This window comes from Fringilla coelebs (assembly GCF_963513975.1).
Source record: "Fringilla coelebs genome assembly, chromosome: 12".
NCBI lineage: Eukaryota > Metazoa > Chordata > Aves > Passeriformes > Fringillidae > Fringilla > Fringilla coelebs.
In genome coordinates this window covers 11,705,779-11,766,726 of record NC_140038.1, presented here as the reverse complement: position 1 = coordinate 11,766,726, position 60,948 = coordinate 11,705,779, and the positions used below count along the sequence as shown (strand labels likewise).

The 60,948-nt window shown below is 39.7% G+C and overlaps 3 protein-coding genes and 1 long non-coding RNA gene across 6 annotated transcripts; 2 read left to right on the top strand and 2 right to left on the bottom strand.

The window, feature by feature from the left end:
* Positions 1 to 289: 289 nt before the first annotated feature.
* On the bottom strand, positions 290 to 43,228 carry SLC12A1 (solute carrier family 12 member 1; the record flags this gene model as incomplete). 2 transcript variants are annotated; one of them, XM_084213491.1, is made up of 26 exons in its annotated part: positions 290 to 425; positions 1,159 to 1,226; positions 3,195 to 3,330; positions 5,476 to 5,562; positions 7,973 to 8,084; positions 8,318 to 8,449; positions 10,343 to 10,486; positions 12,679 to 12,761; positions 13,593 to 13,699; positions 15,512 to 15,652; positions 18,085 to 18,196; positions 18,283 to 18,382; positions 20,040 to 20,195; positions 21,897 to 21,998; positions 22,897 to 23,020; positions 23,751 to 23,858; positions 25,438 to 25,589; positions 27,054 to 27,138; positions 29,761 to 29,888; positions 30,375 to 30,486; positions 31,409 to 31,519; positions 31,974 to 32,113; positions 33,453 to 33,548; positions 38,016 to 38,091; positions 38,291 to 38,425; positions 42,818 to 43,228. In XM_084213491.1, 26 exons carry the CDS (start codon positions 43,226 to 43,228, stop codon positions 290 to 292), a joined length of 3,294 nt encoding a protein of 1,097 aa, XP_084069617.1. The 2 variants fall into 2 exon arrangements, with proteins under 2 accessions (XP_084069617.1, XP_084069618.1); XM_084213492.1 differs by lacking the exon at positions 33,453 to 33,548 and adding an exon at positions 32,720 to 32,815.
* Positions 28,972 to 31,541, top strand: LOC311158226. Its single transcript, XR_014616452.1, has 3 exons — positions 28,972 to 29,361; positions 29,767 to 29,953; positions 31,432 to 31,541. It is a non-coding gene; the product is annotated as an uncharacterized lncRNA (long non-coding RNA).
* Positions 43,229 to 47,153: 3,925 nt separating the features above from the next.
* CTXN2 (cortexin 2) lies at positions 47,154 to 52,459 on the bottom strand. 2 transcript variants are annotated; one of them, XM_084213510.1, is made up of 2 exons: positions 52,326 to 52,459; positions 47,154 to 47,754 (listed from the first exon to the last, which is right to left on the bottom strand). In XM_084213510.1, the coding sequence occupies exon 2, from the start codon at positions 47,698 to 47,700 to the stop codon at positions 47,452 to 47,454; it is 249 nt and encodes an 82-aa protein (XP_084069636.1). In that variant the 5' UTR covers positions 47,701 to 47,754; positions 52,326 to 52,459; the 3' UTR covers positions 47,154 to 47,451. The 2 variants fall into 2 exon arrangements, with proteins under 2 accessions (XP_084069636.1, XP_084069637.1); XM_084213511.1 differs by lacking the exon at positions 52,326 to 52,459 and adding an exon at positions 48,988 to 49,043.
* Positions 52,352 to 54,770, top strand: LOC311158241 (uncharacterized protein; the record flags this gene model as incomplete). Its single annotated transcript, XM_084213509.1, has 2 exons — positions 52,352 to 52,691; positions 54,348 to 54,770. The coding sequence occupies 2 exons, from the start codon at positions 52,352 to 52,354 to the stop codon at positions 54,353 to 54,355; spliced, it is 348 nt and encodes a 115-aa protein (XP_084069635.1). The 3' UTR covers positions 54,356 to 54,770.
* Between the last annotated feature and the right edge of the window lie 6,178 nt (positions 54,771 to 60,948).

Sequence of the window (60,948 nt, the reverse complement as noted above, 5' to 3'; positions counted from 1 at the left end):
CAATACTTTTTATAAAATCAGAAGAATTTCTTCTTTGTGTGCTCAAAATATTTGCTGTCTCATATGACATATAGGTAGATTTTCCTTCTTTTGCCTGTACTGGAGTGTAACTCCAGCAGGGACCATTTTTTTTTTTCTTCTAATTCTTTGCTTTGGATTTTTGAAAAAAAACCTGTCAATTATGAAAGTTTTAGATTTGCATTAAACGAGTATGTCTTTGATGAACCATTGCCATTAAAAATGTAGCTGTTGGAATCAAGCAAGGCATATTCCAGGCACTGATGTTTTTCTAAGAATAGAAAGTCAGTACATTCTTGTGGTTGCCTCTGACCATTAAGACTGGAGGAAGGTTTTTGGAGAGAATTTCTAGCCAAGCCATGTACAGGTAATCAGACACTGCTCCTTTTCTTGCCACAGGGAGGCTCCTGTTTGGGCAGAGGGAGAAATAAAATTATCATTATGAAGGCAGGGGTAGCCCAGGCTTTTCATTAAATACTAAGCAGAAAACATCACTGTTCATATACAACTCTGATATAAGTACTCTAAAAGATTGTTTTCATATCATAAGGCCTTAATTTTCAAGCCCCTGCTCACCTGATTGTACTGGATATTAACTGCTTTTGATTGTAGCCTTAAGCTGGTAAAGACTATTTTTGGGGCTATAAAACTCACACATAGTATGTTCTTTTAAAAAGGCAACAGATGCACAGTTTTGCAGTCCATCAGTCTGTTTGCTGACTTGCAGTTACTATGAGATGGGAGTTTTAAAATATGGGTCAATTTGTGGTAAGCACTATATGACCACTCCTTTTTTTGAGACTGAATTAATAGAATTCTAGAGGTTTTTCTGTGCATCACAAGCACAAGCTAATTTATTGAAGCTGTGTACAAAAAAAATGTGTCTGTAAATGAAGATTCTGGAAAGGGTCTTTTTGGGTAATTTTATTGGTGACCTCCTTTCCTTTATACAATTGCTTCATCATCAGGAAAGATTCATACTCAGTGCAGTCCCAGAAAAGCATCAGTCCAGATGCAAGTCCTCCAGAAGGTACTTAAAAGATTACTTTTGTGCTCAGTGAATTAACACAAGGGTTTGTGTAGCTCCAGTCCAGAATCCCATTACACATTATTTTTAGAATCTAAAATGTTGCAACTCACAGGACAATGAGGTTGGCTGCTCTCGAGTGCTCCTGTAAGAGTTCATTCAGACGGACTTGGCGGTAACTCTGATTAAACACAACAGGAAAAGAAAAATATCAGTTAGGTCAGTGATCCTCAGCTCTGGTGTCTTAGGGACTTCTACACTCCCCTTGCCTGTAAGATTTTCTGCTGCTGCTTTGGCAGCACTGGAAACCAGGTCTGCTCTGAGGTCCAGAGTCTCAGCCATGGCAAAATTTGAGGCTAAGCCACACTTTTTGATTGGTGTAGTTATATTAGGGCTACTTTAATGGTTCACCTCTGTGTAAGGTTTCCTGGGGATAAGGATTATTTTTGTTCTGAACTTACTTTATGATTGAGCTCAAGCCCTCAATATTTTTATGGCTTAACCACAACTCACAGTGAACAAGAGACCAGGGCAGGTTTATGTAAGATACATCTATCTTAACTGATTTTTGTAAATTATTTTCTCTTTCCCTAGAGAAAGTAAAAAGCAGATTTTTCTCCATTCAGATCTTAAATCTTCCTTCTCTACAGAAATGTCACTGTTCTTGTACATGTTATATAGGTAAGAACCCTCAAAATGTAGCCAGCTGTTAGCTCATGAGAATCATCCTATAACATCACCCCTTAGCTGTGCTGCCAGGTTATCAGTTGAATTGTAACTATGTTCTAATGTCCTCTGAAAAATTCCCAGAACTGCCCTACTTCTGAAGAGAATGGACATGTCTTTGGAGATGTGTAAGCTGAACTTTTTGTTGCTGTTCTTGTTTTACAGAGTAATTTGGTATTTTCATATTGCTGACTCTCTTCAACTTTTGAGGAATTTTTCTGGTTCCTTAATTAGTGACCTAGACAAGACCAAGCCTAATCACGTATTTTTTTTCTGTTGTATCCTCATTAGTTCTGCATGCAAGTGTCTGTGATTATATTCCTGTTATCTTTTATACTGAAGTGTTTTAAGGGCTCTGACTTTCACTTTTTGATAATTTAAGGTGAGAATAATTCTAAGGTTTTCTGCCCATAGGCGACTGTATAACCTTATACTGATTATCAGCTCTGTGACGAGGGTAGCACAGTGAGCAGTCAGTCTGCTTCCCAGCTGCTGCAGTCAGTAGTGTAGTGTGTTATCTTAAATCATCATTGATTTCTGCTTATGTTAATATGGCAGGCTGTGACTTCTGGCAGCTCTGAGCTCAGAGTTGCAATCCTTGCTCTGTTGAGGAAGTTACCAGCACCATAAAGTGGAGATAACTAAACTCCCAATGTACTCAGGTTAATTCTACAGGAATCATAACTAAAATTGGTAGATTAATCCTCTGTGAGTTTCAGGAAAACTTGTCTCTTAAGGGTGAAGGAGTTTGCATCTTTTTGTCACTGGCTTGATGAATCCTGGTGGTTCACTGGTAAAAAGGTATTTTCCCAGCAAATGTGAAGAGCAGACTGGGCTGTAATTCACCCAGTGGATCAGCTAGCATCAGCCTTGAAGTTCCTCTGAGCTGCAGGAGAGCTTCTGCATGGTAGACTGGTTTAGTCTTCACTCTGCCATTGAGGTAAGAATTCATGCTCAACCCTGCCTTTGGAGAAATTTCTAGCTTAGTTGAAGTGTCTGGATTCAGTTCTAAATTGCCCAAAGTGGTGAATGTTTGGAACTGCACCCTTTAAGAGATTCAAGCTCCGAAACAGTGGAGCCATTTAATAAACCTCAGCAGACCCAATTAGCTCAGGCTCAGTGCAGTAACTGTGTGGCTTCTGGTTCAGAGGTGGTTTTCATCTGGCTGGCTTTGATGTGGGCAGAGCGTCTCATCAGCCTGGAAAATACTGTGTAAACATGCCAAGGTCTGAGAGCTCAATAATGCAATCATAACACACCTCCGCAGTGTTTACAATATAAATCCAATCTGTAAATATCAAATACAGGTTTGTACATGTCATGTTTTTAATGCCATACCTGTTATTTCACTTTTTTTACTAATCGCTTCAAACATCTGGAGGGTAAGAAAAGGTACATATGTTAAAAAGTAGGGAGGCTTTACCTTCTCCTTGAATGCTTCCAGCTCTGCATCTGTAATTTTCCATGGAGTCTCTCGCTTTAATTTCTCAGCAGTTGTCATATCTTTGCAGCTTTCATGGAGGCGATAGGGTTCAATCATCTCTTCAAAGAATTTCCAGCTGAAACAGGAATTACAAAGGAGGCCTTGCTGCAGGGTATGAACTCACTAACTTATTTCAGTCACTGTGTATGACGGGCCTCACTGATAATAATTATAGCTGAAAAACATGCAAAATCTTTAACTATTCTTTGCTACATTGTGCCCCAAGTTATATCTGTGCCACTTCTGTATGTTTGGGTTATTTGAGAATAATTAAAAGGTTATTTGAGGATAATTAAACACTGCATTTAGCAGAGAATTTTCTGCATTGTCCTGGTTCTAGCAAAAATACTGAAATGAGTTTTACAGTAACTGCAAACTGCAGTATGTTGGTTGCTAATATTAACAATGAATATGGGTCTCCTCATGGATATTGAACATTTTATTATTGTTTCAGCACTAGCTGGACCAGTGACCTCACTGGTATGGTTTTAATGCAATGGATAAACAGGTGATACAAATTGCCTATTACAAGGGGCTGAGGGAAACACTGTAGGTTTTTTTGCTGTAGGTGGACTCAGAATTGTGTTCAGATTTTCTCTCTGAATTTTCAGTTGTTTCTTGAACTTTTGAATGTTTTCATCTAGGGAGTCTTATTGCCCTTCAGTACTTCCTTGCTTGCCCACTGTTGAAAATTCACAGAGGCCTCAGGGAGTTTCTTTTGTATGGATGTGGGTGTATTTCTCTGAGCACTTGGTGCTGACAGGCCTTGTTGTGAAGTGAAGCAGACTGGGCACAGGCTGGCTTTGGCTTTGTATGGCCAGGAAGCCCAGAGATGGGTTAAAGGCTGTGGTATGCAGCATTTAGTGTTGCAGTTGCTAAGTTGTCAGTGTTTGTCAACATCCTCACTGTCTGTTTCAGTATGTAAAATAGTGTTAAGCCTCTTATTATTCATTAAATAGATGGAGTGCCAGCTGGAAGAGAGATACAATGGTCTGTCTAGCAAGTGTCTGGCATATAACTCACTTTTTTTCAGTTCAGATAGTGCTGATGCAGCAAATGTATGTGGCTCTTTATGTTGATGCCAGATATTAATTCTTTTTGATAGCTTTTATTTATATAAAATCAGTGCATTGTACTGGAGGAAAAACAAGACATATATTGCACAGTTCTTTATATGATTAAAAGATTTTACTTGAGAGATCAAGAGAGCATTAAAAGGGGACTTTAGGTATCTAGTTATAAAACCTCTATGTTCTTTAGTTGCATTTCTTCAGTCAAAATCTCCAATGGTCCATAGAAACTCTGGTGAGTCCTATATTGCTTTTGCAAAGTTTTGTGTGTGTAGAAATGGGACACAGAATGATGAAGAGCCTAACCTGGGATTGCACTCGAACCCAGAGGAAAGGCTTTGGTTGGAGTAAGGAATGGGATGGAAGAGAGTGCAGCAAGGGGGCACATTTTCAGAGGTGTTTTATGGCTAAGAGCAATACTGTGAATTGAATTTAGGATTCAGTTATCCCTTGAACAGCCTGCTATGTACCTTTTTCTACATAAGCAGAACAAATAGATGATTTCTATGGAGATATGCTTTAGAAAACAAGGACTTAAAGTTTTGGGTTGTTTTTTAAATTTAGCTAACACAGTTGGAGGTGGAGCTTTTTGAGCATTGTTTTACCAACTTCCTAACCTCTGCTTAAGAACATTAATTCTATAGCTAAGTTAATTTTTAAAACTATTAAGCCTTCATTATATCTGAGTGATAGGGGAACATTATAATGTTGACCTCATGGAAGAGAGGAAGTATGCTTGTGTTTGACCAGAAAAGTGTTATGAATTTATTGTAAAACCCAGAAGGCTGAGTTGACAGTGATGGCAAATTTACTGGAGAATTGTAACTGAATGGAGTCTATTGCAACCTAAATAAATATGAGAAGTCATCATAAAATGTCAAATTTAGTGGCTTATAAGTATGGTGTCTAATTAGTCTTTACAACATAAAGAAAAAGACTACACATGATTTTGACCCTTTAAGCTCTGCTTGTTAAAAGGTTGTTTTCTTTTTCCTGCTCTTGGTATGATTACAAAATTATTTACAATGAAGTAACAGTGTTATTGTTCTGTTGTGCTTTGGTTTTTTTTTCCCTTTTAATTTTCAACATAAAAGAAAAAAGCTCTAGATAAATGCTGGCTGCTAAATAGTGGATTTGGTAATGCTTCTTACCTCTCTTTGTTGGGCTTTATATTGATATCACAAATGATATTAATATCAGCAAATTTTATTCTGAATTTGCTTAGGAGTGAAGCCATCCTGAAAACAAAAGAGAGAATGTTTTATCGCTGTACTTTGGAGTGCCTTATATCAAAGTACACTTGTAAATGAGTTAGACAACTGCATTTTATATCTTATCTTTAACTATATGACAAATTACTTTAAATGCTTTAGTGTTGCAGTTTCTAATTGCAAAACTGGATTAATGTGATTGCTGTACCATAATTCATTTAACTGATGATTGATGAAAATCACAAAGTAAAAAGAAATTAGTAGCAGACAGAGGGCAGGGTGTTTACATTTTTGGGAAAACAATGGTACTTTAAGTATTCCCAAAGGCTTGATTTATAAAGGAAGAATAGTCAATTTACAGTAGGTCAAAATTCTCCAATACTCACAGAAGGCTTCTGCTACTCTGTTACTGTCAGAATGCAGTGGATGGAGTTTTACAATACTGGTAGTGCATGTGTTGGTCAAAATTTGGTCCAGAAGGTCCAATACTTAAAGAATATTCATCTTTTTCATTTATGAATTTATATTGATCTACTTGCATGTTGTCTTTATACATGTTCATAAAAAAATATTTGCTTTTCTGCCCTTCCTTGGCAGAAGGAATAGTTTATAGTTTTTTGTGTGTTTGTGTTGAGGATAGAGAAGTTTAATTAGGTTAGTTTTGCCCTTGTTTGAACCATGGTCAGGATCTTGTTGTTCTTTCCCATACCTCCTTCTCCCACCTCCTTTTTTTGTTTCTGTTTTTGGTATGTAAGGTTTGGATTTTGAAAAGGTCAGAGAGTTCCTAGGAGCAAACCATGGTAGAAATACATATTTGTTTATGACCTGAGAGTTTACTCTTTCTTTTAATGTATTTATATAAAAAGAACACACAGCTTGTATAAATCTTGATGTCCCTGGTGGCAATCCCTGTTTTGAACACGATAAAGAGCAAAATCTCAACTTCTGTGAAAAGGTTTTAATATTTGGGGAATTACATGCTAGTAAAAGTCCAGTTAAATTTGACTTCTGAATTCAAAATACATGGCTGAAATTGTACTTGGATGATTTAGTATTAGATCTGCCTAGAGGAATCACCCAGCCCAGATTTGTCTCTTTGAAGGCTTTTGCATGTGGCAGGTGGGCCATGTTTTGAGGAATGCTGGTGTTTAGGTAGCAATACAGACACGTAATATTTTCTTGGGGACAAGCTGGGTCTTTGCTAGTTGTCCTGATCATGCTGTTTACTCTGGCCTTTGTGGGACAAGCAGTGTATGCAGGTGTTAGAACTGCCTCTGTGGAAACTGCCATGTTTTGACAAATCCCATTTGCTGTCAAAACTTTCTACTTCCAGCAAAATTAGGTGACTAGAGGGTTCAGGTTCAGGAGCCTGTTTGCAGTTCTGAGCAGCCAAGACTGGGCAGACTCTGGAAGGGGGCAGAGAACACTTCCCAGCAGATCCTTGAACAGCTCTAGGGCTTTTTTAACCAATTATAAGGACAGTTTGTACAAACACTTGTGAATCTCTTCTCCAGAGGTACATTTACTTTAGAGTACTGTTTATAACTGTACTCTAAAGTAAATGTACCACAGTGGAATAAAGTTTGCTCTATGTGTTCCCTTTTGCTTTAAGGGAACATCCTGTGGCAGCTGCCTTTCCAAGGCACTGTGTTGTAATGCTAGTGAAGCTGGTGATTCTAACTCCTGTCCTTGCACCCCTCTCACTTGTTTGCCACTGGAGTTTTGGCTGGACGTGTTTTTAACTATTTACATGGTGCTTCTGCTCTTTGTTAAGAAGTCACTGACTTTCATACCAAACTGAGCTGCTTCCACTGGTGATGAAATGGCTGTGCCTGTAATGTGTGAAGTGCTTAGGAAGGAAAGGTCCTACATGCAGTGGTGATAAAAATAAATTTGTATTAATACCTTTCATTTGCTCAAAGGCAAATGATTATGAAATGATGATTATGAAATCTAGATTTTTTTTTAAAACTGAGTAAAATCAACTTGGCCTTAAAGTTGATTAACTTGCTCTTTAACTTCTTTCTATTTTACCACAGTTAATCACATTTATGTGAGTTATCTGTCTATGCTATTTGCATGTGAGAGCTTCATGTGCAATTTCACTTCCTGTTACCTGGACAATCTCATGTAAATCCCATAAAAGTAATTATATTCTCATTAAGAGTGCAGACTGCTCTTCTCAGAGAAGGGAATATGAGCTATTAATGGGAAAAAGTGCTGGATGTGAGTTTCCTTTGGTAATCACCATTTGCAGAGCCTTAAGGGCTATGCCATAAGCTTAACACCTTTCAATCAAGTACATTTTTTTTTCATGCTGCCCACAGTACAACAAACCAGTTGTGCTGAAAATTTCCCACCTTCCTGCTCTATATGCATTATATTCAGCATCAGTTCTAATTCTTTAAACAAGTGAGACAAATAAAGTTATATTTACACTAGTTTTTCTTCTTCAATCCTATTGACTTTTCCTCCAGTGAAGATCCTTAATTTACAATTCTTCCACTTCTTCCTGATAGTTAGAATGTAAGGAATTAGGATTGTTAGACCTGGAAGAGCACAGAAAATTGGAGGAATGTCAAATTAGTGCATTGTATGGTAAAAAATTCCATCTTTCACTTAAGCAGTGTTGGATGTAAGTTAATTTTAAAACATTTAATCCTGACAGAAAATTGATTATGTAAGCTTAATAAAAACCAGTTTTATGCAACTTCCCAAGTCTGTTTTTATATTTGGTAACAGAGGAATCTCTCTCTGTGTGATTCTTACTCAAATTCCTTACCTCCATCATCGAACAGCCACCAAATGTCAATTGTACCTTTTCCTTGCTTCTTTTTAAATTGAGTGCTGGCTTCTAGCAGCCTCTGATTGAATTCACCCACGTGCATTGACTGTATGGTGTTAATGGTGCTCTCTGTAATGAGAAAGAAAAAAATGTGGAAGGATATCTGATAAGTGAGGCAATAAGTAGCTTTAGGGAGCCAAATGGAGGGAAAGCTTCAGGAAAATGAACTGTTTCTGACATAATTTCTAGCCTTTAAATCTGAAAAAAAGGTACAGAGTAGATGCTTTGGACTTTTAATTTTCTCACACACACAAACCAAAGCTTGTATAACACATTGTCACTAGACTATAACATTTTGAAAAAGGTTACCTGATTATTTGTTCTCTGTCTCTTTTTAGTTAATGTAAAATTCACTGGGGCCTTAAAAAGCAACTGGGAAATATGTGATAGATTTTAGAAGTAAATGTGTCATTTTGCATCATTTACAAGCTTGGCTGTGTTGTAAAATACAGAGCTCCCTGAAAGGTACACTCAGTGTGGGTGCAATGAGCTGATGGGGTGCAGGGGCAGCTTAGGTGAAGCTGGAATTTAGGAAACACAAGCACATAAGGATGTTTCCCTATGCTGACATGGTCACTGATAATTGGAAACAAATTTTGGTTCTTGCTGTTTGCTTGGCTGGCTTGAAAAGGTACAGTCCTGAATCTGTACTAACAATGGCTTCTCTCATTCCACCTTTTGAGGCCTCTGGCTTTATTACTGCTTCTCTTTCAATGATTTGAAAGAGATGGTGTCAGAGCAGTATTCTAAGTGGAGCAAACAGGCTTCTTTAGAGGTTTTACTCTGATCTGCTAGGTTCTGAAAATGCTTTTTTGGTTTTCCTGTGTTTCTGGAGTATGTCCAAAGCAGTTAATGGCTTTCCTCTACCGTTCTAGCATCTCTGCTGGGACATGAAACGACTCTGGGGAGTATGAACATAAAAACAAAACAGGTGGGGCTATTTATTAACATAATCTATCTAATACAGAGAGTCACAATGTGTAATATGTATTTACTTTATGCATTTCTCAACTAAATCAAAAAGGGAAGTTGAAACAGGGAATTGTCATAAAAATATGTTCTACTGAAACAAAATCAACTGAAGCCTGCCAGCTGAAGAATAATGGCATTTTATGTTCCCAGTCTGTAGATCTTCCTGGCACCTGCAGGAGTTGCATGCACAGCCAGATGTAATTGTCTCTGCAGGTGCAAACTCTCAAAATACATGTCTGTGTACAAGCATGGCTTCAGGTGGGTCATTATCATTACAGACTAGCAGTTGTGAAATGAGACCTTAAATTGGGTCTGTATCATTTCACTATATCTGAAATGTAATATTGACTTCATCACCTACACATCAAGGCGTTAGTTATTTGACAGTATGCTGTGTATGTACTTTCAGTACTTTTTACCACCTTCACTTGTGCATTCTTATGAAATCGTGCTTAGACTATGGAGCAGTTGTGCTATTTTTACCTGTTTTTCAGCTGTGTATTGAGTTTGTGTGTGTGTATATTAAGTAATGTAAGAATGCTTGTTCCCTGCATATTGTGCATATGTTCCTGTTTTCTTTAGAGGAGGGGAAAAAAGCTTAAAAGCTTTTTTTCTGTTTAAAAGCTTAAAACACCCTATTAAAAAGACAAAAACAGCCCCAAAACCCCCTCAACCAACTTGTTCTGAATTCCTCAAGCTTTAATAACCATGTTCTGTTTTTGTCAAGTAGCAGTGAAGATAAGCTGAGCTGAGAGTTTGTCTAGCAAATGAGGGGAGATGGTTGTGCTGCAGACAGCCTGTCCTGTGAGCAGAGCATGTCACTGTGCTGCGTTACAGGGCTTGGCCACCATGGTTTGCACAAGGGAGGTTCTGTTCCAGGGGCTTCTGTGTGGCTCAGGAGTTTTTGGCTTGGAGTAAATTCCAGTTTGTATATTGGTAAAAGTGTGATGCATGGAAGGGTTGGGGATAAGTTGTCATTTTGGGACTTACCATTCTTTGTTTCGTGTTTTGAGATATTCAGTGTGCTGGCTTTTTTGAAGAATCCACAGATGCCTCTTTTTCCTTCTTCAAAATCATTTTCTTTAATGGTGGCTTCGAGTGCCAATCTCTCCTGCTCCAGTTTCTCTAATTCCTCTGTATATTAGAAAAAGTAAGAGAACTGGTAAGACATTGCTGCCTTTTAAATTAAATCCCTTACTGAGCTAATGGCAATGATGTAATTGGTGTTGTGATACTTTGTAGACAATGTAAAGCTCCTGGTATGAAAGTTTCTCTTAAGATGCTTTTTCTTTGCAAACCAGGAAGGGAGGGAAAAGTAAGCCAAATTTACCTCTGGAAGCCCTAGCTTGGGATGCCTGTGCCTACAGCACTGTGGTGTGCCAGGTGCTCTCAGGTTGTCTCTTCCAAATTCAATTCAGTATTATGACATTTTATAGTTACATGAGATATTATTTATTGAGTTATGTTTGTGGATGTTTAGTTGGTTTCTTTAGCCAAGAATTTGAAAAGACATAAGGAAAGCTGTTTTCCTACACTGAGGAAGCTGAGGTATTTAGTTCTAGCCTGTGGGTCTCTTTTCTTAGAACAAAGTCTCATGGTTTGTACTTTGAGATTCTCAGAAATACATATGGATCCTGAATATGCAGTCATTCTCCATGCAGAAATATTTTTCATGGTTTTTTTTTAAGCACTAGTTGCAAAGATGTAAGATATTGGCCAATCAGTTCTGTAAACTTAGTAATATAAAAGAACAATTTCATCTCAGCATTATTATGCTTTTGCTGAGAAAAAGGTACCATGTTATTGTGGAATATATTATGGTGAGGCACTAATTAATATGATTCAGGCATTTGCCTGCAGAAAAAGTATTTCATAAGGAAATCTTCTATTTGAGTAATAAATTAACTAAATGTGAGATAAGTTCATTTAAGACATTGTGTTAAAAAAGTGGAATAAACCCTTGTTAGACAGACATTTAGTTCTGTTAGCACTCTCAGTTGCCAACAGAAAGATTATACTTTCTTTTAGTTTTTAATCAATGACAGTCTCATACTTCTGATTATTAGACATGGTGATAGCTACAAACTTAATGGTTATTCAAAACTAAAATTTCAGTTTTTCTATTGAACAGAATGCTCTACCAAGTATAAGAGAACACAATGATCATTCTTTTCCACTACAATGACTCTGTATCTGCTTCAAAACATTTCTTTGTATTTGAGGATCCCCCCTTAATTTTCTTACTCCTTGTGTCACAACACTTGGAGAATATTTGCTCATTTGTAAGATTGCAGAGTTGTTTTCACTGTATTACAGGTGTTCCCATGACTGTATATTTTGAGCACTCAGTTTCTGACTCGAATCAGGCAGAGATAGGCAGATACCTCTCAGAAATCACCGAGGGTGAAGACAAGGTTGATTATTTTGGAATCTTTTCTGAGTCCCTGCAGTTTTGCCCCGTGGTCTCCAAGCACATCAAGCTGCCGGTGTGAGGGAGCGCTCATCTACCCTTGTTCCTTAAAGGAGTCTCTGGTGCCTTTGATTTCCTTGGGGGGTTCGCGCCTTACCCGATGCCGTGCTGGCGGCGGGCGGGCAGCAGGCGGCAGCAGAGAGCCGCGGGCCCGGCTCGGCCGCAGCGGGAGCGCCGGGCCTGGCCTGGCTCGGCCTGGCAGTTCCGGGGCAAACAGGGCCGGCGGGAGAGCTGCCCTGCCGGAACCTAGGGAGCCGTTCCGCCCTTGCCACCCCAAGGCATGTCTCCCGAAATGGTGGTGGCATGGCGGAAGGGTTGCCCTTTCCCCCTGGGATGTGCGCTGCTAACCTAAGGAAGAATGAACAGAAAGGGGGGAAAGGGAACTGATACTTCCTGCGGATTTCAGATTTTTGTAGGGGTGGGAACTCTGTGGGACTCAGTTGCACAGAGATGGTACCAAAAGTACAGCTTCCTATTTCCTGTCTGTCCCAGAGGTATCAGGTAGGCAGACAGGGCAGTTGTGCCATGAGCAGGACGGAAACATGCAGCAGGGTAACTGGTTGCTGTGGCACAGTATGATTATCTTGCTTTAGTCTGTGCCTGTGCTGGAACTGCTTTGGGAGTTGAGTTCTCTGGTGTGCAGAGCCCCTTATTGTGTGAGGCTTGGACTCCTGTCACTGCCAGTGATCAGCAAGGATTTCAGGCGGGATTTAAACTGCACAAGCAAGGATGAACTGTGGAAGCTGTGCATGTAGGAACTATTCTAGAAAGCAGATGGTGACTTCTGAGTGTCAGAGTCTCCCTTATGCTATGCATCCAACCAGCAGAGCTATTCAGCTGTCGAATCACTACATACCTTGAACCTGAAGGACCTGTGATATATCAAATCCTTGGCTAATTCTGATGATAATTACACCAAGCTCAAAATCAAAGGCATCACTGGAAGGAAAGAAAAGGAAGAGTAAACATGGTTTTACATTGTGCATGTTGATGAGGAAAGCTATTTTGAAAAGATGCTGGAAGTGTTCACAGAGAGGACAGACTAGGTAAAATTGCAGAAGGAATTGTCCCAGATAAATTTGTAGTACTCCTCTTCCCTCATTTAAAAAGAGGTTTGATTGGGCATGGGAACAGATCAGCTATTCCTGAAATGGGTCTTTCAGACTGCGCTTTTCTAGGAACTAGGTTGCTATAGGGTATTTTTTTCCCCTTCTCTGAGGAAATAACAAAGCCAAGGTGGGTTTTGTTGCTCTGTAATTTGTTTCAGCTTTACAAGTGAATTTTGAGCAAGCATCTATGAGAAGCCTGTTCTAAAATGACTGTTTCCCAGCTAAATCCCAACCCACAGAGCTGCTGAGCCTTAGGCACACATGAGATTTGAGGCAAAGCTCTTCTTCTGTCTCTTAGGCTTAAAAGAAGAATTCCATGATGTTCTCTTATTCCCCTAGTATGTACATTAGCATTGTTTTTCTCTGAGCTCCTGGCCACTAAAAATGGAAAAATACAGTTCTGCAAAAGCACTGCTGACAGCAATGCAGCTTCTTTAGCATTGTCAAGCCACATCAGCTCTGATGGTGCCAGGTGTTTGCTAAGCAGATCCTACAAGGTGTGGGAAGCCAGTGAGTCTTTTTTGGTGGACCATAACTTCAGCCTCAGAGCCCAGGTTTGTACCTATGTCCTTGCATTGTTTCTAGACATGAAATTCTCTATGGAAATGCTACATTTATCTAGACTAAGAGGAGTGAAAAAGGAGGTACTGAGCTGACTTACTGTATAATGCCCACATAGTTCTCAACTTGAGTGGCAGGTGCACTTCTCCAGTCCTTCTTAAATCCAATCACCAGCGTGTTTGGTTTCATTCTACCCAAGCCTGAAGCCTGCCAATATTAAAACACTGCTTGAGAGAGGTACACATACATGCTTTCACTGTAAATGGAAAGTAATGGCAAAAGATAACTGAAGTAATGTTCTGGAGACACAACTAGATTGCATTTCATGAATGCCCTTCATGCTCATACCCATGCAGAAAGCAGAAAGATTAGCTTTAAATCATTCCAACTAGAAATTATTTTAGATGACAGAAGTGTAGTTTTGCTAAATTAGCATTCATTTGCATTTCTTCTGACATGCTCTCATTAAAATGGTTCAATAACTTGGAATCAAGCGGGAGTTCAAGAACTGTTTGTATTTTCATTCTGATATAATGTCATAAAGCTTTTATCAGCTTTGGAATACTCAGTAGATGAAGTGGGTCTGTAGTTTCTTAAAACATCTCAGATACACAGAGAAGGCATAGGCTCCTAAGAATATTTTTTTGCCTTGAATTTGGAAACTGTTGTTGTTTCATTTGATATGTTCTTTTCAAAAGATGATCCAAAATCAGCTGAGCATGCTTTGTAGATAAAATTATGGTTTATAAACAGGAAAAAGAAATGGTTTGGCAAGATGTTAGTTTGCCTTCAAAAGTGGTTCTGGGTGTTGAAACCTGGACAAGTAAGGGAAGTCAGATCTAGGTTCAGCTAGCCTAGTGTTTATAGAAATCTAAATATTCAGTGTGTTGGAAACCTGTGGAGACGCACAAAACACCAGCTTCTCCAGTCGTTACACTTGCCAACATTTTGCTACTAGCAACAGAAAATAGGTAAAAACTCTTGGAACCTTGGTGGGTTTTTTGAGGAGCACAGTTTATGTTGAAATCAGCAATTGTTGCCAATTTCCTTAGGTTGCAATAATGATGATATGGTTATCCTTCTGTTTGCTGGAAGGGAATGATTTGGGGTCCAGTAGTTGACTCTGTCAATAGTGCTTATGTAGTAATGGAAAGGAAGAGATCATCAGACTGTAGCAGTTCTCAAAACCATCAGAAAGATCTCCTGCTGAGACAATATATAAGCCCAAGATGAAGTGCCTTTGTGAGGCTTTTACAGAACAAAGGGATCTTTATTAATAGCATTTTATCTCGCTCAATTGTACTGTCCATTCAGCAAGTGTACAAAGAGCCCTGGTAGGACACCAGTGGGTGACTTACCCAGAGTATTTTAGTTGGCTCCCTACTGTCTCAGTTGGCACTGTTGTTTTTTCAGCAGTGTGTTGTGTTAAAATCATATGAATTTTCTTTATATTTTGCCTCAGTATCTATATGTTTAAATATTCATATATGTGAGAGGGGAAAGGAGATGGGAAAATGAAAACAAACAGTGTCTCTGTGCCTTCATTATGGCCATTTTAAATGGACTGTTGGAATTATGTCCTGTATTCTTAGAGTAATAGAAAAATATTGCAGACTTTTATTTAAATGACCTTCTCACTATTTGCAGAAAATGTATATTACACATTTTCAGTTTTCATTTATTGCCAAAACATTCTCAGATATTTAATATGCTGTGTACTACCAAACAATAGAATTGATTTGAAGTGTATCAAGTGTCAGCTGCATAGACATTGATATGTTGCCCTGTAGAAGCTTCTCTTTTTTCATAATAGTGCCTTGTATGCCTTGTCTCATCATTCCATAGCCCAGAATTAGATCTTTATGAAATAATCTGTTATGTAATATACGTGTAGCCCCTTTCTGTCTATAACATTACCCGTATATTTGTAGAGCTTCTTCACAAGCGATTAGTAATGTCTCACATAAAGGGATGCTTTGATGTACACTCTCCTGTGTGTTCTGTAAACAAAAAGCTTACTTGAAGTAGACTTTTGACTCCATCTCTGAAGCTGTCAGCTGCCACTGCTGCATAAAAGGCTTTTCTTTTGTTCTTTGTGAGCCAAGCCTGCTTTTTTTCCATGCCACTGTTCATCTCCTTAACACACAGCTTGCGTGGTCCCTGCATGAGACAGTATAATATTATTTTGAAGGCTTTGTATTGTACATCACACAGTGATTTTGAAGGAGTTACCTACTCTGCTGTGGGAGCAAATGGAGAGAGTCAGAAAAATGCCTTTCCAAAAAGGGTCCACAGAGATTCAGGCCTTTGAAATTATCTGTGCTGCAAACATTATTCACATTCTGTCTGAGAAGGCTGAGACTGTTAATGCTACTTAAATGCAGTGATTCTGACAGAGGAAGGAGTACTGTGGATTGTAACATCTTACAAAAACATCTAAGGTATGATAAAGCATCTCAGAGTGAATAAAGTCCCTCCCTGGCTTGACTATGTAAAAGTGTCTCAGCAGATCTAAATACACATGGTTAAGTTCTTGTCTACTGACATAAGAGAAAAGAGTTGATGCAATGCAATTAAAGATGCAAATGCCTTTGTTGCCAGTTTTCTTTCAGTAGTCATATGGTAATTTAATGGGGAAAAAAATCCATGTGCATATCCAAGTCACAAAACATCGATATAAATTAAGAAGGATTTGATGCTGGATGTATGAAGAGCTGGGAATAATAACTTGAACAATAAGCTTGAAGTTTCATTGTGAGTAAGGAGGGGAAATAAACAAGTTTTGCCCTTCTTCCCTGTCTCTCTAAGGAAAGCACCTGAAGGTGGTTTTGTAACTGGCTTGCACAATATGTTTCTGCTGGCCAAGGGCCAGACCCACCTCTCTCCCAGGTGCCTGTCTGTGTCCTCCCCTGCTCCTTCTCCTTTGCACCTGTGGAATGTTTGTGCGACTGTACAAGGAGTCCAGTGAATTTGCAGACTGAGGACTAACCCTGAAAAAGTATTTTACATGAAGGCAGGGAGTTAAAGCAGAAAGAGTCCCTTTTACTCGAAGCTTAGACTGCTTAAGCCAACATGCAGCCATAGCCTCAGAGACAAATAATCTTGAAATCATCTTTATGTTCTGTTGTGATCTTTATTTTGTCCATTTCTGAGCTATGTATCACCATGTTCCTGGAAAGTTTCTTGCTGGCTTTTGGAAGAAAAGAATGGAAGATGTTCTCTCTGGCTTGGTGTTTCAAAACTCTATGCATTGCTAACAGCATGTCAGCTTTTGAGGCAGAATGTGCTGGGTGTTACATTTATGGCTGAATCGTCTTGCTGCATTTGTTGTGATATTTATTGCAGGCTGCTCTTCAATGTGATTGTGAATTTTATCATCTGTTTTCTACCACAATTTTGCAATTCATAAAGGTTCATTTTGTCACACTTTTATTACCAAGAAAATTAAATTTCACTTAAGTTGCTGAAGAAATAATTAGAAAGCCCCCCTAAACAATTACAAAGCTTATACTAACAAAATGGTCTTTGGGGTTTTTTGTATCGACAGGAATGAAATCTCAGTTCTCCACAGAAAGTACTAATATTAGAGAAATGTGCCTAAGAATTCAGAAAATTTGCTGAAACTTAACTTTGGGAAGCTGCATAGTCTCAGGATCTTGTTAGGATTGGTTCTATGCCTGGTGAATTCAATGGGAAATTGAACAACAATTATAGTAGGGAAGAATTAGGACTATTTATTCTTTATAGATTCATTTGATTTGGAAAGAATCACATGTGGATCTTCCTTACTCTGTTTCTGCAGTGTGGCAGCATCAAATGAATTATTCCTTTATTGCTATAGAGGAATACATTATCTTGGCTGGACTGATTCTATTATCTAAATTCTGCAGCCTAATTTAGTGCCATGAGCTGTTCTGGTTTTTTCCCCTCTCCCTGAAAATTAAAAGGGCATTGTAGTATTTAAAATACATTTTCTCCCTATAGTACAAATCTATCTATTTTTGTTCTGTCCTAATGAGAGACTAGATCTTGATCCTCTAAGTTATATCATTTGTTTTGTATTTATTTCTAGAAATACACTTTGCTCCTCTCTTTAGATCTCAGAAAAACATGTTTATCCTCAAAATTAGCATTGTAACAGTTTTGGAGGAACCACTGCAAAGAGAGTTGAATTACTTACCAAACCCCAACTCTGCAAATCAGTGACAAAGGTGAAAATAAACCTGGGTAATTTGACTCACACAATAACCCTTCAAATTTTGTGTTTTATGTGGTTTGGGGGTTTTCTGTTTTCTAAGCCTAAAATCTTTCATTTTAATGTTTGTTTTTTTTTTCCTTCAAACCATTTTTTGGTTCACCTACTTTGAAATGCATTTCAGTGAGGCATTTACCAGCAGGCTTTGCATCAACCAATAGCTTTCATGTCAAGGATTATGGCGAAATTCATTCTCAGGGCAGATGTCTTCGGTGGTGTGCACAGCTGCCAATCAGCACCAGTGGGAGCACTGTGTGCTGGGTGAAAGTGGGATGTGTAACAGAGACCTGCAGTCCCCACTGGCACTGGGTGTGTAGGTTGGGCTGAGTTCCCTTACCGTGTACACTTCACAGCAGATACACAGCCCATTGTTCTTTGTGAAGGCGTGGGTGATGTCCAGCAGAGCAGGCCTGACCATAGGGGCTCCTGTTAATGCTAGGCACTGGGGTCTGGTGGGGAAAAAAGAGAGGTTGTGTATAATTGGCTGATGTACAGATTCAGGACAAGCCATTCTGCTGTTCACTGGAAATCTTACCTGAAGTTTTTAACGTGGTCTTCCACTGTCGTTAAAGCCAGAGCGCTGTCTAAGGCATTAACAAAGTACAGAGCCTGGGTAGAGGAGCCCCAGTTTACTTCTGCATATGATAAAGATAAATAATGCACATTAAACCACAGGCTTCTCCTTACATTCTGTTGCAAAAATGAGCAATGGTGTTCTCTATGAAGAGCAGAGTATATTCTCTTGTACTTCATAGAAACAGATCTGTTCTTTGAGCTTCATAATAGAAGGAATTGGTTTTGCTTGTGTGATGCAGAAAACCTCATAGAAGTAAATAGTTTCATTCTTTATTTAAATGTTGTAGGGAATGTTCTTCCCCTACTTAAAAACTGTTTTCTTATTTGTTAAATTAACTTTGTGTCCTTCTCCCATTAGAAAATGGACAGCCCTGAGTCATGTGTGTGGTGTGGAATTTCAGGAGGTGCAAATGAAACCAGTAGGAGGGAACATTGCTGGTGCCAGTTTGCTTTGTTCTACTGTGCAGGCCAAAAATGGGTCTCTAAACCCCGTTTTGGCATATACATCTTTTCTCATTATTGTGCAGCTGTTTGGTCAGTGCCGACATATAAGAAATGTCTTTCTATGCTTTGAGATCTACATGAATGCAGATCAAGTCTTATTATGCCAAGATACAAAGCAATATTAAGTGCAACTAATGTAAAGTCACCTCTTCTCAGGAATATTAGTTTTTTCTGAGCCCTCCAGTTGCTGGTAAATTACTGCTGAACAAAAGTCACTCTCTTAGCAGGAGACAGAGGGCTTTTGTACAGTGGCTTCAGTGAATTTAACAAAGCTTTAATGTGCTACTTTGCATTAGGGACTCTGGCAATACCAAGAAAAGGGTAGAAATCCTGAAATGTTTTTGACAACTGACTGAAGATGGGTGTGCTTTCCTACAGGTGATACATGCAGGGAGAGAAGCACAGACCATCCCAGTGGGTGTGAGAGAGCACAGATAGGGAGGACAGGGAACAGCAAGAGAAACAATAACACAGTCTCAGACCAGGTGTTGCTATCCCAAGATAACTCTAATAAAAGTACATCTGCTGCTGGGAACTGCGCCTCTTTTATTTGTTTGTTTTGTTTTATGTTTTGTGCTGCAGAAGTAATTCAGGTGGTTAGCACCTAAATCTGGACCTGGGTTAGTTTTGTCCTGGATATGAATAGCCAGACTGTTTGGCTTGTACAGGACACAGGTTTTTGAGGGCAGCTCCTGTGATTTGCTGAGCTACTAAGTGTTTTTTTGCCGCAGTAAAGTGGGCCCATCTGTCTTGATTTACAGGAGAATTGTAGGGAGATGCTGGAGGATGATCAGTTCATAAGTAATTCAGCTTGCATTTTTGTTGTATAATGGGCAGCAGGTTTACATTTTGAGTGAGGACCCTGCATGAGTCAGCTTAAGAGCACTGCAAAATTCAGGTAAGGTTTTGTGCGTGGGTGGAAAAAAATTGAGTGCTACTCAAGTAAAAGCCCAAATGTCATAAAGATGTGGTGGGAATAAACCAGTCTGCTGGAATGTTTACAGAAAACCCTGAACTGCTTGTTAAACAGGCAGTCACCAGACTATCAACTTAATCTGTATTAGATGGAGTTTAAAAGGATGCTTCAGACTTCCCTCTAAATAAAGGTAGCACAGAAAAATAATTTCTAGTTCTGTTAGCAGAATTAATTCCTTTAAAATCCAATCTAGCAGCACAACATGTACATGTAATAATAGTGGAGTTTGGCCTTACCTGGCTTCTTATATGTTACATAAATATATAGGAAGAGCTCAATGGCATAAGTGATGAGAGCTGCCCACCAGTTGATGACAAACATCACCCCGCAGCACAGCAGGGCTCCAAACAGTGACACCCACATGTTATAATATCTGAATGCAGGTCTCCAACCTGTTTAAAGAGAATTGAGGAAATTGGAAGAGCATAAAATACACTGATGAAATGGTGATCCATGATTTTTGTGGATAAAATCCCCTGTACAGTTTGTTTCAGGCTCTGTCAGAAGTAGCTATTCTGTTTATATGTATTTTTGCAAAATTAAAGTTTATCGGTTCAGAATATTTCAGAACATCAGAAGGAGATTACCTGTAACTCTAGGAAATTGATGAGTGTGTACTTTTGATGCATATACACAAAACTTATTCTTGGTAGCTGAACACTTGCTGAGAGGAGTGTTTATCCCAATACTGTAAGTGCAACTGTCTTAAACTTGGAAATTGCCTGGCCTTGTGGCAGAAAAATAAAATCATCTGCAATTGACTTTAAAAAGATATTATTCCTGCTGCTTTTCAGCTGCAGTACTGATTCCATCCCCTGCTACCAATTAAAATGATGAGGCAAACATTGAGCCTTCATGGTTTGCAGGTCTCTGCCAGGTGTTCCACAGAGCAGACTTTGGAAAGGGAAAAAACACAGAAGATACAAGAGGCTGAGCAAGCCTGTCTTGGATCATCTTTATAATGAGGGAAGGACCTGCTGGGAAGAAATTTTCTGTCCTGCGGCCTTGCAATTATTGTAATCTATCATTGTGAATTGGCAGAAATTAACTGGAGGAAATGAGAAAAGAAAAATGGCTGCAGTTCTGTCTGAAATGTTAAGCAGTGGCAGAGCAGAGTCAGATGTACACAGATGAAATCTGTAGAGGTAATTGTCACTCAGCGCCAAGGCCGCATGGAGCAGATCTGCATTTGTTCAGCTGTGCAGGTAATTAGCAGAAGTGCTCATCTTTTCTGCCCTCTAAACAAATGGCCCTGTGCAGATCTATAGGAAGGAAGTTGATGCAGGCATTTATGTCACTACTGCAGTTTCTTCACACTGGAAATCAAAAATGTATTCCTTGCTCCTTGAGTTGAATAACTAATTCATAAAGCAGGAAATTGTCTTTCCTGTGTGCTAAACCAGTGTTGCTCAGCTGATTGACTTTATTCCTGAAGGTGTCACCCCTTCATTCATGAGATGGTGAGAATCATTCTGCTGTGGCAATGCACAAGTCTCACAGCCAGAATGTTCCTTTGCTGCAAATATAGAGGGAGGATCTCAAGTTACCCCTGAACAGGACCTCATTGTGCTTCACAATTGTGCCTTACAATTCTGCTTCTAAGCACTGCAGAGCTGTGCTGGTGCTGTTTGATGGACCTGTTCTTGCTCTGCATGTTCCCCTCCAGGCAGCATCACTTGTAGCACTGTTACTGTGCTTAGGAATCTCCCTGTACATTTTGCTGTAGGTTTGGAGAAGGGAGTGATGACTCCCCACAGATGACTCTGTACCTTGCTTGCTTCATTGGCCAGAGTTGGCATAAGCTTTTACCCACACATTTTTTAATAGGGAGGGGAAGAAAATATCACCCTGAGAGGAATTTTTTTCTCCAGTGGGATGCACCAAAGCCTTTCTCATCCTGTACAACTGTGGGCATTGTAAGGACTTAGAGCCATTATTTTATATTTTGGAGATAAAATATCATATTCAATAAGACATGAGATCACATAACTTAGATACTTTATGCATACTGCAATTTTCTGACATACAGTCTAAACTTTCCAGAGATCAGACTATAAAGCCCATATTTAAATCACTGCTGAATGCAGACTCACCTGGAGATTTTGCATATGAGGCATGAAAGCAGGAGAAATTAATCAAAGCATATGAAGCCAGGAAGAAATTGGAGATGATGGGAGCAATGGTATTCAGTTCAGCTGCAAAACACATACACAAGTCAGACAGAGGCACTGGTTTCCTGGACTGTTGGCTAGCTGTTTCCTAATGATGCATTAAATCTGAACATTGTCTGCCTTTATCATTCAGAGAGAGCTTGGGTATTTTCGTGTATTACTAATTTAAGGCCACCTTGATCTACCTTCATTCATATGAATTATGTCTGCTAATCCTGATTTTAATAGCATTATGTGCTATGCAGTGTTATATTTGATATTGGGATTCAGCATACTGTCTCTTAATGATGGAGATCTGACGTAAAGTTCAGAATTTTAAATACGTAATTGACAGGATGGATGCATTTTAAAAAATACTTGTAGTTACAACTTTAGTGGGAATCTGAATTCTCTACTACCCATCCTATTTACTTAGCGTAAGACAGTTTGAATTTCAAATCTTAGAAGAGGAACAATCACTGCACTCCTGGATGTGGTAGCTGGGATTTTCTTTCACCAGTCCTGGTAAACTGGGATTTGTTTTGGAGCTGATTGTGGGAAAGGCTTGGGCAGAATAGGCTTCCTAAGCTTTACCTCCGAGCTATGTGCAACATAAACTGGAAAACCATTTTCAAAGATTGTGACTTAGCCATTCTGATAGAGTTCTAAGCACTGCCCTCTTCCAGCAGAGTGAACAGGAATTGCAGCTACCCCGCACTTGGAGAATGAGGCTGTGGTGGTGCTGGTAAGTCGCTGGAATCCCTGCTGCTTTCTTTTTGCCTTCATTAGTAACAGTGGAACTGCTACCAGGACGTGGAGTGTTCTTATGTCAGAGCTTACCCGACTGGAAATTTTCCAAACCGCAGCTACTGATTGTATTATAGTATGAGTTTGTGTCATTTCAGAACATGACACTATAGCAGCTGTGTAACGTTATACAAACCAATCAAAATGAAGGCCATGGCAATTGCAAAAGTGAGGACGTATCCCCTGATAGGCTCGTTGTTTTTTCCGTATCCTTTGGCAAAGAATTCTAGCCCTTTGTAGACGTTGTCCTTGCAAAGAGCCTGGTAAGAAAATCAGCACATAACTCTATTAAGCAGCACTTTCTTGCACCAGAAGTCACTGTCTGTGAGTGGCAGCTTGCTAAACAAAAGTTAAATCTCGGTGCTTCAAGTACATCAACTGCTGTGGCATGTGAACATTTAAATAAGGTGATAAGACAATGTGCTACTCTGTTCTTATATCATGGGAAATAGAATCACAGGCATTTAATGCTTATTCAGTGCTTCAAATGAAAAGGTAATTAAATAGCTAAATAGAGTCTAAATGGGGAGAAGTTGAAGCATAAATCAGTGGCTTGATGTGATTTGTACGGCTTATCTCTCCTATGCCCTCTCCTCTCAGTCTGTCCACGTTGCTGCTGCCCAGACAGCTTCTGGACAGCCTCTTAAGAGCACACCTGACAGCACAGCACCTGAATCTTATGGACCTGAGGGCTCCTGTGCTTACAGGGTAGGTTTTTGTAAGAAGACTGAAGTGGTCCTGAAAGTACCCTTGAAGGTATTTATGACAGGCACATGAGCAGAGCTGAGCTCTGATCAAAGAACATTATCTCCCTTGTATGATGATAAGACTTGTCTTTTTCTGCTGAAAAACATTCTGCATATTGTTTTCCCTGCCTCTTCCTGCCATATGTGTCAATGTTGCTTAAATACACATTACATTTGGCACACAGAGTTCAACTTGGTCTCTGAAGTAAAACCAAGTATAAGGAAATGGATTGTTTAATTTTACCTGGAAAACTTTGGGTGCGCTGACAAGAGATGCTAGAGCTGATGACAGAGTAGCTGAGAAGATGCCGGCTGTGATGAGAGGACCAAAGCCAGACACCATGCTCATCACCTTTAGGAAAAAAATGAAGGTAAAAAGAATAGGCTTACATTTGGATGCACTTTTAATGACAAACCTATTCAAGTGGTCTATGTGTCTCTGCTTTTCATGGTTCTTAATTTAATCTGCTACAAACTGTACTATTATTTCAGGTTTATTTAAAAGCAATGGAAGCAAAGCCAAATTCTTATTCAAATATGCATCTGTCTGCTGGGGCAGATGAGTACTCTGAGATTTCCTCACTGTCTTTACTAACTGATTGCTCTAAGTAATAGCCTCTACTTGATGAGTAAATAGTCAGCTTGTAGCAGACAAGAAAATGGAAATGGCAGGAAAAAGCCCCAATGTATGAAATATGGTTGGAGGTACTTTATTTTATTTGGTTTTTTTTTCCCTTGATTATTTAATATGGCTTAAAATGAGAGGAAATGCCTGATGGTGCTGATGGAGCTGCAGTGCTTCAAACAGTAATGATGGTCGCTGTCAGGTCTCCCTCAGCCCTCCCAGGAGAGCTGGGCTGGCCTCAGTGACTACTGCAGTGAAAGGGTTGTTGAGAGGCACCAGACAAGGAAACTAAAAGATGGATGGATGTGATTGGTGGTGTGTGGGCAGTACTTCAGGAAAGAAACCAGTGCACCCTGAAGATTTGTCAGATGCAGTCTCATACCATTTTATGGCTCTAGTCTGGCAGGGATAAATGCAAGAAGTGAAAATTTGTCTGACTGTAGGGAGGTTACTGATTTTAAGGGGTGCCCTGAGTGTGGACAGCTGAACTGAGGTGGGAGTGAGGATGGTAAATGATGAAGAAAGGAAGGGAAAGTAGTCTGTGAAAGGGACAGCATATCCCTTTCAAGGTGGTTACCCAGCCCTGTCATTTAGCAGAGCCAGCTGGGAAAAAAGCAAGTGACTTTAAAAGCTACAAATGACTCGTTGAAAGGCATGTGCAGGTGGGTGGTGAATTCCTCTCACTGGCCATGAAGCACAGGGGCTGAACAGAGATCTGGGACCTGTGGTTGTCAGGCTGCAGAACTGCTTTACTTTGATGCTTAGCCTAAGCTTTATTTTGAAGAATAAAAATGGCAGACAGTCTCTGGCCTAGGAGAAAGACTCCATTACTTCTCACTTGATTTTTCACTCTATTTTTGGATACTTTTTTAAAAGAAGCCAGAGCTCTGGTTTTTGTACTGTGACACAACCCTTTAACTGTGACCACAGCACCCCTGAGGTAAAATCACATCCATGTGTCAAGAGCAGTGAGGTGAATTCCTCATCTAACAGGAGTTCCAGAGGTCTCTGTTAAGTCTGAACTTTCAGTTTGAAGATGTTAAAACATATACTGCTGCTTGGTACTTGTTAGAAGAGGAGATAAAGGCCTTACCAGAGTGTTAGGAAGGCTAGTGATGGGCAGTGTGAAGGTCAACATGCAATGCAGGGGATTTTTGTCTTTCATCATTCCTATAGTTTAATTTTTTTGATTAAAGTGGTTGTCCTGTTGTAGTTGTCTGCAAATAAGTTTTGCATGTTTGTATTCATGTATTGCTTGTTATGCTAATATATGCTTATATGCTAATACATATTATCTCACTAAAACCTGAAAATTATTCATCAGCCCATAATCACATGGCTGACTTGCACATCTGGAAAAATCATAGCCTAGGCCACAGGCAGATGATCCATTGCAGCTCATTCCAGGTACAATTGTATCATTGACGTTCCCAGTAGCATCTCTTACAACACAGGAAGCTGTGGAAAAAATGATATATCGTTATTTTGCTTCCTTGTGACGTTGAAAGAATGTTCTTGCCACACTTTGACTCCTAAACTGCACGCTTTTTGTATAGCTGCTGCCTTAGATTCATCCCAAAGAGCAACATTTTGTGTTGGGCAGGTATTTACTTTCATGTACTATCACTGAATTTCTCATGATGTCTGTAAGCAAATATTTGCTTCTGTTCCTTTTAAAATAATCAGGCACTTAACTAATAAGGATTAGCATATTTCTAAGATTAGAGACCCAGACAGTGGTCAGCAATAAATTGACTAACTCAGAAGTCTTTTGTCTTCCTGTTACCACTTTTAAAAGTGCCAGTTTTCAGAGCAAACAGGTCAGCGAGGCTTTTATGTCTAGGCATACCTTTTTTTCTGTGTAAAAAGGGCACCAAATTACTTTAGAGATCCAGCTGTTCAGATTGTCATAGCCCTACTGATACCAATATGATGAGAAAAACTTTGAACAGGAGAAATTACCTATGTTCTTTTTGTGTCTATTGATATTTATGGGGTTTTTAGCTTCTGTCATAGGCTGACTTTATGATGCTTGTACCCCCAATCATCTGTTCTGTTTATGCTGGATATTAAGTTTTACACCTTCAAGACTGGCTCTGAGAGTGAAGGGGGAGAGAAGAAGCACAGAGTTTTTTTTAGAACCTGCACTTGCTCCCCTGCATTCTTTCTCACAGACTGTCCAAGAACCACAGAGGTTAAGAAGACTTGAGAGTCATCTCCCAGAAAAGGGAGTTCTCTGCAGGGCTTTCTTGGTATTTGTTCATAAGAAAGAGTGTTGCTTACAACTCTCTCTTACAATAGTATTAAATACAAATGGAAAATTGTTTTTCTTGGTCAGAGATTTATTGTATGCTTGTAATGAGAATTTAACTGCATAGTCCTCCAACACGGCTCATGGCTTCAGTACAGGCCTCCTTTTCACTCATGCCCATTTTGTTACCTCACAGCCCACTCCTGTAGAACATGTAGTTGTGTCGCTCCTTTGAGACTGGCAACTGATTTCTGTCTTTGACATGTAATGTACAAAATGTGTGTGTTACCCTGTTCCTGTGATTCTCATGAGTGTTCAGTAAGAAGACAAGCAGAATCCATGTGAAATTTCAGTGTGAACCAGGAACAAAAGATCACCAGGTTGATCAGAGGTTCCTTTGACCTTTATTATGCTCATGGATACTATATGCTGGTGGTCTACTTATGCAAAAATAACCAAACAAGTTACCTGAAGGCCCAGCTGCCAAATGGGGACTTGTGTTTCCACTGATTGCTGCTTTTTTTAAACCATTGTTTTGACATACAGTAAAATCAAAACTGTCTCTCTAAATAATAAATCCATGGCATGAAAATGGAGTGAGGCCAATCATTCATTTGCATGCCAAGCTTTCAAACTTAACTATACAAGTGAAGCAGAGGTTCTGTACTTACCTGCACATATTGCAACAGCAATGTAAGCAATTGTGGTGATCAGAATGGCCAGCATTGTTCCCTGGGGTATGGCACTTTGTGGGTCCTTAAACAAAGCAGTGACATGAGAAACACTGTGAGTTGTGTGCTGCAGTCTGATTGCATTTGCATGCTGGGAGTTCTGCCACACTGTGGTGTGAAGATACCCAGAAAGCAGATTTTTATCACTCTGACCTGAACCAACATTTCTGGTCCCATCATGCAGACACAGCAGTACTCCTGCGGTGCAGGACTCCTACCCTGCACACAAGAAGGATATACTGCAGGAGCAGAGGTCACATTTATAGCAACAGAAGTGTCCTGAGGTCTGCATTTCTTGAATTCCAAACTCTTTACATTGCAATTGGCTTTACCTTAATGTTTAATGATGTAGTGGGTAAATAGTTACTGAACCATCAGACCCTTGTGGATGACAAGATGGGACCATTTTTGGTTAATTGGTAAGATGGATGTAGTCACCCTGTAGAGAATACAGTACTTCTGTGCTTTGTAACCAGTAATTGTTAGCTGGGTCTTCAAAACAGCTACTTTCTTTCACTGTATTGACTTAATTGAGATAATTTAATGATGCTGGGTTATATTGCTTACAGACTGGCTCACAACAGCATCAGCTTTGATAATGCAACTGTAAGTTAGAATCCAAAGATCTGCACTGTACATTTTAAAGGGATTTTTAATGCTAGATAACCTTACAGTTTAGGGTGTTTGTTTATTCTAGGAAGAATTTTTAATGAATTTTCTCCTTAAGTTGGTTTAGCATGGTGTTTTTTAAGCAAAGCTTTGTTGAATGCAGTTGAAGTCACAGACTCTCTTTAAGCTTGTTGCAAGGTAAAAAACCAAAATACAAATTTGGAGTTTATTGTGAGGCATACATGAATTGCCTAACTGGATTAGTATTTAATATAATTTTTAAACAAGATAAGGATTTATTGAGCTGGAAAATAATTGTGGAGTCACTTCTGCTGCATAAGAGCCTTTGCACTCAGATCACGGTGACTTTATGCAGTTCTGATGTGCACGTTTTAGGTAATTTTTTTTGTGGAATCTTGTGGGTGTCCTAAACTCTAACATTACATCTTATGAAGTCAGTAGGAAGTCACTAGGAAGCTGTCCCTATAAGTAGGCTCTGGAGTAGGACACAACTTGAGTGTGTAGTGGCTGCAGGAGCACGGACAAAGGTGCTTGCAGCAAATTCTAAAGTAAGTTTGATTGGTACATTTTACACTTTTTAAACACTCCTTAGCTTGTATTTTAGATTCTGGAGAGGCTGGTTAATTTAATTAGACTTGTCTAATGCATCTAAACATGCTCAGTGGGGAATCTGCTGCCTGGAGGACTTGGTTACAGAAGTCTACTTATTGTTAGACTGAAACGACTGCAGAGATCCAGTGGGAGACCTGCTTCCCTAGGTCTGCTCAGACTGTTTCAAACAGCTGATGAAAGAAGTGTTGCTGCTTTGGGAATCTGCCATGCAGACAGAACACCATATATGGCAAAAGAATTATTTTTGTTTGATAAAAGGATGGAGATTGTGTGAGGCTGGTGCAGTCTCACTGGGCTGTAGTACAATGGTTTTTGGTTTTTTAATTAAAAATGGAATCTCATTGATGCTACCAATGGCTCAGGTTCTAGGTATTTTCTCTGTGCTTGGCTTGAAAAGCAGTCCTCTGAAAACAAAGGAGCTGAGGCATGCAGCGCAGGGTGAGGAAGGGAAAGAGAATTGGCTCTCAGGGGTAGTAGGATCTGGTGAACTCGTGATTGCTGTACCAGTACAGAAATAGAAGACCTTTGGTAGAATTCTTTAAGGTCTGCAAGGCAATGGATTTATAGGATAAGGGCAAATGACTTCATTTGACATGCTGGGGTTATCAAGCTGTGAGCCATGTCTTGTTGGTGACTTTTATCTTTATTTATTTGGTTGTTTTTTGAGTGTTTTTGTCACGAAAACTACAGAGCACTCAAAACGAAATTCCTCTCCCTAAAATATCTGTATGTTTAGATACTGGAAATTCTATCTGCTATAACTGGTAAACTGCAAGAGGAGAATGGGGAACTGACAGATTGGCCGCAGCAAGACAACTGGGCACCCTTGGAACTCCTTTACCTTTCTCTTCAGACTCTGTTTTTGGTCACAGCTGCAAGCTTGCAGCTTTTCCTTTGAGCAGCAATACTGACTTGGGACTGGGACATTCTTGCTTTCTTTAATTGCTCTGTTTGCTCTGCCCTTGCTATGACCCTGAATAGGAAAAGCTGGTCTCCACTGATTCATGTGAGTACAAACATCAGCTTTTCAGGTATGCATTTTGGGATGTTGTTTGGACTGATGTTTACAAAAGATGAGCTCCGAGAGATACGCATGTAATTTCTCTATAGCATGTGCTGCTAATGGACCATTAATGATGTATTATTACAGGTTATATTGAAATATGTTTTTAAATAATATAGCAACCCAAATCTAGCTACAGTAATTTCTCTAAATACCCATAATGCATTACGAGAGAATTTGTGAATTGATGTTTTTAAATAATAAAGCAGGTACTTAAAAGAGAGAGCTTTGCTTTCCAAATTAGGACATGATTTAAAACTGAATAGAGTGTTGATTCGTGATTGGTTTTCTTGTTATTTTTCCAACCTATGGCTAGTATTATGAAGTTCATGAAATACATACTTTCAGATCTCCTGAGATATTGGCTCCTGCAAGAATGCCAGTGGCAGCTGGGAAAAATATGGCAAACACCGAAAAAAATCCTTCCCCGCTTCTGAAATCTGGTCCAAAGTTTTCTGCAAATATTGATGCTGCAAATATAGTGAGAATGAAATATAACAACAGGATTTGATTCCAAAGTTACTTAATGAAGGAGGTAAGTAAGCCAGTCTTTCACATCTGGACAACTGGGTTTGAATCTGTCTCACATCACAAGCAAAGTGAATTTGATTTCCTTAGTCTGCTCCCCAGAAGGATGTGCTTGTCTGCATCTCAGAGCTACAGATCCATGCTGAAGTGACACAAGTGGCACTGCAGCACTTGCTCTTAGCTCTGTTAAAGTTTGTCTGTGCTCTACTGCTGTATAAATGACTCAAGGTGCATCTTACTGTGCTGTCAGCTGCAGCAGCAGAGACAGACTCAAAATTAGAGATGAAATCCATTCTCTCTGTTTGCAAGCTCAATTAAAGTTGGGCAGAAGATTCAGATCTTGGGACATTTTTTAGGGGAATCCTTAGCTTACTATTAAGTCAAAAGAATGCAAACATGATTTTATGACAGATAGCAAGGTTGCTTACCTTGATAATTAAAAAAGCCTCTTGCCTTCTTTTCAGTGTTGGTAGGAATGACGGTGCCAATAAAGAAATTTACAATGGCAACAAGGAGAACAATTAGAAGAATAACTTGAGCCTATTAATAGAAACAAAGAGATTCTCCTGTAGTTTTTAACTTTGTTGCTGTGGAGATGGCTATATAGTAAGTTATCTGTATTTGTTCCCTATAACAAGCTATTAATTTCAATAGTTTTTGAAAATACCAGGAGTCAAGATAGCTGAATCAGCTAATGACAACAGCAGATGGTTTTTACTAAGGGAGTAACGAAATATAGTTATAATTTAATTTTGGGTTAGCTTCCTTACAAGAAAAGGCAAAATGGAAGAGCTAATGCATTAGTATCAATATAAGACATTTTTATATTGCTATAATTTTTTTAGTTGCAGGGAGTTGTCACTTCAAAACTTATAATATCAAATTGTTTTCTGATCTCTTTTACAAGTTGTTCTAGTCTCACAGCAAAAACAAGGGTACTGTTGAATCTGATTTCAATAGCTCTATTCCACTCGCAAGTATTTCCATTTGAATTTGCATTCTGACCTTTTTCACAGGTGAAAGAATAGCAGAAATCCTTAGAGATTAAAGAATGGGTAACAAATAGTGCTCTTCTGCCGAGTAGGGCTTGAGAGAGTACAGTGATAAAACCATATATTGGTTTTTGCTACTGTTTATTCTGTCAAGCTGCATCAAAAATAAGGACGAAAGGAGCACATAGCCAAGGCTCTAAATGATGCCATGAATTACAAAAATGAATATAAAGTTGTCAGCAAAACCCAAACTTCCTCTTTGCTTTTAAATGTATGTTCAAGGAAGAGTTTAGAGTAATTGTGCTTTCATTGAATGTAATGATTAAACTGCTATTGCTTTTAGAAAGATTAAGCACAATCTGAAACTGAGTGCTTTTGAAAATTCCATCTGTTGAATAGCATTCCTCACACACTAATGCTGTACTGCAGGTTAATATACTACTTGCTTCTATATTATTTTAAAAGCTTACCTTTGCTTCCCATTCCATGCCAGCAACTGAGATGCCGAGAAGACACACCACAGTGATGGTCCCTATGATTCTGATGTCGTTGGACTCATCTACCATCAGTGTATCACTCTCCTGAAAGTGGTTAGAAATGTTATAAGAACCAGTCTTTCTCTGCCCAGCTGGTGGGATCAAGTAACAAGGTGGAATAGAAAGCGATGAGCTGTCAGAAGTTTCAGAGTTTTGTGAGACCAAGTTGTTGGTATGACATGTTCCTGGTGGCTTTTTGCAGTTGGGGTTATTTGGCTAATGGGATGTATGTTCCTATTCTGATATTGAGATTCTTGTGAAGAAATGTATGAAATAGATTCAAAAGGTAGAAATAATGAAGAAGCACTCTGTGGTATATTTAGACAGATCAGCTTCTTCCCTGCTAAAGATGTCCCTCAAGCCTTAACTAAAACATATCACTACTTATGCAAATCCATTATGTAAAGCAAACACCACCATCACCACCTCCCCCCCAAAAAAAGCCACACAAAACAAAACTGAACCAATTTCATCATGTACATGAAACATCTATATTTACCTTAAGAAGTTCTACAACTGTTTCAGCAAATCCAACTACATACATGGCAACTGCCACTGCATTCGCAAAGGCAAAGATAAGGCCGATAGATCCACCAAACTCTGGGCCCAGACTTCTTGAGATAAGATAGTATGCTCCACCTGCAGACAGGAATGATTGTTATTTCAGCACAACTAAACACTCAACTTTTGGGCTTTTTTTCCCCCCTACATAACTGTTACTGGGGAAATCTGTGCTTTTTATCTCACAAATATAATCAATCTTTGCCCTATGGTAATAGGGGACACTGCAGAAAAGCAATGTGCTTTATACTGGCTCTGCCTTTAGACTTTTCAGTATGCCTTTCTATTCCAGAAATCTTTTTACTGCATATTAGCATGCAAAACTGGACCTTGTTATAATTTTTCATGATGCATGATATAGTAACATAAAGGAGGGAGAACTTCACTTCCAAAAAGTGAAGTTAACTAACTTTTAAGTTCTAACTTATGTGGTTTTATCCCAATATTAACATGGAAGGTCACATTCTGTGGTACATTAAGTTCCTGCATCATAGTGATGCAGTGAATCTTTAATGTTTTTTGCATAAGGTCTATACACATTTCCATTTGCTGTTGATCCACTGGGAGAAATCACTGCAAATATACATATTTTTCTTTGCTTATAACACAGTTATCTTGATTCCATTTATTCATCTAATTCAAATCTGCAGAGAAGATCATATTCATGAGATCATATTCACTTACCTCCTCTTACTACTCCATTAGTGCAAATGGCAGACATGGAGATACCTGTCAATGTTGTTACTACTACACTCAGAGCAATAACTATGATTCCAAGACCTGAAAGATCCGAAAAAGAAAGCATATGCAAGTGTATTCCAGTACCTGTTCTGCTTTAGGGACGTAGTAACAACTTTCCATTTTCCACAAGGCTTAGACCAGACCAGTTAAAACTTAAAGGCTCTGAAATGCACCAAAACTTTGTTTCACAAAATACCTGACATGGACTTTTACAGCCAAATTATTTACCCATCTTCCAAGGAGGGGCTGAAATTTAAGGAGTGTTATAAAGAAGGCATTAAACTGAAGATATCCACTGATCTGCATCAGTCTTCAAAATGACAGGAAGAGATGTCTCATGCTCAGTTTCTTGAAGGATGTCCAACCTGGAATGCTCTGAATAGAAAAGACCGGCTGAAAGGTGAAAGAAGTCCATGAAAAGCCAGAACCATCCTTTGCTCAGCAGCTGGCAGGAACATCTGAAATGTACTTCTCAGACTGAACTGAAAGCCGTGCTTTATTAGAAGTGACAGCTCAAACATGTCTGAAATTGTGATGAGAGGTGGCTAGAATTGTTACCTTCCAGTTCCACTAGCCGTGCCCTTTGGTTTATGGTCCCTCTGGTTTGTCTCATACGAAAATAATACATAAATACTTTCTGGGGCTTGAAAGCATTAGTTAACCCTAAGATTTTTACCTCCACGGACAAACCCATTAGTTGCTATTGCAGAAGTTGACAACCCAGTAATTGAGGTTACCATCGTGGCGAGAAGAATTATGATTACTCCAAGACCTGTCAGTAATAAGAAGATAAAATATTTTACTCATGTTCCATGTTTCCTACAAATCATTCTTTCTTTAAATTGAATTTTCAGGCCAGAATCATAGCAGTAAACTGAAAAGATGGTTTGTGGACCACTCGCAGCTTGCAGAACATTTTCATGAAGCCTGTGTCACCATAGTAAATTATTCCCATCAGTCTTCATGCAGTGATTCTTTCTGATAGGAGTACCTTGTCCAGGAATTCTTATGATTTCCAAAGGAAAATGGAGGAAACAAACAGGCATTCCTTGACATGGATGCTTATATCTACCTTTAACATACATCCTGGCTTAAGAGAGAGGCACATGAACCAGAGCTCTTGTGACAGTGCAATTGTCTTTCATCAGTTAATGAAATGTTGAATCAGTGGAAGACTGACTGTGTAGATTCACAGTGAATTAGGACAAGGAGTCTGTCAGGCAGAGGGACAAGACCTGAGTGGGAGCCTTCTACATCCTCACTTGCTAAGCTATCAAATGCTGGGCTTTCTCACTCTCTGCCTCTTTCCCTGCAAAAAGTAGTTTTACTTTAACACAAAACAAACACTTGAAAATGGAAATACTGCTTTTTAGATGCCATTTACTTTAGCAGGTGACCTGTAATGTATAATCATAGAGAACATAAATTTTTTTTTTAGCTGATAACACAATTATAATCAAATATCAAAATATCAGTGATAGGTGATTAGTTATAGGTAACTGGGTTTCAGTATAAGACTGAAATCTGCGAATGTTTCCAGTCTTTGGCTATATGGCTAACTTTGTGAAATTGCTAGAAATTATATGAGCAGGATGTGCTTTGTGTAATTTAGAATCATAGAAGCTTTGGTTTGGAGTGATTTCAGAAGGTCTGTAGCTCAACCTCCCAGTCATAGCAGAACTACTACCAAGGCAGGATGAAATCACTGATGACCTTGGCTAGCTGGCTCGTGAAAACCTCCATGGATAAAGATCCCACAAAAGATCCTCTTTGGATTACATGTTCTGGGGCTAGACTACCTGCCCAATAAAACATGTACAAACTGCACCTCCTAAGGTACAATTGCAGCCATTGCTGTCACATTTCTGGCACTACCTAGGGGAGTTTGTCTCTGTAGTTCCAGATCTCCTTTTTGTTTAAGTCAGGTGAAGAAATAATATAATGTTTTTCTCTAAACTTTATTGCTTTTATTCTCATTTTTATCTATGAGAAGGGAGGGAGAAAACCAGGAGAAAAAAGGAAAGAATTACAGTTTAGTGCCAGGCATGGAAGCAGTTCTTAGTTTTATCTGAACCCGCTAAGGCTTATGCAATATCTGTCTTGTTTCCATAGGTACATAGGCATTCAGTGTGGAGCTGGAGAATATACATTGCTTGTAGCTGTATTTATTGGCCTGGGCTCATCTAAATTGAAACTTAGATCCTACAATTGACATTGAGCTAGAAGTACTACAAACTTGCTGATTTATCTGCTGTATTTCTACCATCTGACTTACTGTTGAGATTCCTGAGTTCAGTTCATACTGGATGGTTATAGACATCCAGTCCCTGAATTAATGTTCTTTGCTGCTTAAATTACAGCCATGTTATCACAATCCTTTAAGATAAAGCAATGTAATGTGTGAGCCGTAAATGATGTATAACTTAGTGTAGGATATTTAAAGTGATTTGAGCCTCTTATAAATCATGTTTATCTTACTGATTTCTGAGCTCTTACTATAACTAGTCATGCAAGTGTTTTATGTGCAGGTCTGTATAAAAAATTCCAAATGGTCATTCCTTTTGGTCAGCTACCATTGAGCAGGATGTGCTTTGAAGGATATTGTTCAGCCATGCAAATTTTGTGTCTGAGAAGTGGACTGACTTTAAGAGCTGTTAACTCTTAAATTGAGTAAGTTAGACACATAATTCTCAAAGCAGTTTTAAAATTATTTGCTAAGTGTATGTGCATCCTAAGGATACTTTTCAAGGATGTTCTATTGCATTTCACAATTCATATTGTTAACATGTATGTGATATATAGGGTCAGATATTTTGCTAATCTGATAGTAACATCTTCATGGGAAGGCTTTAGTGATAATTTTTAAAAAAATATTTTAGCATTTAAGAAGAAAAGTGCATAAAATGAAGTGACAACTGCAACATCATTGTAATATAATGTAATGTAACATAATTTTAATAATTGGGGCCAGATTTCCAGCTAGCATCAACTTGGTTTTCACTGCCTTTGTCTAACCATTCCATGTACAGGTACAAATACAGATTTCAGAGACTCCCCATATATTAGGTAGAAATAGCAGACTAGTTTTTGATCTGGAATCTTGTCAGAACAATTCTGTCCCTTTTTTTTCCTAGCTGATGATAGCCAGAGAACCTTGCAGCATCCTATCTTTTTCCCCTGTAAGAGCTTTTACCCAAGACAGCCTATCAGGGTATGGAAATAATTGGGTTGTCTCTCTTTGGCCCTCTAATGATGGGGAGGTAAATGGTGCCCAGATGGTGGTTTAACTGTCTCATTTAATTTCCATGTTAGTAGCAGTACCCAGTGAAATCCCTGAGCCTTGGTGATGATGAGCTTCCATCACTGTTCTCCTTAAGCAGCTTGGCTGGGGACTTAAAGCTTATTGCTTATAAGGCATTCCAAAACTGCATTGAGAAATTATTCAAATGGAATTTGACATCTCATTTTCAAAAGTAAAAGTAACCCCCTTGCATAACACATGCAATTTAAAAAAGCAACAGCAGAGCAATAAACTGTAAGAAAGAAGAGCCTGTTTATCAATGAGTTAAAATGGTAAAATTAAAAATGAAAGCAGGAAAGTTGTAACTGATGTTGGTGCAAATTAATGTTAAAATCTGATTAAAGTTTAGATTGAAAACCAGGCATATGGCTCCTAAGCAAGTTGTTCCAAAATGAATTACTCTTGCCCATGGCTATTCTCACACCTCAAAACAAAGTAATACTTCTTGATGATCTCAATAAGTTACTAAACTGCCCTTAAAAACTAATTTTGCATGAAACCCTAGAGCAAAGTCTTGGCAATATTAAGATGCAGAATTTTCATGGCAAGGCATATAGTTATGAGTGCCCTGGGCTGTATGTGCTCATTTGGTATGCATCATAAAATCAGAAAGCACCCTTTTGTCAGGCACAGTGCTGGAGCCATGCATGGAGCACGGCAGAAGTAGTAAAGTTCTTCCGCTTAGTTCTGGATCTTTTATTGTTGAGTTGTTTTTTCTTTTCCTATTTGTGTCTCTGTACGTTTGTGATTTTTTTTTTTTAATTAATAGATATTTCATTGGCATTTTTTTATTTAAAGCTCAGTCTTGCTCAAGTGAAACGTCTATGAAGTTACTGCTTTTTATTGGAAATGAGACTTGAACCATGCAAAATTTTGAAGATGTTTCATTTCACTTCCATTGACAAGGACATAAATGATAGTTTTAGTCAATCTGATTTTGAACACTGTCTTTTATCCAAGTCCAGCAGAGCTGACACCCCTTAATGTAACTGCATATTTCCATTCTGTGATCATCCAAACTGGACTATTTGCCATCCTGCCTTTGCTGTTTTTTATAACATCTGGGTGCCAGTCAAAGATCAAGGTCCCATTGCTCTAATTGTACGATCAGGATCACAGAGGGCCATGGCACCTCAGGTTTCTGTGCTTCCCCAGAGCAGTAGCTCTGAAAAGGGAGTTGTAACACCCAGCCATAGGACATTGCACCTCGCTGAGCTGCGCTTGCAGTGCTGGGAGCTCTTCCCTCTCTTGCTGGTTTCACTGAACACTCTGCAATATGCTAGATGGAGGCCTTGGGGCACGGTCTCCCAGGGATCTGGAATTTGGATTAATTAAATGGCACAATGAAGAGGCAAAGATACAGCACACAATGAAATATACTTATTTCATTTATATGAAAGCTGTAGCAGAGTTTTTAAAATTTTGTCTTTCATAGTACACTAGTATCAAGTGCTGTTCCGTAGTTAAAAATAACAAAATCCTGATGAGATGAGACCTCCTTCCACTTCTGTTTTCATCTTGGCAGAGAAGTGTGGAGAAGTGTTGTTTATAAGATGTAGATGACAAGGTTTGGGTTTCACAGATAAGCAAAGTGTGAACTCTTAAAGGTTAACTCTGTACGCACATATTAGAAATTGGCCCGAGTCATAAAGTTTACATCTGTTACAGGATCTAAATACAAATTTCACTAAAGCTCAGAAATATTCAAATGTGATGATCATATGCATAGTTAACAGATCTATGCCTCTAAGCAGTAATTTGGCTGTGAGTCTGGAAAATTCCAATAGTTTGGAGGATTAATGTCTTTTACCCTGGCAAGCGTTTGAAAACATTATTTAGTTCAACATGCAAATGCACATCTCAGATTATATATTAATCATGATCATGTATAGTTTATCCTCTTTCACTGTTGAAAATGATATTAAATAAGATACATACCAATTCCTGCTTGACCTACAATCCAGGAAAGTCGAATAAAGAGCATCACACCCCAAATATTAAGCATGCATCTTACCTAGGTTTTAAAGAAAAAATACTGCATTAGTTCAAGGTTGAAAGTAATGTTTAAAACCAGAAGGGTAATAAAGTGCATTTCACCCCAAGCATCCCTGAAGTCTGCCTCCCTCTCTTAATTCTTCAAAGACTTAAGTGTAACAGAACTGATTTTATTTTCTTTTAATTGTTTTTTTTAGAAATGCAGGTAAGTTTCTCACCAGCACACCCTTCACCCATCCGAACTTGACAAATCCCGTTTTGTTTTCTTCTTCCTTGCTGACCGCTGTCTCATCTCCAGCGCTGCTTTCTCCATTCGCCACTCTCTCAACGGAGCCGGTGCTCACAGCAATGTTCTGGAGGATCACACAGAAAACAAATACATTTTTTGGGCCAGGCAGAGGACACCTGGCTGCATAAGGGAAACATAATAGAGAAGAATTCCAAAGATCACATTTTACAGTCACTGGAGTAGAGAGCAATAGTCTGCTCACACCAGGTATCAGCAGGTGGGCTTACTAACAAGGGGAGGAGATGGAAGAATCACTTAAGCATAGTAAGTGACCTGATCTGATACTAACCTGTTTTTATTGTAAGCTATTCCACATATATGTTGTGTTGACATGTTACTAGAGTGTCTAACATAATGAGGGTCTTGTGGTTGGCCTCTGCATGCTCTTGCACCAATTGATGAATAATGCTAAGTGTAGAAATGGGGATAGTTGCAAGCAGTGAAGAGAGACCTAACTGAGTGCAGCTTGGTTAAGTTCTGTGATGAAATCCAGTGTTTCCTACTGAATGAAGTACAAACATAACTGCAGCAGCACATGGGTAACATATTCCTGAAAACAATTAGAGAAATGCCAGTGCAATGTAGAAATTGAATAATCTTTTCTGTGGTTTGGCCACAACTGGTGTTAGCATAGTAATAGGATTAGGAATTGCCATATTATGGTGCAACCAGAGTGAGTAGCCCAGAATTTTAGATTGTTCACATCAGTTACAGACATAAATGTGTATTTTAGTTCTTCAGCTCTCTTGCCTCAGAATCTTTGATATGCTATATGATATGTTTCTTGTGGCTTGAATAGGAATTTGTCATGGTGCTGAGATTTGCATTCATTGTAATTGTCTTTTAATTTAATTTTATTTTTTTTATTCTGTGCTCCCACTGTTTCTGTGAGGAATTGGCATTAGTTAGTGATTGCCTGATTTTTGTGGGTCCTCCTCAAAGGCCTTCAGGAAGGACCCTGCACGTTGCCATAGTCTGGCAGAGAATAAGGAGTGGTTGCCACTTCTGGAGAGGAATCAAGATGCTTTTAGGCTTTGGAGGGTGATGAAGATATTTCCAGATTAACTTAGGAGGTCAGGGAGAAAAGACATCTGTGATTCTGTGAAACATGAGATTTTAAATCTTGTTTAACTTTAAGGTTGTTTCTATATTTTGTCCATAAATTTAAAAATAGCCAATACACAAACCCAAAACAGACATAAAGACCAGCTGTATATGCCTCTTATACTAATATTTGGAGTTGCCCCTCAAGGAGGGGGGCTCCCGCCAAAATGATGTAAGGTTTTAGAATGCCTTTGACACAGTAAATCCCAGACTGTGCTCACAAATGAAAAATAAGTGACTGGATGATATGTTTTGACATGGGCTAAGCTTGGTGCCTATTGCCTTGCTGGCCCAAAGAAAAGTGGGGATACAAGATCTGTTGAAAGCCTGTGACTTTGAGCTCCTTTGAGATACTTAAAAAATTTTGACAGTTCTTATCCTGAAACAATAATGTCTGTGTTTGCTCAAAATATAGCAAATTATTGAAATCAGTGAGGGAAGATTAGCAGAATAATATGACAGGCTTTTGCTACAGTGGTTAAAATTTCAAAGGCAAAAAAATTAAAAGGACTTGATCTTTGTACTTGAAACAAGTTGTTTCCTCTGTAGTTTGAATTAATTTGTGCTCTCTATGCCATTATCATAAATTATGGCCCTAAACCTTCCATAAATGCATTTTAAATTGGTGTGCTTTAGTGAATGATTGGTTATTTACCAAGCAGCTGTACCTGTGCTACTCATGCATTAAGGATGTGGAATAAAAGTGACAGAACATTTTGAAAAGCTACTAAAATAAAAAGTTTACTGCTTTAAAAAACCCCAAAAAACTTAACCCAAACATTTTCCTTTCCTTGTTTCAGAATGGCTTAGTCTTCATCTCTCCTGGGGCTAAAGATGATGAGCTCATCAAATCTCCATAACAAGTGTGGAGAATAGCCAAGAGGAAGAAAGGTTAGATTGTTTTTTATGTAGGGTAAATATTAAGCCCAAGTAATTATCACCAGCCATCAGCTGTGAAATGGCACTTAGACTATTTTTTAGGGATTTAATTGGTTTAATGTGTGCAAAAACTGACACATCTTGCTAAAAGATGACACACATTTGACTCCAGCAGTGTGGAAACGAGATATTTGAAGTTCCTTTCAGCCTGCCTTACATTCTGACATTTGAAAAATTACATATTAAAAAATGTATTAAATATTAATATTTATCTTCTGATGTTAAGCTAGCATCAAAGCACAATGGGAATGCTTATGTGATGTTTAGCAATCTGAAGTCAAACATATGCCACTTCTTATCAGAATCTTGCAACGGGCTCTGACAGAACAGTTGTCTTCAAAAACCTGAGTTTCAAATCGGGGGCAAGGGGCGTGGGATTGCCTTGGGGCATGGTGTGGTAAACCCAGATTTTAGTGGTTGAGTAAAAAAGGAATAAAGCATCTGCTTCAGAAGTGCACCTTGGGCTATTGCTGTAACTCCTGTCCACGCTCAGTGTGGCATCTCCTCCCCTCCTTGCCGGGGGCTGGAGCCCCATCCAGTGCACGCACAGCCTGTGCCTCCTGAGAGGAGCTCTGCCTTCTCAGACATCTCAATTCCCTTTCCTGCTAAGCTCCTATTTGGTGACCTCGTGCTTGTTTATGCTTCAGCAAAAGCTCTGCAGACAGAAGTGATTTGTCCAAGGTCACCAAGTGAGATCATGGGACAGGCAGGAATGGGCTCCAGCCATGCTAATGGGGCATCGTTTGTTCCAGAGCTGTGGTTGTGCTCCCAGACCAGGGCCACAACCCACAAAAGGGCACAGCAGGTTACCAGTGTAACAAAAATCCCATTACCTATGACATTCACCTTCCTATTTTGAAAGGCATAAGATTATCTTTCTGTAAGATGGATACTGGATACTGGAAAAAGTCTGGAAATCTCTAAGTTGGATTATACTTCTTTCTCTTTTTTCTAACACTCCCAAGATGTGAAACAATTTTCTCTTCATTTTATTCTATGATGTAATCTGCCTTCTTTTTAATCATCTTTAAGTGAGAGCCTTAAAAAAAGAAATCCAAAAATTTATCTTTTGTTTAAAATATATAAACCACTGAGAGACACAACAGTAAAAAACTCAGAATTTTCTGGTTATAAAAAAACTGAAAATCATTTAATGGGCTGATGCTCAGTACATGTTCATTCAGCATTATGTTCAAAGCCAATATAAAGTTTTACTCCTATCTGGCCACTACTGAAGTAAATTATTTCTATAAGAGGATATTTCTTCTTAGCATGGAAATGTGTTCAGTCCTTTCAGTAGCAGTTTGTACATTTGCAAAGGAGTAGGGATACTAAATTAGTATGTTTCTCTTTTTGTATCTGCTTTGTTTTCATCTTTGGAAACGTTTGTCCTTTTAAACCATTTTACACAGGTCTATGGACAGCTTAATTTGAGTAAGTCAGGCCAAAACTAGGAAGCTGCCCTAATAAGATCCTAAAGAATCAGGTCCTAATTTACTAATGGCTATATTTCTTCTTGATTTCATTGCTTTATATTAACCCTCCATAGGAAAGAGGAATTGCCAGAGAACAGAAGTCTGAACAAGATCTGGACAAACATTCGAATACCAGAAGCTTGCCCAAATTATTCAGACCTCAGAAGTATGAAGAACTGAGCAGAATGGGGATGAGAGCTTGTTTTCTCTCAAGTTTTTTCATTTCACAGTTGTCTAACTCAAAAAAAGAACAGGAGGTTTTGCTGCATATTGACACTTTTAGTCTCAGTTTAACTATAGCAATGATGTTTCTCTTTCTGGCCCTGCCCTGATAAGTGCGTATTAACCTCAAATTTTTTTCATTGAATCAGCACCTGAGAAGTGTTGTCTGCTCTCCCTTAACACCCTTGTTCTTGATTCCTTCTTGCTGTTTGGGTTTGTCAGAGCAACAGGTAGTGCTCTGGATAGCTGATTAACTGAAATTGCATTTGTTTCACTTTTTTTTTTTTTTAATAATGCTTATATTGGTTAATGAGTAAGATGGAGGAATCTGTCAAAATTAGTATGCATTGACGTAAAATTCAAGTTTAGAGTAAGTGTGAATTGTGTGGCTTGGTTAAAGTATGAATTGACATTCACCATCTGCCATCCTAACTCTTATGTGAAACAGAAGAGATTTGGTAGATCCATACTTTTAGACTAGATTAAGCTATGTTTTTCTGCTTATCAAGTACATTACAATTAATTTTAATAAAAATATTTTCTTTCAGCAGGGTACAGAGCAGAGAACAAACTGCAGCTACCAAAGGAAATATAGTAATATTGTACTTCTTCTCTTGGGCAAGGTCCATAAATTTAAGGACTTTCTCTTATTAATAAACAGAATTAACAGTCTGGAAATGGAATAAAGAAAAATTATATCTTTCCTTTTCACTTACCTTTGCCAGTTGTTCATGAATTTCTAATAAGCTTGGTCTGTTGAGCTTATTCCCACTGACGCTGCCAGTGTTTCTATAATAATCAATTTTGGGAACTGGGTCCATTGTGTTATGGCCAAAAGTTTGTAGATAATACATTTTACTGTGAGTATCATAGGGATGTAAGCTAGCTTCTGTCTTCTCCCCATTTTGACGGAAATTGTCATATAATTCTCTTTTTCCTGGTCTGTAACTGATTCTTAGTCTGTTATGTGTTTCATCAGTAAAAGATGTTTCTTCATAATGTGGTGGGTCAGAGCCCACATCCTCTTGGGTCGTTTCATTGTTGTCATGGTCTTCATTAATTATGTTAACTTGAAACCGATTTGCATTTGGATCCAAGAATACGTTTGGTGCGTTGTTCATTGACATCTTCAGGGATGCTACAGACTTAGGTCACTGATCCGTGCTCTCTTCTGTGGCTGCAGCCACACAGTTGCAGGTACAGCAAAGGGTTTAGTGCTGTTGCATATCAGACCTTTGCTTCTTGAATAATGAGGGGCTGAGAATTTTCTCTTGAATCTCTAAGCAGTCTTCCTGATGTTGGCTGCAGGTTTACTGCTATAAAAGATACAAATAAACTATTTCTATTATCTTGTGTGGTTAGATAAGTTTTCCACCACAAGCTCTCCCCTCTGCCCTGCCTCACCATGTATCCCTGAGACTGTCATCCTATGACTTGTTGAGTAAAAACATAGTTGAAGCCAAGACAGAGCTTGTGGAGATGTTCCATCTCTGATGGATGCAGTTGACCTTCTTACCAAACTAGCAGTATTTTGGTACAAGCTCCAGAGGAGGTAAAGGCCTGAGCTGTAAATGGGCCAAGAACTCCTCTAGTTTCAATCTGTTTTAGGAAACCGTGTCACGCTGCACAAAAGAGCAGGGTGACATGGTGAGCATCCATGTACACAAGCTTGGAACATGATCATACTATTAACATATGGATAATGTGGGGCTCACTCCTCTGTAGCCTGCTCCCCCAGTCCCTTCCAGGAGAGTTGCTCCCTGTATGGTGCAGATGTTAAATGTTTGAGGTACAGTTATTTGCATTTGTCCTTGTTGAATGTCATGAAATTCCTGCTGGCCTATTCCTCTGGCCTGTCAAGGTCCCCCTGAGTGGCAGCCCATAGGGAGGTGAACACACAGCTGTATAATCTGCTTCTCACCTCCTCTTTTCCCACACAGTTCTCCTCAAAGAAAACACAGAAGCAAACAAAAATTCCAAGAGAAGAAGGAGTATGTATATTTAAGGCCTTTAGTGGGTTAAGTACCTTTGCAGCAATTTAAATGGCTTAGAAAGCCCTGAAATGAGCTATTGAAATGATGGCAATAGGTTGTCTTGGAACATATTTTTAAAGAGATTAGGGGGTATAGATGTATAGATCTGTATAATTCAGGAGAAGGCCAGTATGTTCAAAACCAGAGCATGCTTAGACATTGAAACTTTGAAAGCATTTGTAAAAGCAGAAGGTTTTAGAAACAAAATATATCTCATAAACAAATATATGACCTGAAAATCTGGATAAATAAGCCCATTACTTAAAGTTCCATATTTTTGCAAGAGGTTGGGTTAGATGAACCCCTAAGAATTTTTCAATTTAAATTTCTCAATAATTTGGCCCTTTGGCACAGAAAGATAAAATATGACATCAATATTTATAGCTTAGCACTGTAAATTTTCTCTAAAATTGCATATCCAAATTATAATTTGAAGAGCTGATAATCAGATATCTTCCATCTTCAGTATGAGTTACAGCTAAAGCATATTTTCTTATTTCTTCCATCACCTATAGGTAATCTGCTGTCACCTCTCTGCTAAGGCACCACTTTGTCACTCCTCGTATTTGTTAGTTTTCCTGCTTAATGTTGTATAAGCCTCACAGCAACATATTACATTTATTTAGTTTATTTTACTTCTACTGGCTTTGTATTATTATTATTTTATTTTTATTATTATTACACATTTATGATCATAGTATTCTGCTTCCTTCAGCCTTTTAAAGTTGCAAGTAAGTGTTTCATCTTCAGGCATGAAGGAGCAAAGACAAATTTTCTGTCATTGAGGTCAGTGAAACTATGTTTGTTTCCATCTCCATGACTGAATGAAATCCTGATTTTTTGATGACAATGAAACATTTGCTACTGAGTAGAATGATTCTGTCATTTCATTGTCTATTTCCATACTAGTGTTTTGCTAGGAAAAGTAAAATCTCTTACCTTTCTGCTGTTCTTGAAAATAAAACTTAGGTTTTCACAATGTATTTCCAGAGATCTCTGAACTGTTATTTGCCATTAACTTTGTGTTTAGTTTTCCAGCATTATGCATATATAATCAAGTCTAACTTATTCAGGGTAATTGAACTTACCATTCAGTCCTCTGCTTTTAGGGAAGGACAATCTGCCTCTTTTATTCATGCATTTAGTGTGACTCTCTTTTTGAGGTATTACAGAGTCTGCCTTATTGGCCAGATTTTTCTCCTGTTTAAATTACTGAGTAGACCGTCCAATCCCTCTCTTTCAAAACATTTCTAGATGGTGATTTAGAAAGGCATTCTACCTTGTTAACTTTTAACCAGCAAATGTACCTATCCATTATTATTACTGGGTTTATGGCATTGCGAAATTTCTAAGGGGGCTTGAAAATACTTTTGTTATCTCCATTTCCCTCCCCTCTATGCCTGATTCTGCACAGATCATACTCTATCTTTCAGTTCTGCATATATAGTTATGCAGATAAAAAGAGTTCAGGACAGGATCTGCTCAGGGCATTTTATGCAGAAGATTCAGTGATGTCAGTGGGATCATTCTTTGGGGGGTCCTCTTGTCCTACATGCAGTTTTAAACCATTTGCTCCTGACCCTGTTTAGAGTTTTACTCTGTATGTTTAAGAAGCCTTTGAAAAATTATGTTCTCTGTATTATTTCTGGGAAGGCTGACTTCCTAGTCTTTTTGGAATGAAGAAAAGAGTAAGCAGGAAATTATGAAGCTTTGTGATTAGAAGGGAATTAGATAATTTGCTTCCAGCAATAGATTGGGTCAAGAACAAAAATAATAAGACAATATTGGGGTTCTTTGAATATGTTTGCAGTGTTTGCTGTGTAGTTTAGAGATAAGTGAACTATATTTAACCCAGATAACTTAAGTACCTTCAGCACTCTAACCTGACAGCCAGGAGCTCAGCTGTGCTGATTAGATGTACATAAAAAGAATGGCAGTGTCAGGTCTCTGCAGTGGATGATCCTATCCAGCAATAACAGATCACATGAATCATTGTACTGAAATCTACCTTGGATTTTATGGCTAAATTAACTAGGATAAATGCAATATACTGAATCTCTGAGGGTCTGGAATTTTTTCTTGTGTATAATCTGAAGCAGTTGAAAGCCCTTATATTCAAAAAATTGTTTATGTTTTATAATTTAAATGGACCAGTGTAGTTTAATATTGGCTGTTCATCTCTTGTATTTTTCAGACAGGAGATTAATGTCCTTCTCTGTACAATCTGGTATTTTATGTTCCAAATGGCACTTGAGGTCTGCTGTTCCGCTGTCTGCCTCGTATATAGGGCAAAAGGAATAACATGTATTTTTCAGAATACAGGAAAAAGAAAACAACTGCTGTAACTGATCTCCTTGTCTTAGCTCCTCATTGCAAACAGATCTGTTTAGCAGAAGTGACAGTGCCTAAAATTCTAATGCCAGCCTTCTTAAAAACGGAATTGAATTTCTGTCAAGTACTGTCACACTTGCTAAACAGCTGTGTGTATGAGGGTGACCTTGAATATCCAGATTTGAATCTCTGCTTTTGCTCTTCCACTTCTGCTTTGATAGGATCTCCCATGACCAGTTCATAATTGAAAGTACAGATCATACGCTGTGCACGACTGCAGGAGCACACACAGAACCACCAGCTGTGGAGAGTGCTGGAGTGTACAGAGCTCTGAACCCTATCCCTCCTTGAGGCTGGGTAAAAATGGGTAAGCAGCATGACTGTGTCTGCTTTGGCCTTGCCAGGATGGTGTAATTACTGCTGGGGGCTGTTAACCAGACAGTTTAACTTGCACTTTAAAGTGAATCATCTTCTGTAACCAAGTGGAATACAAACATGGACACACACCTCCTGCAGGCACCTCCTCTAAGCCACAACCATTTGTTGTCCTCCATTTTTGGATCCTCAATGTTTACAAGTACAGACACTGAGTTTCAGAAAATTGTGTTGGATGAGGGGGGCAGGGGGCTACCACTTACACATTCACCATTCATGAGCCTGTCTTTTTCTTCAGCCTGTCATGAGACACAGTAGCCATGAGAGCCTCCTCTGAAGAGTCAGATGTCATCTGATCTTTAAAATACTGGCCATGGTAACTTTCTAGTAATTTTTTTTTTTTTTGTATTTTTTTGCTGTTAGCCATTTTTTATCTACCATTCCACTGTTCATCAAATAAAAGCAACATGAAGTACCTTTTGAGTTTGCAACAAATATTTATTTAACAAAATGGATGCCACCAAAATGCAGGTATGTATAACAAATGTAACAACAGTTGGTTTCCAAAATGAAATCAACATCAAATTTAAGGCAGGATATTCTGTGAGTTTTCATGCAAGAGCATATTCAAATGTTCCTTTATCCAACCCCTCTACTTCATCTTCCCATGTGGAAGAAGGCATACTGCTGTAGGGGTCTAGCAAGATTTTGAAGCATCTGATAATTAGAAGTCCCAAGAAAACACACAAAATCCCCACAAAGGCAAAGCCAGTTTTTTGTTCTAAAGTCAGAGGGAAGGCAGACATTTCGTTGACACTCATACTGGCTGAAGTGTTGCTGCAGTAATTACTGCTCATCATTGGGCATCACATCCTGGTGGCTCTGTGGGATTTTCACCTCTATTGCTTCTTTGCCTGCATAGAAATGTCAAATCAGTGTGGTTAGCTCTAAATGGGGTGCATATATCTGAGCTGTAACATATGAACATTTGAAAATGAAAACCAGGTTGGATTTTAGAAGTGTCCTGTTGTTTTTTCACGTTCAAATTAATGTGATAAAATTGCAACTATTAGCCTCTACACACCATTCATGTACTGGCCTCTGTTTTGAGACAGCACACTCACAATTTTCCTGCTTTCTGTCTCCTCAAAACAGAAATTTCAGTTATTGCAAACAGCATTTTTTCAGACTGGGCACAAGTCTACAGATTGAGATTTGGCAATACTCTCTAAGGTCTCCACATGCAGAAAGCCAGTAGGTTTCCTGAAATGGCTTTATGTCTCTGTGCTTAAACCAGTTAAACTTGCATTGACCTCAAAGGCAATTTCAGCTAAATAATGTGGATTTTACTCATTTGGTTCAGCTCAGAGTCTACGTAAATAGATCCAACTAAAAGACTGTGTGTGCTATTTTACTGAAGTCTTGGGCTTCAGTTTCAGAAAAAAATGCTGGGTGTATTTTGAGCTTATAAGAAAGTGAGTAGATTGCTGAAATCCCTTCACTTTTCCCTATACATGTCCACTCTGTATGAGCAAAGACTGGTGGAAGAAGAAATGAATTAAATTCCCTTCCCCTAAATCTTGCTCTCATTTGTTTCTTGTCTTGGTTTTCCCCATACATACCCTGCCATTTTCACAGGCACAGTAAACAGGAGATGTGCCCGTGCTCCTTGGGGACTGACCCTGACATGTGTCCTAGGGAAGCAGGATGCTCAAGCAACTCCACCCCACTACTGCCACCAGGAGAGCTGTGCATGTTTCCAGAAAAGGGAAACTTCCTGTATTTGTCTTTTTAAGGTGATTTTACCTATAGATTTTAGTTAGAGGTGGGGATCATTTGCTTTATTTTAGGTTTCCCATCAGGTATTGCAATCACATCTTTCTTTTGTATCTATAGACAGTGGGAGAATTGGAAGGCTGGGACATCAGAAGTGCCAAAGAACAAAGACATTTTTATTCTAAGGTTAGAGCTTGAGGTTTTCTGGCTCTTGCTAACACCTATTTAACGAATGTGCCTCAGGGGAAACTCTTTTTATTAACAATTCAACCTCTTTTTCCTCAGGGAATTGCCAGTATCCATTTATTTCTTGGCAGAGTAATTAGGCCACTCAGAGCTCTGTGCTGCCATGGCTACACTGCTTCAGGTACCTGCACTGCTCAGCCAGGTTAAAGGGAGTTCCAGTGTCTGTGCCCTGTACTGCAGCCATGGCTGAGAGGAGCCACACTCTGAGTCAGCCTGCAAGTCAAAACAACAGAAAAAGTAAAAATAACTTTTGGTATTCCCAAGCAGACAGAAATGGACAGAACTTTTATCTTGTTTGGTGTCTCCTTTCTCACTTCAAAATTTGTGGGGTTTTTGACTGTTATCCTAAAGAGCAAAAATTTTAGAACAAAGTGCAAAAGGGCAAAACACAAGTATGTCTTTTTTTTTTTTTCCAATAAAGCTCAGTATAGTAGATATTAAATGTATATAGCTCAATATGGTAGATATTAAATGTTTTAGTCTTTACACATTTACCAGAGCATAACATCCAATGTTCTGTTTTAGCTATAGATCTGTGCATGAGATCTTTCCTTGTTTTGAATTATATTCTCCTCTTTGGGTCATGCTGTTTTAATTCCTGTTAAACTGGAAGAAAGATCCAGATACAGCCTATAGGAATTAGAAATAATGTCAACAACCAATATTTATTTTCTGAAAATACATCATAGGTAAAGCCCACCTGCTATATGGATTTTCATTGGGCATACTTCTATTTTTTCTATTAAGTTTGACCTTCTGCAGGAAAAAAAAGTTACAGAAAGTTCAATGTCACAAACTTATATTAGAAGTCAGTTGATTTGAGCAAAAGCCAGTTAAGGAAAAAAAAAATACTTTCCAAAAGTCCTAGGTAATGCATTATAAAAAATAAAAACAAGGCTTATACAGGAAAGTTATACCTAGTCACTAGCTGGAAAAGCCAGACCCAAAAATCCCAGTTGCTCTCTTGATGTTGAGGAGAACATCAGGGGTAGCCTGGCCATGGAGAACCCTGAATTTGAGCTGAGTCCAGACAAATAGGTTTGTGTTTGACATAACATTTCTTTACCACAGAGTAATTTTCCAAGAATGTGACTTCCAGTCTTAGTAATTTTGCAGCTTACACGCTGGAATTAGATGAGATTTGTTTGTACATTATGTGCTTGTCAGGAGACATTACAGGACAAATCTCTGTGCAAAGCTTGATTGATGCTGAAATGTGGAGAAATTGATATCTTAGTCTTATTTAACAAAAGTTTGCCTGAAAAAACTGCATGAGAAAACTGTATTTTGCCTGGGGGGAAATGTGCAGCTTTGTATTCTTCTGTTCCTTGTCCTGAATTTCAGAAGCTGTAATTGAAGACCCAAAGTTCACAGGAAATTTTGTTCAAATTATGTATCCCCAAACCCGTGGTACCTTGAGGACCTTTTGTTGTTTTCACATTTTAGTGAAACCCTCACACAGGTTAGATGTCCTCTCCCAGTTAGTCAGATATCGTTTCATTTGCTGCAGTGTGTCTGTCAAAGTCCTGAGCCTGCAGACTCTGAATGCTAACTAACCTGGCCTGGATCCTAAAATCCTCAAAGATAGCCTTTAGGACAGCATCATGGGGACAGGCATTCTATCATTTATAATCTGCAGAGCCATTTTGTGGGGGCTAGCCCTAGACAGAGCTCAATCTTTTTTTTTACAGGTCAGGATTCTTCTCTTCCTTTGATTTGTTACCCGTATAAACACTGGCAAAAAGAAAGGCTCCTTAACATCCTGCAGTGAAATAAAAGGCCACTGGAAGTCCTTCTGAGGCCAGAAGAAACAATCAGAGTGCTCAAGAAAATAGCAATGAGGAAAACAGCTTAATACTAAGCTAAGAAAAATGGAGGTATGCGCTGGGGGTGCTGGCTGCACCTGTGGGGGGATGAAGGGGAACACCAGGGGCACTAAGTATTGTGAGGCAGCTGAAATTCTTATTCTAGCAGAATCACCAGCCCAACTCTGCCAGTGTTTGGTGTGAAGATCCTAGCCTCAGGTATTTGGTGGTTTGGGGTGACAGGATGTCATTTTTTTCAGACCTAGCCTTTACTCTCAGGTTTACAGAGAGACTTAAGAAGATTAAGAAAATCACCAGGATAATCTTCCTGGGGTTCTGGATTTCAGTCCTTCTCTCACAGAACCCCCTACAGGATTTTTTTCTAGTGGCTCAGTACTCAGGAAACTAGTATCTTTATGTGATCTCAAGCTGGGAGCATTCATTCTCTTGGCATGACTAAGCCTCAGGTGCCTAAAAACTCACTTCCTAAATCACAGTTTGTAACAAAATTGACCACATTAGTGGCCATCTGTTCTCTTCTTGGATGTCTACAGTGCAACTGCTGGTTCATGGATGTGGTTATTCTGAAAGTACTTTGAATAGCTTCAGTCCTGAGCTTGTGCTTGAGTAACAGCAAGCCTAACTTGGAAAGGGACATACAAACAAACATTCTCTGGGAGCTTTGGAAGCACCTCATTTGCTCTCAACTATCTGTTCAGGGAAACAAAACTGTATTCCAGAAAACTGAATTCCAGAAATTGGTCATAGAAGGTGGTAAGAAAAAAAGATTAACAATGGAGGAGTCCTATAAAATAGACTAGAAATAGAAATCAGCATGAATATGGAATTCTCTGAAGAGTCTGAGCTACCTGAGTTAATAACACATGTCCAGAAATGCTGCAAAAGGACCACTGTGACCACACAGCCGACTTGTCATACTTGTGTGCTCACTGCATGCCTGTATTCTCTAAATTGCTGGGGAGAGCACTGTATCTTCAGGGTATGGGTTCTAAGACATTCAGGGAGGTGAAGGTAGGAAGGCCAGGACATGGATGCTCAGCAAATGAAGGCAAAGCTTACAGCTCTGCAAAGAGAGCTACACACTGTTTTTGCAGCATGGTAACTCAGGGTGCAAGCAACACTTTTCCACATAAATAGCATTCCCCTGCAAAGAAGCAGCAGCCAAGCTGTGACACTTCCAGCCTTCCAACAGGGAATGAATTGCAAAAATATTATTTTATCTGTAGCAAATATATATGCCTGGAGTCTTCATTGGGTGAGAGCTTCTGTGCTGTGAATTCATATACGTGGTCTAGATTTGAGTAATACAGAGATGCAGGAAAATAAAACGTTTAATAGCATCATTCTTAACTTGGGAATGTGGAAAAGTGTTGCCTGCTGCTCAGGGGATGGAGGCTGAGAGAGACCGAGCACCTGCAAAGCAATTGTTGCTGTAGGATGGATGGCGCGCCCAGCCTTCGCTTTCACCGGCCCCGCTACCCCGGGAAAGGCAGATTTAGGCGCTTACCCTGCTCTGCCCCCCCCGCCGCCCCGGCTGCCTCCCTCCGTCCCTCCCTGCCCCCGCCGGAGAGCGGCCGGGCCGGGCCGGGCCGCAAGGTCAGCCCCGCGCCCCGCCCGCCGCGCCGCCCGCTACGAACCCTTGTCCGCCGGGCCCGCGCTGCCCATGGTGGCGGAGCGCGGAGCTCCCCGCGCCTCCCGCCGCCGCGCCGGCTGTCCAAAGTCCAGGCTGGAGTCCCGACGGCTCGGGGCGCGGGGTGTCCCGGGCGGCGGGGGCAGCTCGCCCGGGCTCCCCGCGCCGCCCGGCGATGCGACCCCGCCGGGAGATGCTCAAACCGCCCTAATTAAAAAATTAAACACGGCCGCTGCTGCTACCGCCTCCTCCTCCACCTCTTCGCCCGCCCCTTTCCATCGCTATTCAGCCGCGCTCCTCTCCAGCCCCGCTTTTCACGGATTAAACCCGGGAGCGTGGAAACTTCCTGCAAAACACTACGTGCGGTGCATCGGTAAGGGCCGGGCCGGGGCCGCTGCGGAGCGGGGCGGGAGCAGCCCTCCCTCCTCCGCTCCGCTATCGCCGCCCAGGCCGGGTACCGGGGCCTCCAAGGCCGGGGGGTCTCTGCAGTGATGGAGAACGGGGCTGCGGTACCAGCAGGAGGGGCTGCATCCCTCCGGCGCCCCGGTACTGCCGACAGGCGCAGCCCCGCTGGCGGCGCCGAGCAGGACCTGTGGAGCCGCGCTGGGTGCGGCGGGGCCGCTGCTCGCCGTGGAACAGAAGGCAGGGTTTCGCACGCTCGTCTGAGTGGAGCGTGCCGAGCCCAAAGCCTCTTAGGCTGTGCCCGCAGTGTGGCCTCGGGTCCTCCCAGCAGCTCTAATAGTAATAACGATTAAAGCATAGACCTTGCTTTATATCCTTTCATTAGCCGCGTTTAGCTGATGCTGGTTGCATATTAGAGAGGTTTGTATTTACCACAACAGCAGGTGTTTAAGTTGGGTTAGGAAAGAAGATTCATTTTCCCAAAGCTGGATCTGTATATATTGCATTAATAAATCACAAATCTGTTCCAAATGATAGTGATTCCATATTTGTAAATCATCAGGGTGAATATGCCCTGCAGGCATGCACGTGGGTTAGTGGAACAGGACTGCATCACACTGTCATGCATCGTGAGACTAATGGGACTGCTGTAGACCTACTAACAGATTTTGTTCTGTGGAAAGTAATTTTAAAACCCCTCATGTTTCTTGCTACATGCAATAACACTATGATAGGTTAAACCTTCTTCTGCAAATGATCTGGGGAACAAAAGGGTTTTGCCTTGCCTGCCATTTTAATGCCTGGTTCCTCTGCTGTGACTGCAGTGAACTTCCAAGTACTGACTCAAAATACAGCTTTCTCCTGCTGTTAAAACTAATAGTTAAACTGATGGTTAACTATGTACTTGCTGATGGTTATTGGTTTGATTTTCTAATGCTGCATGATTAGTCATGTGATTAACAATGTCTGTAAATCAAGCTAATTTTTGAAGTGTTTCTCATATTTAAAGATCTATGAAGACTTTATAAATAAATAGTTTTAAATAGTATGAGGTTGTACTTTCAGAATATGTATATAGAGCCCCTAATGTTCCTAAGGAGCTCTAGTTTTCTTTTTTAGCCCTGTCCCTGATTTGCCTGGGGGGGGCCCCATGAGGGTCTCTACCTAGACTGAAAACTGTAGTTTGACATTTTGGGAGGAGCAAATAGAAGATCTCAGAATTTCAGAGTGCCTCCTCAACCTAGTATAATTCAGGGAGAGTGACAGAAATCCAGGGATTCCTAGTAATTGATGAGCTTTGCTATACTTGGAGAACCTTACTGGAGATATGACTTGGTGAGTAGCCAGGATCACTGACTGCTGTGGCTGGGAATGAGGGACAGCATTGATAATAGAAACACATTCTGAGGGAGTGCTTCTCGCCTCTTCTGCCAGAATTTAGGCATGGATGCTGGGCCTTTCACTACCATGTGTACTTGTGGGATATTACTCCTTATAGATACATTATCCTTTTGTCTTGTTATTCTTAGAGGATTGAAGTCAAAGAATTTTTTTTTAACACTGAAATAATTGTCCCTCTTGTCCTCTGGCTTGGCAGAAGTTGCTGAAATTGTGTGTTTATTTCTAGGAATCTGACACTCATGTTCTTTTCTGAAGACTTCTGACTTTATATTTTGAAGATCTACTTTTCTGGAAAAGAAACTGGCAGCCAGCAATAGGGAATGAGTCTCCTTCTTCATCTACCAGTTGTCAGCAGACAAGTAGCACTGTTTTTCTGTTCAAGATGGTATATTTTAAAATGGAAAAGTGATGGAATAACAATCTTCTACATTTCGTTTCTTTTTCACTTGAAATTCACAAGTTTTTGTTTTGCATGGAAGAAGTAATTTTTTGGTAGGGCAAATGGTAGCAGTGTACGTGAATCATTCTGGAAATATAGACAAAGGGAGCGTTCACTACTCTTTGCTTTCAATTTCTTTATCAGGATCCATCTTTTGCGTTCAACTGACAGTTACTATCACTTTCATCTGACTTCAATCATATTTGCTGTTGATTTGATCCTTATTTAGGGAGTGATGTGTTTCCTCAAAGGAGAGCCCTTGATCTCAAATAGAGATTTTATAATGATCTAGTAGTTTGTTATGTTGAGTTGGCAAATTCAACTGGCCTAATTTAAGGTTGGGCAAGACACTTAAAGCCAAGTGGGTGCCAGTCAGTGAAAGGCAACATGGAAGTGTTAGAGCTATTAGCCGGTCAATACTTTTAAAGATCACTTGAGTGGTGTAGGTGTCAATAAAATGTAACTGTTTTGAGGGATAACCAACTCCCTTGTAACTTGCTTTTCAGCTTAGTTTTAAACAACTCTTTGCATGTTCCTTTGCAAGCAAACTCTTCCTTCAATTGCTAGAACTTTTAAATGGGCTGAAGTGGGTAGAATCAGGGAAGAATATTGTGCACAGAAAAAATGGATAAAGTTGAAACTCCCCTCCTAAGCAAATATAAGCAAGTTTTTTGAGAATATGCATAATCAGAAAGCAATAGCATATAGGGGAGATAAAAGCAGTAATAGAGGTGCACAGCAAAAGCAGGTGGATTATATATTAATTTATGTATTGATCATAGTTGCAACTTGGAATAATTTAGTGTAATTTAATTCAAGGTATTTAGCATTTTTAAAAGAATAAGCTTCTCTATTCTACCAGGGGTTTTTTTACATAGTCTTAAAATATCTGAATCTCTATTTGTGCTTGTTCAAAGGCTGTGCTTTTACTAGACTCCGACTTTACCAGCAAGATAGAGTCCACAGCCCTGTGGGTCTGTAGGGCACTGCTTTGGTGACTGCTGGGAATGGGGCTGAAAAAAAGTCCTACAAAGCAGTCTCCCCCTGTGAAATGTTTTACTAGGTCCACTCTTCAATTAGGAAAAGCGTAGGGATTCAGAAACTGAAGAAGGTTGAAAATCACTCCCTTTAAGTCCAATCAGTGTTAGTGTTGGGGAAGGTGGAAGAGTGCATGAATACAGTGAAAACCAACAGTGCCACCTTGTGTGGGTGGCTCGTTCGTCTATGAGGAGGTGAATGGCCCCCAGTGCATCTCCAGCTCTTTCACCCCGGCATTGGGGCGAGCCCCCAGCCAGCTAGGGACAGGGCAAAAGGAAGGATGAGTTCCCTTTAGACCTGCAGGAGGGAGGTGTTTGCTGCCTCACTTGAAAGGCAGAGGTGGTGGGTATGTTAGGGGCACTCAGCCTGACAGTGAAAGAAGAACCAACAAAAAAGCAGGTTGCTCAGTTTTTGCTTTTGTAATTCAGCAGCTAGAGTAATGTCTGGGTGAAGAGGGGTAATGTGAAATTGTTTCCATGTAGGAACAGTAAAAGTGCTACCAAAATCTGGTCTTAGGCAGCCTTTTAGGGGTAAAAAATAGGTGATTAAGACTCAAGCTGTGGTCAAGGGTTGCACAACACTGAAAAAATTTCATGAGACTTAGGGAGATGTAAGCCTGCCATGGGGGACAAAGACAAAGAAGTTAGGTCCCTGCAGATCAAGTAGAGCAGGTCTCCTGTGTGACTGATACCACGCTGTTTCTCAGCCCAGAAAGATAATGCTTAAATGCAAAGAGAGCCTCTGGGGAAAATAGTATTTGCTTACTATAGGTCCACTATAAGTATGTAAAAGAGGGTGCCATTTGTAGAGTAGGGTTAATTTTATTTTTTTTTAGCACAAAGTAAAGCAGTGTAGGTTGGGTGCAGCCTTAGGGAGTGCAAACTGGTCTGGAAATACTTCTGTCTGTGCAAAAAGGAATCTTTAAATAAGGTATGAAAGTAAAAAATATTTACAAAGCAAATATATTGCTAAAGGAACCCTTCTCCAGCTGTAATTGAAGCTTCCTGGAGAAGGGACAGGGTCTAAAAAATGCTAAGCACATTTAGGTACCATGGCAAGCAAAAGAAGAAAAATTATGTATGACATATCTACCATGCAGGTTGCTCTGCTCTCTCTCATATAGGTGAGAACCGAAAACAGTAATTTACAAGAAAAAAGTCAAATGGACTTAAAAGCTATGAGGCTCAAAGTTCCCATTTTATGAAGTTCTGTACAAACTGACTTTCAGGAACATAGAGTTTTTTCACAAGTTCCACCTGATAAAAGTATTGATGAACTGCTTTTGATCATGACTTAACCAGAAACAAAATGTAAAAAAAAATGAGATAAACAAAAGATGAATTAAAGCGGTCCTTTCTAAAAAGATGATGATATATATTTGTTCATTAGCATATTGGGAGCTATGCTTTGTTTGTCACTGAGGACTTGAGACTTGAATTTACTGGAGAGTTACTGTTTTGAAAAGAATGCTGATACTTAAAATACACATAATTATTTTACCTCAGTAACTATTTGTACGAGACACTTTCAATAGTAGTTCCTTTACTAATATAATATAAGTAGTTGCTTATATTTACATATACATGTAAGAACATGAGTAATATTCCATTATCCTCAACTCTGTGTGTAAATTAGTCCTGTCAACTCTGTGCTTGCCAAGACTGTACAGCCATTATGCCATACACCCTACCTATAACTGTGAAACACTATTTTCATTAGAGAATGACAAGAGGAATTTGTTAGGACAGCAGATCAAGAACACTTGTAACAGTGTTGTACTAAATGAAGGATCCCCTTTTAATAGGAACATTTCTTAGAAATCTTGTCTGTCTTCTATAAGAACATGAACAGAGGCAGAAGAGATGTTGGAAGCCTGCATATCAAAAGATAATTTTAAAATATTCTCAGGAGGGACCAGTAGTGTGTAACAAAGGAGACTTTCTTAGCACAGGAAATGGCATGGAAAGAAAATGGTTTCCTTTTTTTCACTTAACTATAGTAAGTAGATTTAAAAAAAAATAATTATTTCAATCATTTTATACTCAAGAGTCTTCCTAGGGAAAAACTTAAACATTTTTCAACATAGTTTTGTAGACCAAAGAAATTCTACTTTTTAATTCCAGTTCACCCCTGTCAGGTCCCTAACAGCTCTTTGTGACATTACTTTCCATTTTTATTATTGTTCTTTGAAGACAGAAATACTGAGTGATTGTGTGTGAGACTTGTAGAATAGGAGGCAACACTCCCATAAAAATCTTGACACGGGCAACTGAGCTGAACAGAATGCTCTAAATTGGAGTTGTGGTATGAGGGAGACAGGGCAAAGCCACCATAACTCCTCCAGGCTTTTAGCCAGACTATGCCCCAGTGCAGCCTTAATACAGAACACCTCTTCATCTTTGGATGTGTATGGATTGTGCAGTTCTGAGTATTTACTGCAAAACCCATTGTGTGACAGCAGTTTACTGGTACAAAACCATGCACACTGGGCTGTGGTGGGTCGATCTTGGCTGGCCAACAGGCGCCCACCAAGTTGCTCTAGCACTCTTCAGCAGGATGGGGTGGGAGAAAACAAAATGGAAAAACCTCATGGATCAATATAAAGGCAGTTGAATAAAGCAAAAACTGTGTATGGAAGCCAAGGAAAACAGATTTACTCTCTGTTTCCCATCAGCAGGCAATGTCCAGCCACTCCTGGGAAGCAGTACACACAGCAGTTGCTCTGCAAGACAAATGTCATAACAAATGCCCTATCTCCCCAACATTTCATCTCCTTTTTCTTGGCTTTTGTTGCTGTGCAGATGTCATACGGTGTGGAATATCCCTTTGGATAGTGTGGGTCAGCTGTCCTGGCTATGTCCTGTCCCAAGATCTTGCCCACCCTCAGCCCACTGATGAGAGGGGAATGTTGGAGACACAGCTGTGATGCTGTCCCAGCAAACACCAACACATTACCAACTCCTTTCCAGCTACCAGTGCAGAGCACAGCACTGAGGGCTGCTGTGGGGAAAACTGACTTCACCCCAGCCAGACCTACGGGCCCAAAAGGCATACAAACGTGGGGAGGGAGCAATTGAAAAAGCCAGTAGATTATTCAGAGCAAGTGGGCAAACTGTGTGCAAGAAAGTCAGCAATTCCTGTTATATCCACAGGCCATCAGCACAGGAATTCCGTGTCAGCTGGTTGGTGCCATAATACTGCTTTAGGGAGTGGAGGATTCCAACACTTGAGGTGCTCTGTGCAAAGCACAGTCAAACAGAGGGTCTGGTAACCTGAACATGGGAATTACTCCCCTTCATCCCAAAGAAGTGAGAGCTGTAAAATGTAATGACAGCAGTATCAAGTAAACATTAACTGTTCCAGCAGTGATTATTATTGCAAATACCAAGATATTTATCTAATTCCGGTTAATATGTGAACAGAATTACATCTCTTATCAGACCTCTGGACATGCCTTTCTACCTTCATCTGGAATGGAGGTTACTGGGTTGTTTTGCAGTAGCTTTGAGTGCTTTCTCCAAAATCTCACGTTACCAACACCTGCTATGACAGTCATAAGGACAGACAAAAGAGAGTCCCAGTAGCTCAAAAGGAGTTTACTTCCAAAAGCCACATTATCCAAAAGCCACCAATCTAAATTCATTGCAGAGAAGTGAATGGCTTTCCTTATATAATAGATATTTATATAATATTTGGTTACCGCTTTAGAAATGCTTTTGTACTTGTGGTTAGTAAAAATGATTAAACTTTGTCCAAATGATAAATGCTTTTTTTCTTCTTTTAAAGATATTACTTATTAGAGAGTGTCCAAAGCAGGCAGCAAAGATGGTGGAGTGTCTGGAGGCCTTATGAGGAGCGACTGAGATCACTTGGTCAGCCTGGAGGAGACAGAGGGGAGACCTCATTGGGATCTTCGACACTGTCACAAGGGGAAGTGGAAGGGCAGGTACCAATCTCTTCTCTCTGGTGAGCAGTGACAGGACCTGAGGAAACAACACAAAGCTGAGTCAGGAGAGGTTTAGGTTAGATCAGGAGAAGGTTTTTCATCCCGAGGGTGGTGGAGGACTGGAACAGCCTCCCCGGGGAAGTGGTCACAGCAACAAACCTGAGAGAGTTCCAGAAGTGTTTGGGCAATGCTCTTGGGCACATGGTGTGACTCTTGGGGTGTTTTGTTCAGGGCCAGATGGACTGGATGATCCTGATGAGTCCCTTCCCACTCAGCATATTCTGTGATTCTATATTTGGTCTGAGCTGTCTCAACACAGGTTAAGGGTTGATTTTGTGTCCAAATCCTTCAGAATTCAGGAACCTTCAGTTCACGATGAATATGGGGATCTTATTAATGTAGAAGGGTACTGAAATATTTGGAAAAAGACCATACAAGATATTTTTAATCAGAAATGGTGTGGCCAGCAGGACTAGAGCAGTGATCACCCCCCTCTATTCACACTGGTGAGGTTGCACAATGAATCCTGTGTTCAGTTTTGGGCCCTTCACAGCAAGAAGGACATTGAGGTGCAAAAGTGTGTCCAGAGAAGGGCAGCTGATCAAGGGCCTGGAGTATCATAGCATGTGTCGCTGCCGGGTAATAATTAGCACTGACTCCACGATTCCAGAAGGCTGATCAATCACTTTATTATACTGTACTATACTTATTAAGAAACTCATCCCCTTACAGATAGTCTGATACAGACAGACCAGATTGGTCAATTGAATCCAAACACCATCACCACTGGCCAGTTAAGAAATCGCCCTTTGGTAAACAAATCTCCATAACACATTCCACATGTTCACAACAACAGGCGCAGCAAGTGAAGATAAGAATTGTTTATCATTCTTTTCTCTGATCCTCTCACAGCCTTCCCCAGGACAATGCCTGGGGAAGTTGTGCCTGCTGCTCTCTGTGGAGAGAGCTGTGGCCACATCTGGAGCAGAAGTCTTGTAAGGAGCATCTGAGGGAATGTTCAGCCTGGAGAAAAGGAGGCTCAGGAGCGGCATTATCGCTTCCGACTGTCTGAAAGGAGGATGTAGCCAGGTGGGAGTTGGTCTCTTCTTCCATGAAACAAGTGAAAGGGTGATAGGAAATGGCCTGAACTTGCACTGGAGGAGGTTTAGGTTGGATATTAGGAAAAATTTGTTTGTAGAGCACGTTGTCCATCACTGGCACAGGCTGCACGGGGAAGTGATGGAGTCACCATTGCAGGAGGGATTTTAAAGACGCTAAGATGTGCCACTTGGGGACTTGGCTTAGCGGTGTACTTAGCAGTGCTATATTAAAGGGTGGACTTGAAGATCTCAGGGTCTTTCCCAACCGAGTTGTTTCTGCGATTGAGTGATTCAGTGCCTCTGA

Bases quoted from the DNA above. Each gene is read 5' to 3' on its own strand.
- CTXN2 (XM_084213510.1), bottom strand. From the start codon at position 47,700: ATGATGAGCAGTAATTACTGCAGCAACACTTCAGCCAGTATGAGTGTC.